Here is a 72,089-nt window from a genome sequence, read left to right as displayed (position 1 = left end):
ATTTTATAAATATATTAAAAATCAAGCAAATATAATGTATATTTGTTATGGCTTAAAATTTTTTTTAAACCCTATTTTTGGCCTATATGTGTATAATAACACCTGATCCCCTAGTGTTTAGACCTTTCTGAATTTTCCATTAAATGAAGGCCCAAATAGGTTTAGACAAAAAAACGTAGAACTTTATGTAGGGGAATTTAGTTGTCAATTTACGTGCTAATATAGTCCTCACATATGCGTTCCTCCATGGTCAGGGGAGGGGATTGGGGTATAGTTATATTAGACAGATTGGAGAAACATTTTATCAGAGTATACAAGAATATCTTACAATGTCCACGAATTCAAAACCCATTATAACATGATAGCTAGCAGCTAAATCACTTGCAGGCTGGACTTTTCAATCATCCTGTACAACTTAGTACATGGTTAATGCTTATGAATGCAGTCACAGATTTTCTAAGATAATTCAAGCTCGACAAAAACAATTGATTTTCTTAAATCAGAGCCTAGCTCTGGCCTAAAACCACCTTAAAATTGATTAAATTAAATCTAAAAATGACGAGTCTTACTTCTTTATAAAATAGAACTAGCGGTTTCGCCCCTAGAGGCCTATAGGGTTTTTTTTAGAAAGGGAGAAATGAATCCAAAAACTCGTTTTTTAGATTAAGATTTTTTTTTTAAATTTGATAGTGGGGGGAGGGATGGGGGAGGGGTGCCCACTCCCCCATAACTCATTATTTTATTTAAATTAGAAAAAAAAATTAATTTTTGGGGGGGAGGTGTAATTTTTTTTCTAGGGACGATTTCTCTTGGGAGGGTCGTGGTACCCTCCCCCAAAATAGTTCCAGGGACCTATGAGAAGCTACCCTGTTAAGAAACACCCGATCAGTTCAGCGGTTAGCGAGATCCTTCGCTACAAACAAACAAACAAACAGACAGACAGACAATCATCGTTCTACTTTGTATTATCTGTTTTAATAAAACTAAAGAATGGTGTATGAACTATTATTTGTTTGTTATTAATCTGAGGATGTATATAAATAATAAGGCAATATCCCATTTCTATCCAGTAGAGCAAGTAAACTCCAACCCCCCTCCCCCCCTCTCCAGCCCAAATTATTATTTATATTTTTGTTATTAATCTGAGGATGTATATAAATAATAAGGCAATATCCCATTTCTCTCCAGTAGAGCAAGTAATCTCCACCTCCCCCCCTCTGGCCCAAATTGTCATTTATATATCTATTTTTGTTTGCACCGAAGGATGACGCTAGCTGCTGGGCCGATATTGTTCTCATTTACATTGTAGTTTCTCATAGGTTATGGGAAGGTTTAAAGCAATTTGGGGGGAGGGAATTACCACCATCCCAAGAGAAATAATAAGGCAATATCACATATTTCACCAGTAGAGTAATAATGTCCCCGTCCCCCCCCCCCCCACCACCCATCCTAGAAAAGGCATAGGCATGGTAAAGGTACTGTGGGGTAAAAAGAGGTAATCAAAAGTGAGGGTGGATTTCTCTGGTTCACTGATTAATTAAAGCGATTATACCAATAATAATAATAATATATAAACAAGAATATCTATTCTCTTACAATACCTTAATTATGGGCAAGGAAATATGTACAGATTATAAAAAAAAACTTTACATTGTGATTCCTGTAGCAATTAGGTTACCACCCAATGACCAATAAGAAGCTTTCTGTAAAGTAAACTTTTAGTGGTCATAATAAGATCGTATTATAGCAAATCTATTATATATTTTAATGTTAATTTAAAATAAATTGATTTGTCTATTCTAATTTTACTTTATTCCTGTTTTTAGCGGATACGCCTTTTGAGGCCTCTATGCGCACTGGGATGGAGGGGGGGGTTACCCATACCCATTTTCAATTTTAGTTTCAAAAAGAAAAAGGAAAAGTGGTGCCCTCCCCTAAAATAGTTATAAACAAACCCTTGAGCAATGAGAAGCTAAATCGTAAAGGAGAAACATATTGTTCAGCGGTGTCGGCGAGATCCTACGGTATAAACAGACAGACTTACACAAACAGACATCCCTATACTTTAATGTAGGGATTATAATATAACAAATAAATGCTTTTTTTGCAAAAAGTTTTTTCCGTGTGTTTAATATTGAACCTATACCTATGACCTTGATATTACTACAAGTCTTTTATATATCTTTATGATAATGCTATGTAGAATAAACAAAAATAATTATCATAATAAAAGAATAACTAATAGGTATAAGATAAAACAATTTTTTTCGTTACCAAGGTTTTTTTCCAGGGGGCAATTTCTCTTCTCAAAAACATAACCTTCTATGGACCTATAAGAAGCTTCACTTTAAAGGAGACTCATTTCAGTTTAGTGGTTAGCCAGATCCTTAGTTAACAGAGTCAAACACAGACACTAAGAAACAACAGACATCACCTTACTTTTCTGTAATGATAATACAAAATTTTAGAAAGACAGAGTACAGGGATTCCAGAGATGCTACAACCAAACAAAATACACGAACGTGTGATTTTTTTTTCTTGGGATGTATATCATGTTATCATCCATTGTCTTATCCCTTAAGATCCCTGGACTAATGTCATTTATTTGTTTACTATTATTTCTTATTGAACTGTGTTACATACTACTGTTCTTTCTTCCTATAAATTTTGTTAAAAATTAAGTTAATACTTTAAAATAAATAAAGTTATCTAATGAAACCAAACGTTTTTTGCTATCTCATTATAAATTCTCAAAGGATACGTTATAATAACAGGGAAAAAGGAAATGAAAAGCAAAAAATCTTTTAGATTATAGCAGTTGCACCCTTAGCTTCTAGGGGAGGGAGGGCAGTAGTGTAAATATTAGGCTATAAAAGTTTTCCGGAATTTTAATAAATATAATAGATTTGAAATCTGCATAAAATTTTAAGGATTTTTTATAAAATTCGTTTTTTATATAATTCATTATTTAAAAGCGCAAATCCAATTTTAGTTAATAAATTTTGACCAATAGGATAGGTGGATTGGAAACTACCTGCGCTCTAATTGGTTGAATGATGTACGTCACTTAAGCTTCTCCAATCAGAGCGCAGATAGTTTTCAATCCACCAATCACAGATGTCAAAATTATTTAACTTTATTTGTATTTGCGCTTATAGATAAAGAATTATACAAAAAACGAATTTTATAAAAATTCCTTAAAATTTTATGCAGATTTCAAATCTATTATATTTATTAAAATTCTGGAAAACTTTTATAGCCTAGTAAATATATCAATATATAATATGTACACTGTTAAAAATAATTTTTTTTTTAGCATCAGGTAATACTATATATTCTTCAATTAATGTATAGTATCAATCCGTACGTACTAGGAAAAAAACCTCATTACAATACGAGGAAGTTTTCAATGCTGTATTGAGTATTAGGTAATGTTCTGTGAAGTAACATGTAGTACTAAATAATGTATTTGTCTGTAGAGTATTATCCAATACGCTCTTGGGAATAAAATTCAGTACGGTAGAAGTAATTTTTCATTACGCTCCTTCGCAATTGTTGTTACCCTCTATCATAATTTCTGATACTCTGTAGAGTATGAAACTGTTTTACTTTGGATGAAAGATCAGTTTATAATATATGATTATTATATGTACATATACATTTTGTTATATCAACAAACATACCAAGCAGAGCAATAAAACATTAATTTAAATGTAAATTTAGTAAAAAAAATGACTTTAAAGATGTTTAGGACTAAACATGATCCTTAAAAATAAAAACTATGGTCAGTCATAATTACAAAAAATCAAAACTATAAATCTGAGCATAAATAGTAACATTTCATCTTTGTCTAAAACGAACAAGCAGAAACACTTCCATGAGAGGTGTGCACCAATGGTGTCTGTTTCAATTATTCTTTACAGTACAGATTCGTACCCTAGAAGGTATGAATAGTTACTGTTCTAATAAACCATTCTCTTGCGTATTGTCTGATACTCTACAGCGTATGAAATAGTACTAAATTAAAAAACATTTCTACAGCGTATTTTCCAGTACACTAGAATGTATTAAATAGTACTATTTTAATAAACATTTCTGTAGCATATTTTCCAGTATTCTAGAGCGTATCAATCGATACTAAAAAATGTATTGGTTCTGTATAGTAATAATTATTGTGTTATATAGTATTACATAGTGTTATATATTAATTATATAGTTGTAGCGTACTTACGGTTCCAATACTCTCCAGAGTATCAATTGATACTAAATAAAAAAATTATTTTTAACAGTGTAGAATAAAAAAAATTAACAAGACAATATTTACTTTGCGAAGGTGCTTGTTGGGGTTTCTGATTCAACCACAACGCAACTTTCGAGAGAAAAAAATATGTAGGAGAGGTGTAATCTTTTTAACCAAGTTCTAAAAACTTTGGGTACCAGCATAAGTTAAAGTCCAATGGCTACGGCTACAGATTGTCTAAAAAATGGACGGCAATCGGCTACAGTAAGGGCTGTCGATTTCTAAATACAGCCCCCAAGTATTTAAACTTTGGGTACTAGTTTAATTTACAGTCCAATGTTTCCTTCATCCTTGCAATGAATAAGATCTAGATGGCTTCGACAAAAACAGTCTATAAAATGGCGGCAACCGGCTACAACGGCAGCCGTGGACTCTAAATACAGCTGCCAAAGTCTACTTTTTATATTTCCCTAAATTCTTGATATATGAAAGAAATAAAGCTGAGAAAAACAAATGCGGACCCAGGTCCAAAATCCCTTCTGGGTGTTTTCATTAGAGCTGGGTTCTCTAAACATTAAGTTACAATGATGTCACACCACGTTAAGAGAATAAATAAGACTGTAATATTAAAGTTATTTTTTTGTTCTAAACATTCAAAGAAAATCGGTTTGGTTGGACCAAAGTTTACACTAAAATTTTAGATTTTCTTATTTGTTTTCAAAATATTACAGCACAAAAAAAGTCTTCATTGGAATTTTGATAAATTAATTAGCAACTAGCTATTGTAAAGTTGTCTGCGCAAAGTAATTAATGCATTACAGACATAAAAACAGACTGACTAACCAAAAGCTTTGCTGATATATTCATATATATTATTATCGTGCAATCAAAGAGTTGTTTGTCTGATGGGTGTTGTTTAACCTAATACCCTGGGTCGTTTGTGTGTCAACTAAATCTAAAAGTAAGCTATCAAGTAATGTCAAAGGATATCTAGAATCAATAGAAATTCGCAAATAAAATATGAAAAAAAAACTTTTGAAATAACAATTTTCTCGGAAGCAAATTGCAAATTTCATTTTTATTTGCAAAAAAAAGTTTTATGAGAAAGTTTAGAATTCAATTTTTAGGACAGAGCAATTGATTGTTTAGGAAGGCTTTCTGCGGTTGCAGGTTATTGAATAAATCATTCCGTCCGTTAGTCCCTTTTACATGTGCAAAAATTTAATTTTTTAAAGCGAAGCTTTTCTATAATTATGGTCGGTCCGTCCGTACGTCCGTACGTAACGGATAGCTTCTTTCGTTAATTTAGACATGTTAGAATTGTCCTATCAATTTCAAATTTTGCATGGTGATTCCTTTAATAGTTAGGTACGATTTAGAAAGCGTAGCAACTCTATAATCATTACCAAAATGTCCGTACGTCCATTTTAAACATGTTGATTTTTTTACTTTTTCAACAACAAATTTTTATGTGATCTAATCATCCGATTGATCTAATTTTTTGGTATATTGATTCCTGGGACAACAAAGTATAATGTAATAAGCGAAGCAACTCTATAATCATGTCCTAAAAATGTAAGTATGTCCATAAACATTACCCTGTATCAAGCAGTTTTTCAACAAATTTACTTACAATTTTGCTTTGACTCTTATACATTTATATTCTGATTATTCAGTTCTGACACTATAAAGGTGTTAATGTCCGTTTGTCCAACTGTTTCAGTGCTTCGCTTTTATGGATGTTGTCATCCTTGTTTAGTTATAAATACAAGTCTGTTATTTTGTGTGTATATCTGCTTATAACAGAATTCCTCTCTATTTGTTGACATCCTTGTTTTAAAGGCTTAATTTACAAATTTTCATGTAGATTTAACCGCAATATTTGACACTTTATCATATTAAAATTTTCACAAAATATAACACTGTATGTTTTATATGGTTTAAGAAACAGGATTATATACTTTAAAGACCTCTGAGACACAACTAAGTATTCTTGACGAAAACTTAAAGCAAAAAAAAGGACTGAAAAGTGTTTGAAACTTTTATTTAACATTTGTTAATTAATTGGTACCATTAATTTGTCTCTGAAATAAAAAAATATACTTTTAGAATAATTTTTCTTTTGCTTCAAATCAAATTTCAAAATTGAGTCACTAAAACTGCTGAACTATTTATTGTTCTAAAAAATTAATTTTTTAGAGGTATCCTCATATTAATTGCCCGGCATTGCTATGAAATATACAGCTAAATTCGTTGTATTGATAAAAATTGACTAAAAATGGAGGTTTAGTGATAAATATGTGGTATCCGCCGAGGATAAAGGGCAGACACCGGAGTTCAATTAGATTACGGCAGTGTGACAGACGTGGACACCTGACTATAGAGAAGCTACGCTTCTCTAGCATTCACCAAATAATAATCAACATCTATTTCAGTTGTCACTTTATTGCAGGTCTAAAGGGTACTAAAGCTATATACAACAAACAATAACTACACAGATAGGAATAAATAATCATAACATAAAAGCATTATAATACATACACAATAGTCAGTTTGGGCAATCATGATCCCCCATCCCTGGAAAGGGTGGGGGGAATTAACAATACAGTTAACCATAATAAACTTGGCAGATTCAATCATTAATTTTAAGCATAGGGAGGGGGTCGTCAGACCCCTTCCCCAGGTCTTGGGGGAGGGCCATTGACCCTCCACCGAACCCCGGTCAGGGGTGCCATAGGCATGGCTCACGGTTGCCGAATACCACAACTCTCCCCTCGGAAGGCTGGGAGAGGGTTTCCCTACCAGACTTCCGACAGTGGTTGAGGCCTTCGGTCCGCTCCTTAGGGCTAAGATATATACAAACGATAATGATTCAATGGAATCCTAGTGGTGAGTGTTTCTCAGGGTTGATGGGCTCCCAACGTGGGATAGAAGGCAGAGGCTGGCTTTGGTTGGACACGTTGTTCAGCGCCGGCAGGTGTCAGGTTGGCGGGTGGCACAGTTGTTGCTGGGACAGTCAGCAGTGGGGCATGCTGGTTGTTGTTGGCAGCGGCTGGGGCACTGGCTGCCAAGTTGACCGTCTGGGCGGCAGCCTGACCTCCCGAGGGGCCGCGGGGTCTTCCAGAGGGCGGTCCTGGCCTGCCTGGGCGGTCATGCCCGCTATCGGCTGATTGCATGGACACCATTTCCTCGGCTGCTTCCCGGCCGATGGGAATGGCATCCCAGTCTACTGAAAAGTCCCGGGACTTGGCATGGGTGAGCCGGGCTCTGGCCAAGGCCTTCCTGTACAAGGTTGGATGGTACAGGAACACTTGTGACATCGCATTCAGGGCTGCCCGGACACCTCCTTGTGCTGCTGCCAGAGAAATGATGGTCAGATCCCCCAACAGTTTGAGGATTAACAACAGCAGACACAGTATGGCTGCGCCATCTCCCCACTCGTGAATAGCTTGTCTGAACCCAGCCCAGACATCCAGGGCGGCCTCTCCTTCCTCCGCCAGTCGGTCGATGTTGTAGGACACTATCCCATGGTCACCTGTGGCCGAACAGCTGCCTTGCTGAACGCATGAGCCATAGGACAGGCCGGTCAGCATGGCGCTTTTATATGCTGGGAACGCCAGCAGTTGCTGCCAGTCATTCAACTCAGCCTGCGAATACAAGCCCCCTGAACTGAAGTCATCCAGGGGTTCTGTCAACAGCTGCTTAGGCGTATCCAGCGGGGGTGGCCTCTTCTTAGGAGCGGGGGTTAACTCTATCCAGCCTTCCTCCGCGTGCACAGTCAGGGGGTATGTGGAGGAGCAGGGAATCTTGGTGGCGTGGCCGCTATACACTCGTGTCACGGCGTCTACAAACCCTGTGGGCTCTACTGGCACTTTGTCCCAACACTCCTTGTGTTCACGGACAACATATTTGTTGCGTTGGCAGGTAAGCTGGAGCAGGACATCTCCCCTCAGCACCGAGAACGTGCTCCCCTGGACACGCACCAGGTGGGCCGGGTCTAGTTGCTGGAGCTTCCAGCAGTTGGCCGCTACTTCTTCTGCTGCTGTGCTTTTCATGCGGGTCTCCAGAGTAAATCCAATATAACCTGCATGTATCTGGGCCTGCAGGGGGACATCAACATCCCTGGCCGATACTCTGGGTAGCGCTGCCGCGGCTGGGTCAGCTGCCACGAACAATGCTGGGTGGTTGGTGGCATGGGCCTCAAAGTCGCAGTTCACTATTGAGGTGGGGTTGGTCATGTTGATGAAAAACTGGGCCTGATGGTCAACCAGGAACGCATCCATCACTAGGCTGGGCTGGAGGCTGCGGATCAGCCTCAAGGGGCAATCTCTCCCCAGGTGATCCCACACGTAGGTTGCTTCCCCAGTGATGCAAGACAGCTCTGAATGGGGACACTCCAAGGTCAGGTGGTCAGATTGGGACTCCACCCGTCCATCCTCTACTACGTAGGTCTCTTCCTTAACCAGCAGCCGTCGCTCCTGGAGCACTAATTCATTGCGGTACAGCTGGCCCTCGAAGTGGACGTCCTCCCCTTCACAACCCACCCCCTCGGGGCTGTTGACGAGGGCGCCCACCATGTCGAGGGTGAAGAACAGGGGATGGTTCAGCTGGAACGTCAGTGGCTGGGTCTTGCCTGGCAGCGTGTAGACTCGATTCCTGGCCAGGTCTCGGCACGTTTCTGGATCTATCTTGGTTGGCCTCATGAGGGTGGGGACCGAGTCACCTTGAGTGACCCCATACCCCACACCTGAATGTCCACTGGGACACAGTGAGCTGGCAACTGTATCCTGTTGTTTCCCTCACCTTGACTTGCTGCAGGACGTGTACTTCATGGCCCAGGGGCACCTCCTGGTGTAGAGGTTCCGTGTTGCACATCTTTTCTTTATTGTAGGCTGTGACGTGGGTGGGGTTGGCGCAGTCCCATCCCACCAGGACGTAGCTGGTTGTAGGCCACACGGCTGCCAGCAGGAGGCCCCACAGGACCATCCACCAGTGAGAGAAGCTTCCAGGCAGCCATCTACCTCGCACACGCGGCTGGGGATCTTCGGCTCGGGTCACGGCTGCTTCTTGGGGCTGGACACGGCTGGGCTGCTCCTGGCTAGATACAAGTTTCCATTGAGCGCTATCTTTGTGTGGCCGGGGCACCCCGATACCCTCCCCAATGACAGACTGGCAAGCGACTGGCACTTGCCTGGGTGTCGGCTCCTCTAGCCCCAAGTGGTCCCTTCCCTTGTCCAAGGCATGCCCAGTGGCATGGGGCTGAAGTGCGTGCGGCACAGGCTCGCCCTTACTCACGTCCCTCCCCTGCCCTAGGAACTCAGGTGCATGTGGCACAGGCAAGTCCTTATTTTCCCAAATTTCAATCTCCCCAGCCTCTGGTGCAGGGGGCACAGGCAAGGCTGGGGTTTTACAATGGCTTGGATACAACACATTTATCAAATTTAACTTATCCTGGCTCGACTGGGGTTGCTGGGCAGCTGGGTTCCTTCGGCTGGCAGGGGGCTCTGGATGGCATGTAGTTGGGCTCTCCCTGCAGGCTGGTGGCGCTGGCTGGCTGGGGGTGACGGGTGTCACCCCTTCCTCTGGGACTGCTGGCTCGTTCCAGGATCCAGGTCTCTCGGTGGCGGCGACGGTTGTCGCCCCAGGCACCAGGTTGGAGGCTGGCTCGTTCCAGGATCCAGGTATCTCGGTGGCGGCGATGGTTGTCGCCCCAGGCACCAGGTGGGAGGCGCTGGATAGCACCCCCCAGTCATCACCGGTGGCGGCGCCGGGTGGCGCCCCATACATCGATGTTGATGCGCTGGCTAGCGCCTCCTGCCTCTCTCGTTCAGCGGCCGCCAGGGCCTCCCCGTACATCGTCTCAGTGACGCTGGGTAGCGCCCCTCCACTCTTGCTGGGTAGGCTCGGCCGAGCAGGCTCCATCATGTTGAGGCTAAAAGGCTGGGGCCTCAGGACTTCTGGCTCGGCGATGTTGTAGGGTTGCACCAACTCCGGCCCCAGATGGTTGAGACTGAAGCCCAGGCCAACCCGGTTGGGTTCAGCCGCGCCGCCCAGTACGTTGATCCTAGCTGGAACGGTCCCAAACTGCGGCATCCCGTCGGCTCGGTCCGCGGCTTTGGGGGCGGCTGCTTGCTGCAGTGGTGCTGGGGGCGCGCTCCCTTCCATGTGGGCCACTCTGCTGGGCTTCCCTGGAGGGGCACCCTTATCGGCGGTGCGCCTGCGGCTGGCTACCTGGGCCCAGTCAGCTCTGCACTCGGCCGCCGTGTGACCGTCATAGTGGCAACGCTCGCACTTGGCAGAACGGTCACGGCGTGGCTGGGTGCATCTCTCCTCTAGGCTAACTTCCATAGGCGTCGGGCAGTCTCGAGCTCGGTGGCCTCTCCCCTGGCAGCGGAAGCAGCGACCTGGAACCTTGTCATCTGGAGCGACCCTCCCCATCTGGTGGAGACCCGGAGCCAAGGCGCCAATCTCCATTGGCTCCGACTCGTCATATTGGGGCAACTGGATGCAGGCAGATCCAGTCAGCCCGTCGGTAGAGTCCACTAGGCACACACCCTCCTTCAGCTGCTTGGTAATCATGGTGACGGTGAACATGGCTCTACGAGTGTACTCAGGTACACTCGTGATCTCATGTCCCATCATGACGCGTTTCACATTAGCGTTACGAATGCCACGATTTAATTCGTCCACCAACAACTCGAGATCCTCATGGCTGTAGGCGTCCCTATACAAGGCACACTTAGTTGATATGTATGCTTGTATAGGTTCTGTCGAGTGTTGCTTGTAATCCCTAAACGCTTGTTTAAGCGTTTGGGATTCAAAAGCAGGACGAAATAGCATTTCACACTCGGCCTTGACCTGTTCGTAGGTCAAGGCTTGGCCTGCCTCGCCAAACAGATGGGACGCCATTTCCGCCGCTTGCCCTACCAGTGACAGTAAAAGGGCGTTGCGGCGGTTGAGGGAGTCATGGGGTGGCACGCGGTAAGCCGCCCATGACATCTCGAGTCTGCGGATATGTGAACTCCAGGATTGCTTGGGCGGTCCTCTAAACTCCGGCAGGTTACTCAGCATCAGCTTGCGGTACTCGGCTGGAGCCGGCTGAGGGTCATCCTGGAGCCATCCGGGGGCTTGGTCGCCTCCTGGCGCTTGCGGCTGTTCCATCGGGTCAACGGTTCAACGGCGGGACGCAAAGTTATAAAGTAATAGAATAAATGGTTTGTCACAGCCAACACTGTTTTTATCACTAGGTTGGTAGTTTAGTTACAAAGATATAACTTAGCTGTGCTTATCACTAGTTGGATTCTGAGGTTGTAGAGTAGGCTGGTAGGGGTAGATAGATGTTGAGGGTCTGAACTGCTGTCAGGAACTGATTTGGTTTTCCTTTATCACACTATAGATAGGAGGAGGGAGCTTGTAATTCCTTATTTTCTAAAAATACCTCTGTTAGATGCTATGGAGTAGCTCCGCTCCGGTGTGTGTGTGTGTGTGCGTGAAATCTCCTGCCCTTGCAACGCGCTTACGCACCGTCAAATCCGCGCACACAGGTAAAACGCGCACTTATCCCTCAACTCGCTCTCTCATTGGTCCGCTTTGTCCATTGAATTTTATGATATTTCCGCACTCCGTTGCGTTACCCGTGAATGGCGCTCTGTGTTCCCGGTCACTAGCTCCACACCGTGGACGGACTTAGTCTGGTGTGGGTAGGAGGGGAGAAGCGCGTGAGGGGACGGGGGTAAATCCGTCCGTTCCCCCTGTGAGGAAGGGGGGAGTGCTGTGGGTTTGAGGTAACTGTGTGATGAGGTAATGATGCCTTTTCTCCTTAATCCTAGGCTTATCTATTATATCACCTTGATTGTATTTCCTTCAGTGGAGAGTGGGCTCCTCCCATTCCTCTGGAATAAGGGGTGTATTGTTGTTGTGCTGTAGGCTTGAGGGGATTAGATTGTGTATCAGGGTCCTTGTTATATTACATCTAGCTTCTATTTTTGTCCTTATCACAATTACATAACAGATTTGTTTACCAACCCTGTTCTATTTTTAGTTGTTATCACAATACACAATAAATCCAAGCCTGTTCTATTTTTAGTTTTATCACAACACAACAAATTGTTTGCCAATCTTTGCTCATAAATCTATTGTTTAGCCATCACACCAGGGTGGTAATCCCTGCAATGTGATATAATATCTGTTTTTCTAGATGGGTGGCTGCGTTGTAGCCTCTCAGGATACTTGGAGTTGACGTAGTTTTCTCTGTTTTGGTGCACTACACTCGTACGTTGGCTCGCAGCTCGCAGCTATGTGGCGTGTTTCAGCCTATCGGCGGCAGGGAATGTCCCGTCCTGCTAGCGCCGCTGATCCAAATCCGGCTGATGGCGGCAGGGAATGTCCCGTCCTGCTAGCGCCACTGGTTCGGATCCTGCTATCTCTTGCAGTAAAATTGGCCTATTTTCAGCCGTTTACACTTATTTGGCTTGTTTCAGCCGGTCCGCAGGCCTGTTTCAGCCCTTTGAGCGCTCAATTCTCCATTAGATGTCGGCACTTCTCGCGGTTCTTCGTCAAGTTTCGCTGTGTCACTTCCACAACTGCCGGATGCAGAGTTAGACCTTGCTGTCCAGGGTGGGTAATTCAGGTTGCTTGTGTCAGTTTTGCCAGTTTCACTGCTGGGAGTACCTTAGCCTCAGCTGCGCGTCTGCTCTACACTTGTGGTTCGCCGTAATCTCACACAGCTGTCACCAAAAGTTGTGGTATCCGCCGAGGATAAAGGGCAGACACCGGAGTTCAATTAGATTACGGCAGTGTGACAGACGTGGACACCTGACTATAGAGAAGCTACGCTTCTCTAGCATTCACCAAATAATAATCAACATCTATTTCAGTTGTCACTTTATTGCAGGTCTAAAGGGTACTAAAGCTATATACAACAAACAATAACTACACAGATAGGAATAAATAATCATAACATAAAAGCATTATAATACATACACAATAGTCAGTTTGGGCAATCATGATCCCCCATCCCTGGAAAGGGTGGGGGTAATTAACAATACAGTTAACCATAATAAACTTGGCAGATTCAATCATTAATTTTAAGCATATGGAGGGGGTCGTCAGACCCCTTCCCCAGGACTCGGGGGAGGGCCATTGACCCTCCACCGAACCCCGGTCAGGGGTGCCATAGGCATGGCTCACGGTTGCCGAATACCACAAATACACTTTTATTGTAGCTCCCAAAATACCATTTTCTTTCCAATACTTTTTGACTGTAAAGAACTGTATATTGATCTAACATGCACTGTTATCGTTCTTGTTTCTAATTTCAATTTTGATAATTAGAAAAAGAATTCTTTAATGCCCTAAGATGTATGTTATATCCTCCATCTAAAAAATGATGCTGAAATCCCCCCACAAAAAAAATAGAAATAAATAAAAAAGCTTGAACGTCCTCTCTCCCTGGAAAGCATGGCATCCTTCCTGTGGTAAATAAACATTCTTCTATTGAAAACATATTTTTCAACTTGTTTACTATACCTAGTTTAATATATTCTTTAGATAATATTTTGGAAAAAAAAGGGTAAAATAATCATATTTTTCATTCATACTATTTTTTTAAACTTCATTTAATTCAAATAATTATATTTGTATTAAAAAAACATTGTATAACCCATTAATAAAACAATTAAAAATGCAGTCATTTATAGCAGATCACGGCGACAGCCGTCTCTAATCCTTAGTAAAATCAACCTTGTATAATTTTAAAAATCAGCTGAAAGTCTAAACCTGACCCATATTTGGCGATTCTATTTTTCAAGCAAATTTTAAAGCATCCAAACGGGGTAAATTTACAGCTTTGTCGCACCTGCCCAGCCCTGATTAATAGACCTCCTACATGAACAGACGGACTTACACTGATAGATAGTTGTGCAACGAAAGAAAAAAATTCTACAAGGTGCAATATTTATTTTACAAAATGAAAATGAAAGAATTATAATATTTAAACAAAATAAATCAAATTTAATATGCTTAATGAATAAATGTTTTATGAAATAATAATTTATGATAAGTTAATAACAGTGCTTTAATTCATTATATTCTTATACTTTGGTTTTTCAGATTAAATTGAATTAATACAGGATTTTTTTGTGAATTTTTGGTTTTCTTTTATTATCATTTTCAATCTTTAAATTGCTTTTTTAATGAGTATCATTAGCAAAAAATAATTAAATATCTATTCAATTTTATGAAAGCAAAAAGTAAAATTTGGTATACTATTGGTAGATCATATATATCTATAGATAAAGGCCAGCTTAAAAGTATTATCAAAAATGTAATGGATTATCACTTTAAAAGATATTTTATCGTTATTCCTTGCATAATAAGCTAGCTGGCCCTATATCTATAGTTCTCTATGGATAAAGCCTTGGTATTTTAAAGCTGACTATAAAGTATATTTGTACATAAATATTATGTTATGCACTAACATAATTTACATAATACTGATTGTTACATAATCCATATAAACAAAATTGGATTAGAATCATTTATGAATTGATAGAAGAAAAATATAAAAAGAAATTTCATGATTAATACACATTTCAGTAGTAGACAATTTTCCATGAATAATGAAATAAAAATCATAAAATCTATTGCAGTTTTTGTTTGCCCAGGCCTCGGGTCCTTCGGCTCTACCAAATTTGGTTTTAATTTTATATTTTTTTATTTTATATCCGCGGAAAGCTGTCTATAATACGATGCAAATAAATAAAGAATTCAAACTAATCCATAATTCTCTCTGATCTCAATGTCTGTGAGTATGGCAGACGCTGTTAAGGGCGAGGCTATGACCCTGACACCATTAGGGGGACTGGAGCCGCTAGACTTTCTGCTGATATCCTTAGAACCGCTAGATTTCCGACTGATATCTCTAGGGCTGCTAGACTTTCTTTTAACATCTTTGATTGATCTCTTCCCTGTAAAACAAGATAAATTTTATTTGGAAGCTAAAAGCTGATTAAAAGCAAGCATTGTGCCATAGATGTTATATACTTAAATATGCTTGCTCACTGGTGTGTGTATACAAGTAAAAGGTCTATCTTTAATAATAGAGTAGCTTCGCTACTAAAAGGCTTTGTAGAAGTCTATCTCTATTGCTAAAGACCCAGCTGTACCTGTATTGAATGGACTATCATTATTAGTACTGTAATCAGGAAGAGCAGAGTAACCCTCCTCTTCCTCAGCTGTTTCAATAATAACAGCTGGCTCCAGTGGCTTACACCTGGCTCTTGCAGCACCATACATCCCATACAGATTGCTGTCTAAATCAAGAGCAGTTACTTCTAAAATTAAATCTATGCAAGCACTAGAATGCTAGTATACATTCACATAAAAAAGGAATAAAAATATTTCATAACGTAAAAATCAGCAAAAGTTGAGAGATTCGGAAAGTGTCATGAATGACGATATAAAGATACGTCTAAATCCTTCTTTTTTTTAGGGGTTTCCTTTCCCACTTTTCCACTCATCCTCCCTTTTAGACGTATTTTTATGACTTTACACATGACACTTTCCGTATCTCCCAAAAGTTGTTGCTTATATAGGTATACAAAAACACGCTATTGGAGCTAGATTTTTTTATGAGTTTAGAGAGGTAGTGTTAATGTTTTTTTTTATCTGATATAGCAGGAGGGAAGAAAGGGTTGTAAATTGAATTAAAACCCTCTTTTTTTATCTGGATTTCTGAACTACTACTTATTGTTTGTTCAAATATTAGTGATAAAACTTCAAATAAATATTTGTCATAAAAAAAGCATCCCATCAAGGGCGAGCTGTAAGCTCTACTTTTACAATTAATGTGTGTTAAACGGGATAAGACAAGTCTTTCCTCTTGATATTACCTGAATAATCATGTTTCAGTGACACCTCTTGTTCAGAATAACGTTTAATAGAATCAGGACTTGTGTCTGTGTGATCTAATTCTGTTAGCACGGTGGATATACTAGAGTCTGGATAATCTGCTACCTGTAAGAAATATAAAAATAGAATCTGGACTTGTGTCTGTGTGATCTAATTCTGTTAGCACGGTGGATATACTTGAGTCTGGATAATCTGCTACCTGTAAGAAATATAAAAATAGAATCTGGACTTGTGTCTGTGTGGTCTAATTCTGTTAGCACGGTGGATATACTAGAGTCTGGATAATCTGCTACCTGTAAGAAATATAAAAATAGAATCTGGACTTGTGTCTGTGTGGTCTAATTCTGTTAGCACGGTGGATATACTAGAGTCTGGATAATCTGCTACCTGTAACAAATATAAAAATAGAATCTGGACTGGTGTCTGTGTGATCTAATTCTGTTAGCACTGTGGATATACTAGAGTCTGGATAATCTGCTACCTATAAGAAATATAAAAATAGAATCTGGACTTGTGTCTGTGTGATCTAATTCTGTTAGCACGGTGGATATACTTGAGTCTGGATAATCTGCTACCTGTAAGAAATATAAAAATAGAATCTGGACTTGTGTCTGTGTGATCTAATTCTGTTGGCACGGTTGATATACTAGAGTCTGGATAATCTGCTACCTGTAAGAAATATAAAAATAGAATCTGGACTTGTGTCTGTGTGATCTAATTCTGTTAGCACGGTGGATATACTAGAGTCTGGATAATCTGCTACCTGTAAGAAATATAAAAATAGAATCTGGACTTGTGTCTGTGTGATCTAATTCTGTTAGCACGGTGGATATACTAGAGTCTGGATAATCTGCTACCTGTAACAAATATAAAAATAGAATCTGGACTTGTGTCTGTGTGGTCTAATTCTGTTAGCACGGTGGATATACTTGAGTCTGGATAATCTGCTACCTGTAAGTAATATAAAAATAGAATCTGGACTTGTGTCTGTGTGGTCTAGTTCTGTTAGCACGGTGGATATACTAGAGTCTGGATAATCTGCTACCTGTAAGAAATATAAAAAGTTAAAGATCTTCGATCCATCATTTGGACCAATAAGTACATAGTATAGAAACAATCTGGCCACATTATTGGTTAGAAATTGTACACATTTTGGTTGGTTTATTATGTAAGCGTCCAGACATTTCATCCACTAAACGTAATCTACAGAAAGGGTATTTTGTGTTTCATAATAAATAGTGTACACCAATTTATCAGCAATTGTCTTATCCCTTTAGATCGTTGTAAAAATATACAGTCTGTTTGAAATAAAAAGTAAAAAAATACGGATATTTGCATTTTTTTCCACATCAAAAGTATTCAAAAAACTAATTCAATAAGACATGTATCTATAGATATAGACGCATTCCAAAATTCAGCAGCAAAAAATATTTCACAATATCAAAGAATTTTATTCAAAGATACTAAAATATAGGAAGAAATATTTGATGTACAGTATGGTTATGATTTTAATTCTAAGCTACACTTAAACACATTTTTCCGTGAAAAAAAATTAATCATAGAATTAATCCCTGTTTTATTAGCCCAAGGATTCAGTTCCGCAGTAAAAACAAAACTTGACTGAATCCTATTTTTTTTTCATTTTCTTGTCGGCGGAAATTTGTCTGTTGGTTATGCTAGTTATATTATTCGTCGAAAATTGGCTACAACTCAATTCGAAAAATGATTTTTCAGTGTGGTAATAACCGGTTCTAATCCAGCAGTATTACCTTGCTGAGTTCAATGTTGGCAACTGTATTTGTTATTTCTTCTTCTTGAGAATTTTTTCTTTGTGGCAATATTGAGGGGATGGAGGGCAGGGAGGGGAGGGAGAAGGATGGCCTCTTCAAGAACTTGGATGATATCTAAATAAATAAACTAGGATAGTATAAAATCACGAAACCTTTCTAACTAAAATATGTAATGGTCTTTTATAGCATAAATGACGGACAGAGTAAATTTCATACTGGATTTTCAAAGTATAGGAAATCTTTTTAAAAATGCAGCCATCTATGTTGAATCAAAGCCGATGAAATCACGGGCAGATATATAGAGTAGCTTTACTTGCTAATAAGATTAATAAAAACACATTTATAAGGGAAGGAAGGGAGGGGAATATTGGATAATGGTACCTATGTTGGCTTTAAAATTGTATTGTAATATATACAAAAACTAGTAGTGTCAAAACTTTTACACCATGAAATTTTATCTACAAAAGGGGATTTTGTTTTTCACAATTGTTAATGTTCTTCATTTTTTCCTCCTTGTTTCATTCCATTCATAAGATCCCCAGGTATTTATATCATAATATGAATACAAATTTAAATTTTTGTATAATTCTCCGAGATAAAAAAATATATTTTCATATCAAAGGTTTTGCATTTCAAGTCTGGTTTCAATATTTCAAAACAGTGGCGTGCACAGGGTTTTGACACCCAACTGAAACAAAAAACAAAACAGTTGTAAAAGGGGTTTAATTTTATAGTTGGGTGGGTGGACGCAAGTGTGAACCTCTACTTAATCCAAAAACTCGACAATAAAGCGTCCTTAGCTATTTAATGGGGTGTGTCAGTCGGTTGTATACCCTTGTCTATGGGGGTGAAGAGGGGTGTTAGGTGTTAGGGTTTATTCACCCCCGGCAATTAATCCCCCCCTTCTGCACGCCTCTGATTCAAAATCCAATGTTTTGTAAAATTTTATTTTCAAATATTTTGCTTCTACTTTTACGTAAACGCTTCTTTAACAAGGATGACAACATAAAATAAGTTGCGAAGGACAAAAAAATCATGAAAATCATTAAGAAAATCACGAAAACTTTATACTAATTTATAAAATTTATATTATTTTTTGTTATCAGACTGACCGAGGACAAATTGAGTTTATTCTGAATTCTCGTTTAAAGAGGGAATCTTCACTAAAAATAAGTCAGCAGTCTATCTTAAGAAAAAGCCCAGAAAATTACAAATTGCCCATATTGCTGTGGACTTACTGACAGACGGACAGCATAAGTTATAGAGTGATTTCTCAATTTACTAAACATATTTTGTTTCTTAAATTAAAGCAAGCCCTATACCCTAAGGCATACGAAAAAAAATTACCATTAACCCCCCCCCCCCCCCCTAGACACGAGTCTAGCAAATCTGCTCTGCAGTTGTTACCTGTGAGATCTTGGATGCCTGTTTGTTGTAGGATGGTTTGCGGTTAGCATGGCTTGTACGACGGGAACAATTATTATATAGTACCTGTGAGATCTTGGATGCCTGTCTGTTGTAGGATGGTTTGCGGTTAGCATGGCTGGTACGACGGGGACAATTATTATATAGTACCTGTGAGATCTTGGATGCCTGCCTGTTGTAGGATGGTTTGCGGTTAGCATGACTGGTACGACGAAACGAATATTTTATATAATATAGTACCTGTGACAGCTTGGATGCCTTCCTGTTATAGGATGGTTTGTGGTTAGCATTACTGGTACGTCTGGAGCGAATATATATAAAGTACCTGTGATATCTTGGATGCCTGCCTGTTGTAGGATGGTTTGCGGTTAGCATGGCTGGTACGACGGGAACGAATACTCTCATAGATTGTCTCATCTGATTGTACTCGTCTTCTGAAAATGCCAAAAAAGTCATAAATCATGCCGGCGATTTCCCTGCAAGTTCAACTTAAACACCCTTCCCAACTTGAAATTTTAATGAATTGAAAATTAATGTTTATTAAAACTAGTATTTTTCAACCTATTTTAAGTTAGGTCACGCTTCATATAGGCTAAAAAAGTCCCGACGGATTTTAACCAGTAAGAATAGGGCCCTTACGAGTTTTTTTAAATTGTAAAAAGGGCTTGATAAATATGTTTGAGTGAGAGCATCAATAAATGTATTAGCTTAGTAAACTATTTTGGTATAAGCTTAAAAAACGTCGTTTTACGGTATTTATATTTTGTAGAAGCTAATCTACTCTAAAATGCATTTACCTGAGACCAGTATGTCCGTAAGGAACGGCGGCGTACTTCTCATCACTGTAGATTTTTTCTCCACTAATAAAATTAAATACATGATTGCATAAAGTTGGTATACACCTTATATTCATAAGAAAAATATATAAAAACAAAATTTTAATTTTCTGTGCTGATACGACACGATTTTGTGATCAATCAGTATAGATTTAGGATTTGGTCTTCTACATTTCATTTATTTAGAAAATGGATATATAATACGGGGATATATTGACAGGGGAAAATATGTAGTCAATTTAGCTTGCTAATATGGACCTCATTTATATGTCAGTTCACTTATCCAGTAGGAGGGGAGGGGATGGGACTACATAAAAATCTAGTGCAACATCCATGTAATAATATATCGAATGATTTAGTATTTAGTCTTAACATTTTTTTTGGGGTGTTTTTGCATTTGGACGAAAAAGTTACGTTTTTAGGATAATTTTTGGGACATTATTTAAATTTTTATACAATTTGATACTTCTTAAAGTAATAGGATGTCTGTTTGTGCATAAGAAGGTTAAGAACTCGATAACTTTTTCTAGATCTAGGAAAGGTTAATAACTATTTTGGGGGAGGGTACATCGTCCCTGGAAAACAATACCTCCAACCGATAATTTTTCTTTTTAAAACTATATAAACCTAAATTGGAGGTTGACTTATTCCCTCCCTCCTGTTTTTCATTAAACGCCCCCTGAAACCATTAGGAGCGTATCTGCAAATGCTAGGTATATGTATATATTAATATTAAAAGCTAGATTGATAAAATGATTGTTGACTATAATTAAATGACTTATATTCTTTCTTATTTAATTATGGAGAGATTCATACAATCTATTAATTATTAGTGGTATATGTAATAAATTTCCATTATCAAGATTGACTTATACATCAAATAATATCAGAAATTTTCTTCACCAATCCATTGTTTTATGAGCACTGAAAGTCTACTCTAAAATTTACTTTGCTGTTTGTCCATCCAAGAATTTTTCTCCGCTGTTTATGCATGTTTCTATTCAATGATTATCTAAAGGATGAGCACCTATGTACCCCCGACACTAAAAAAAAATCCTTCTTGTTGTCTATAATGAGTACCCCTTACACCACCCTTGAATGTATATCAAGGGAGGTGCCACTATTCCATATCAATATATAATGCAATATTATATAACCTATCCAGTGTCTCTGTATAACATCGTAGTTGACACCTGTCCATTCTTATTTTTCCTATAGTAAATCAATTTCAGATCTATGGCAGGGAGGGAGGGGACATTGAACTGTGAATTATACCTTTGCGAATGTTTTTTTCATTTGTTGGCTTAAAAACTTTGTGTACTTTTACTATTAGACTAACATATAAATCCAAATACTTTGGTTACTCTTATCTAAACTCTTATCTCTCAAATACATTTAGAAATCTTATGGATAAGATATTAGTCGACAAATTTATGTATCAAAATAAATTATCCCTTCTGTCGATTTAAATTATTTATAGCAAATATTGACCCAACCCTCATAAGTTTAACGTACCCAAAGTTTTAAGACAAATGAAAAGTAAAAAGGTTTTATAAAAACTTTGGACACTATAATTATACAGGGTGCGTCACATAAATCGGGACATTTTTTAAACGGCCATAGCGCGAAAACTACTTGACCAATCAGGACGTTTGACCCCAATATAGAAAGCTTAGGTAATGAACTTTTAGCACAAAAAAATCTTTGGACGAAGATGGACGTGTACACCGAGCTGGACGCGTATATGTTCAACAAGGCAGATTCCAAATGCGCCGGTGGTTAAGTGCGCAAAATCACAAAACGTAGGGTCCGACAGGGAAGGAGTTGGAATCTTGACCCCAAATTTTGTGGGTGTCTTAGGCTCATTGAGACACACATTTTGCCGTGTTTAAATCCATTTTAGCTCAATCCTAGCCGAAATGAGGTCGATTTTTCAAGATTTTGAGCCTTAAGAAATCACAAACAGTAGGGCCCGACAGGGAAGGAGTTGGAAATTTGACCCAAATTTTTTTGTGTGTCTTAAGCTCATCGAGACACGCATTTTGAGTACTTAAAGTCCACTGTAGCTAAATCCTAGCCCAAATGAAAGCAAAAACATGGATTTTGTCAATTTGGCGGTTACTCATGATCCTAAGGCAATGTGGCCTCCCAGTAGCCCGATCTTAATTCAATGGACTTTTAGGCCAAGGGCTACTTTGAAGCATGCACCAATAGACGTGCCCATACCACAAGGACCTCCCTCATTGCCACTATCAAGGAGAACTACGCCAGCTTGGACAGGTACATTTTAACCTAGACCTGCCGGCGGTTGAGGAGGCGGGTAGAGACGGTGATTGAGGCTGGCGGCGATTTTATTAAATAATCTACTAGTCAAATACCTATTTTGCTTCCCAGTTTTTAAAATTCAATAAAATCTTTAAAATTGACGATTTTATGTTCATTTCTTTAAAAATTACAAAATGTCCCGATTTATGTGACGCACCCTGTATATAATTGCACAAACGTAATTCAATGAACACGCAGAAAAGCGAGCAAAATGGTTGTATTGTTAAAGCACTATACGTATCAATCCATAAAATACAGGGAGGGAAGGAACATTGGATTATAAAGATTATAAAGTTTGGCTGACAACCTTTATCAAATATTGATTGTTTGGTTCTAATTAGCATTTTCATATCACTGAAGATTCTTGATAAAAAAAAGAAATGTCCTACATTGCATTGTAAAGATTCAATAAGAAATACTAAACACTTTATTTTATAACACTTTTCATTTTAAGAAATAAAGACCAATACATTTTTGTCCACAGATACATAAATAAGAATAAAAATTTTCAGAGTCAATAATATAAAAGAGAATGATTTTTACTTTATATATAGAAATTTAATATTATACTAGCGGCTGCAGCATTAGCATATAAGCATTTTGCATTCAAATGGTGAACAGAGGGCAGAAATGTAGTCTAATACCATCCTGTGAAGTTTCCATAAAAAGGAAAACTGAATTAGTTCTGTTGTTATTGAAATCTTAAGATCAAGACAAAAAAAACTAAATACTTTATGTAACAGGATAAACAATAAGAACCTGATTATTATACAACGTTCAGAACCAATTTGATTCCAGAAAAATTAAATCTTTTGTGTTAAATTCCTCACCTTAGAGTAACTTCAGCAGACCCTTGGAATTCGGCTTTTTTGTCTCCAATAGACAATACTGTGTACATCATTTCTTGAGGGATTATTTCATCCCAGTATTTGTCCTTCATCATTTCTAAATAAGATAAAATTGGTGGATTTTTTCCGATGTTATTTTCCCTATGTCTCCTTTACAGCTCTAGGCTTCATATCTAGGTAAAACTTTCCCATATCAATGGATAAAAATGTGTACATCATTTCCTGCGGGATTATTTCATCCCAGTATTTGTCCTTCATCATTTCTAAATAAGATAAAATTGGTGGATTTTTTCCTATGTCTCCTTTAAAAGCTCTAGGCTTCATATCTAGGTAAAACTTTCCCATATTAATAGATAAAAATGTGTACATCATTTCTTGAGGGATTATTTCATCCCAGTATTTGTCCTTCATCATTTCTTGACAAAGAATTAAGAATGACAATCATGGAATGAACAAACGGACAAAGTGAATTATAGAGCAGGTGTTCAGTTGAAAGAAAAGAAAGAAAATTAATATGCAAAAACAAAAAGAAATTTATAAATCCTTTAAAAATTAAGGTTCATGCCTTTTAAAGCATGACAAACGGACAGATGGGCAAAACAATGTATAGTCTTGATTCGTAAATATCAAAGGAATCTTTAGTGTCAGAAGAAAAAATAAGATTCCCTACGGACTGACGGAGAGACAAACTAAAGTATAGAGTAGCATCGCTACTTCAAACCTACTTATTATTAGACTTAAAACCAAAAACTCTTAGGTACAATTGGTAAATAAAGGGATTTTTAGAGAAAAATAGCAAAAGATAATACCTGGTTTTTCAACAATAGGATCACAAATTAAGAATCCAACCTAAAAATAAGTTAATACTTATTACTTCTCATATAAAAGGATGACTGTCTGTGTTTGGGTGTGTGTCTGTCTGTCTGTACAGAAGGATCTCGCTAACCACTGCACCGATATGGTTTTCCTCAACAGTAATGCTTCAAGTCTAGGGTGGTTTTATGGAAGGGAGGCTATCAACCCTTCCAAGAATCACCTTGGAAATTAATAACACACCCCAACCCACAAATTTTCCTCCTCTTTCTTTTTAAAATTGTAATGCAAATTGGAGGTTCGACTCCAGATAAAAGACATTGCTATAAAATCTGGAAAAAAATATCAAAGAAAATCATGAAAAATCAAAGTTGATTTTATTAGGTATTTTTTATTGCATTTTCAAATTCAGACATAATTTAAGCTTCTTGATGGAATTAACCCAATTGTTTAAATCTTTTAAAGTTAGTATCCCTATAAGGTTTACCTGCATATGCCTGTCAATTAATCTGTTTAACTCAAAGTCATCATCATCCTCACCAAATGGATTAATCAGAGTCTCGGCAACCTTGAATATGAAAATAATTCATTCATATATATTTTTGCAACCTTGCTTTTCAAAACATACTCTTCAATTTTTAAACCACAAACATAATTTTAAGTGAAAAAATTTTGTTGTTTTAAATTTTATAGAACAATAATAGATTGCTTTTTTTGTTAGATATAAAAAATACCCTACCCCACAAAAAAAAGGCAACTTAAAACCTTTGAAATACACTTAATTATAGAGTAGCTTTGTTGCAGCTTACACAAATAACGAAATCAATTCGAAAAGAGGATAACGCCGTTGCCACTAAGAAATGATTACCTTTAACCATCCAATGTAGAATGCAAACTGTAGAGTGAGAAAGAACGGATATAGCAAGTCAAGACGAGCTTTGAACTTGTAGATAGCTGCGTGTGCCTAAAAAAATAAATAATAGGTATTTTGTTTTCCCATATAATTTTAATTTCATTTGCCTTTTTCAAATCCAGAAAACTATTGAATTTATTGTCCTTGTTATATTGCATTCAGGTACAAAAGAGGACATAGAGCTATTAATTACACTGGTACCCAAAGTTTTATTATCACGTTATCTTATTTGTTGGCTTAAAAACTTTGGGTACTATTAGCGAATTTTGATCGGTTATTTCCAAATTAGAAGTGTCAAATGTTTTCAACTAATACATAGTTTTAATTTTTAGAAAAGGTAATCTTATTTATTATCATTGGGGGAGTATTTCAATTCATATTCCATTGTCTTATCCCTTAAGATTTCTGATTGTAATGATGCATCACATATAAGAAGTGTAATTCCTTTTGAGTAGAGGCTAAATGCAGTGGATACCAGGGATATAAAGGGATAAGACAATAGACCATTACATTGATTTACATCCTAAATTACCTAAATTATAATTAGATATTGAAACGTTTGGACACTCAACTTAATGAACAACCATATAAGTTCAATAAAAAATCCCCCAGAAAGTTGTTCAGCCATGGAATAAGAAAATGTTATGATAAAACTTTGGGAACTATAGTAATAAACAACCCAATGTCCCCTCCCTGTGTGTATAGTAATCATCAAAGCATCAAGTATTTTTTTTTATATTAGACCAAGTACCAAGTTTTTATACATTGACACAAAATCTTTCATAATTGCAATATCAAAAAGCAATAAGAAAGTGAAAAATGAATTGATGAACAATTCCAAAAAGATATTTACTATTAAACTCATTGGTGTAAAAGTTTCAACACTTCAAGATTCCTCCAACCAATAATATATGTTAAAAGCATCTAAAGGATTTTTAGCCAACGAATTAGAGAATCTGTTTATATAAACTATGGGTATTAATAATAAATTTGTTGTTAATGCACAAAATATTGATATACATTATTGGTCACTATATACAAGTCAGGTAGGAAGGGGACATTGGACTGTAAATTACACTGGTACCCAAAGTTTTATAACTACGTTTTTCTTTTGTAATCTTAAAAAAAACTTTGGAGCTTGATATAAACACACTAGCAGTGTTTAAACTTTTTTACCAACAATGTTACATAAGGGGTAACTTAATTTATCATAATTGGAGATTTACACTGATTTATCCTCCATTGTCTTATCCCTTAAACACCCTGACTACAAATTGGTTGGTATAATAATTTTGATGAGGCTTTTCCTGACTGCAGGAAATGGACACATAAAGCTGTGCTCATTGTTCAAGCCTATAGGCCTATTTGATTTTCTTACAGCTAGGATGCTCTAAAATTTTCTTTTTTGCTATTTTACTTTAGGCTATTTTGGGATTACTCTTAGCCAAGTTCATGTTTTAATACAAAAATAGGCTATGCTCAATGTTTAAGCTTGCAAGATTATTTGGGTTTCGTGTAGCACAGGTAATCTAAAAGTCTCCTTTGTTGGTTGTTTTATAACCTCAAAGACAATGCCTCTTTTAGGATCATTTAGGTTTATAGTGTGTTATATTGTTAATCTCATTGTTAAACTTATAGGCCTATTTGAGTTTCTTGTAGCAAAATTGCTCTAAAAGTGCTAATTTGTTGTTTGGTTTCAACTTATTCAACTATTCCACTTAGGGCTATTACTCTTAGCTAGAGTCATTGTATTTTATGCATAAAAATAGTATAAAGCAATGCTCATTGTTCAAGCTTATAGGCCTATTTGATTTTCTTACAGCAAAAATGCTCTAAAAGTCTGTAATATAAAAGCCTCGTTTGTTGTGTTTTTAGCCTCAACTATTTCATACCTTGGAACATTTTGAGATTACTCTTTGCTAGGGTCATGTCATGTTTTACTAAATAAACCATATGGCTTATTTTTCAAGCTTGTATGCCTATTTGAGTTTCTTGCAACAAAGATGCTCTTAAAATCTCTTCTGTTGGTTGTCTTATAGCCTCAAATACTATGTTAACAATTCTACATTAGGCAAAATTGAGACTACTCTTAGCTAGGTTCATGGTGTTTTATAATTTAATCATAAAGCTCATAGGTGTATTTGAGTTTCTTACAGCTAAGATGCTCTAAAATTTTCTTTTTACTATTCTACTTTAGGCTATTTTGGGACTCCTCTCAGCTAGAATAATTGTGTTTTATTTATAAAGAATAATGCCATGCTCATTGTTCAAGCTTGCAGGCCTATTTGAGTTTTTTCTAACATAGATGCTCTTAAAGTCTCATCTGTTAGTTGTGTTATAGCCTCAAATACTATGCTAACGATTCTACATTAGGCTTTATTGAGACTACTCTTAGCTAGGTTCATGGTGTTTTATAATTTAATCATGAAGCTAGCTCATTGTTCAAGCCTATAGGCCTATTTGATTTTCTTGCAGCTAAGATGCTCTAAAATTTTCTTTTTACTATTTTACTTTAGGCTATTTTGTGATAAGTCTTAGCTAAGTTCATGTTTTTATACAAAAAAAAGCTATGCTCAATGTTTACGCTTGCAAGATTATTTGGGTTTCGTGTAGCAAAGGTAATCTAAAAGTCTCCTTTGTTGGTTGTTTTATAACCTCAAAGACTGTGCTCTTTTTAGGATCATTTAGGTTTATAGTGTGTTATGTTGTTAATCTCATTGTTAAACTTATAGGCCTTTTGAGTTTCTTTTAGCAAAATTGCTCTAAAAGTGTTATTTTGTTCTTTGGTTTATTGCCTTACTAACTATTTCACTTAGAGCTATTACTCTTAGCTAGAGTCATTGTATTTTATGCATAAAAATAGTATAAAGCTATGCTCATTGTTCAAGCTTTGCAGGCCTATTTGAGTTTCTTATATCAAAGATGCTCTACAAGTCTCATTTGTTGGTTGTTTTATAGCCTCAAAAACTATGTTAACTATTCTATTTTAGGCCATTTTTTATATTACTCATGTTTTATTCTAAATACATAAATCTGTGTTCATTGTTTAAGATTAGCGGAATATCTGAGTGTTTTAAAATGAAGCTGTTCTTGAAGTCTTGTATTTTGTTTTATAGCCTACAAATTTTATCTTTTGGAACAAACTTACTAATGGATAAGAAAAAGGAGTTTTAAAATTCTAGGCAGTTAAACAATAAATTAGAAAAAAAACGAAATAGACTTCAAGTTCAGACTATTTTTATTCATCATGTTTGTCCCATTTTTGTTTGTGTCCACAAAAGTTGAAAAATGAAACTGAGTTAGATAGAGTATGTACAAAGTTTCTTCTTTCATTAAGTTTAAATGTGTATTCAATAGTTTCTATTTTCTGACATTTTAAAATTAATTCGTTTATTTTTAACGTTATTTTCTTGTCTAAAACATGTGACAAATTTTTGGGAATAGTCCATTTCGTGGCGAAGCCCCTTAAGGGGCGATTCGTCGTATTTTTAAAATGGCTTTTTATAGGTTAGGTTATATCGGGTTAGGTGATTGCCCCACAGGGTTAGGCAATTGGCCCCGCAAGGGTAGAGCCCTTCGCAGGGGCTAGAAATAGGAGAAAACCTCTGTGAAAAATACGAGGAATCGCTCCTTAAGGTGCGTTGCCACGAAAGGAACTATACCAAAAAATTTTTAGAAAGAAACCAGCTGTCATAAAATATAGTATATGAGAATTAAATTGATTTCACTTGCCCAACTCCACTAATGTGTTTTCTTGAAAGATTGGTTCCAGGATTTCTAAATGTTTTTATTAAGGATTTATACGAGTGTCAGGGAGGATAAGAATAATTTTTAGAGATTTTTCAACGACTGTTTCATCCCCCGTATATATGCCATCTTCAAAAGGCAGAATTGAATTGGCGAATTGATAGGATTTTTCTCCAAAGTTTTATCCCTGTACATTTTTGAACAAATATTCATCTTAACCAAAGTTTTACATTTAAAGTTCTTTTGTGATTCTTACAAAGTAAAGTTTATTTATAAACTTTCTTCCCTCAGACCGTTTGTCTAAATAAAACGGTTTTATTTATGAAAAAAAAGATTATTAAAAAAAGGGCTTTGAACCTTTTAAAACCTTCTGAAATTTCTTTATGACGTCCCTGATAATTTTGTCTTGGTATTCTTGGTTTACTTCAGTTTTGTGTGTTATGACATGTATATTGTAATACTAAAATAAATTTCTTTTATAAATATTTTATGATGTTAGTTTTATATTTGTATTACAATTTAAATAACTTTGTTATTTACAAAAAAAAAATTTAATATAGTATCAATGTAATCATGAATGATCAAACGGACAAAGTCAATTATAGAACAGATGCTCAGTGGCAATAAAAGAAAAAGAAAGAGAGAGGACACATAAGTAGAAAAATTATGTCTTTTGTAGCATGACCAACACATCGACGGACCAATTAAGTCGAATTACATTTTTCACATGACGTTATAGTCAAACAGACTGACAAAATGTATTATAGATTAGCTTCATTTTTCTTCAGATAAACCCTCCCTGAAATGTGTTTGTTTTATTACTGGGAATGGCGCAAAATAATACCATAACTTTAGATTACAAACATTTATCTTTCCACAACAGCTCAAGGATGTAGGGGATAATGACAGCAATATTAATCTACAACTCTTTCTTTTCCCCATAATTAGTATATAAAATAAGAGGCCTCTAGAAGCATTTGAGATAAAGGAGGGGAGCAAGTCGATCATACACTTTTTATTTAACTTTTTTTTAATTTAGGGGAATTTTTTAGGGGAAAAGTTTATTTCCTCCCCCAAAATAATTATAAACCGCCCTTGCCTGGACCTATACAAAGCTTCACTGTAAGGGAGAACCATATCGGTTCAGCGGTTAGCCAGATCTTAAGCTACAGACGCAGATACACACATCTCACTACTTTTATATAGGGACAAGAATTTGAAGAAATATTTATATTTTATTGTCCTATCCCTGTATATCCCTGCTGTTCCTATAAGAAGCTAAACTTTAAGGAGAACCATATCGGTTCAGCGATTAGCTAGATATTAAGCTACAGACACACAGAGAGGCTAAAATTTTTTAAAAGGGATATTTATATTTCGTTGTCCTATCCCTGTATATCCGTGCTAACTATTCAAATTCAGAGTTAAATTCTACTTCTCTGCATTTTCTGCATAGTCCTGGGAAAAATGATTTTTTTTATCAAGAACGATTGCATCCATATAAAGCTTAGATTAAAATAATAACTTTTCCTTTGGCCCCTTGGGTACCAAAAATTTATTTTGTTTTTATAAAGTTAATGAGATTGGACCATTAAAAAACTGCTATGAAAATCATGGAATTATTAGTCCTGTAGTTTATGACATCTTAGAGGATATTACAAACAATTACTACTAAAACATTTATTCCATAATATTTCTCTATTTGACCAGTAGAATTATTTACTAAGTATATTTGCGATAACTTTTATTTAATAGATTCTTCCAATTTTTAACATTTACAAAACAGCCTGCTTCATTGCTTCAAGATCCATGTCAGATCTATGTAGGAAATAAATGTCTATAAATGAGCTCAAGTTTTCCAAGGAATAAATGTTCAAAACTCATAGTGCTCCAATAATCCTCATTAAACTCTCATTGACCAAAGTGATAAAACCTTTATTCTATTTATTTATGGAATGAATAAAGTTTTTCAATCCATGTTGATATTTGAATTACATTGAAGTATTTTTTCTTGATTTAAAAAACAAAAAATATACGTTCATAATATAGAAAATCAAAGAAAACTCTGTTTTAAAAGAATTCGATTTTGGCGACACTTCCGTAGTGTTCAAATATTAAAACTAAAATTTTAATCATATCAACCTTTTGGTGATGGTAATGTAAATAAAAGATATAATTGAAGAAATCTTTTTAAAATCATTTAAAATATTAAATATTTACTTCTTTCTTTTAGATAGTAATTGCGAGGGAGGAAAATTGAAATAGATAAATAGATATGTACTTATAGAAAACTAGCCAATAGTGAGATAGTTATATCGAGCCAACTCTAGTAATTATAATATCATAGCTGATTGTGTTCTTCTGTATATAGAGGCTTCCTACTAAGTCTACAGCTTTTTATAAATATAAAACTACAAAAAATCCACAAAATTATAAAATTTTTGCTCAGCTTCTAAGCAGCTATTGGTGGTTCCGCTGAAATAACAGAAAGTATTTTAAAAGTTATTTCTTAAAGAATTTTATCCCAAAAAAACTAGATGGTTTGTGAATAATGATTCACTTTATTTACATTCTTCTTCTTTTGTGAAGGCAAAAACGTTTATATAACTTTTTTTACCACATTTAAATCATAGATTTCTTCTTTTTATATAAATAAAGAAGCATCTATTTCTTTGTTAAATAAACTATTTAGTGATGATTTTATTTCTTGAATGATAACATTTAATTTATTTATAAAATCCTATTCTATTATTACAGAAACTATTTTAGAACAGTTTTACATTACAGCAGCCATAATTCATTTGTTAAACAACAGCCATTGAAAGAATTTTTATAAAAATCTGTATCAACATTATTTTCAACAACCTGCAGCCCTATCTGGGTGTTTGCCATCTCAATATTTTCTAGAGTTTACTCATAGTTGTTCAAACAGAAAAAATCAGTTATAGAGAGCAGATGTTAAGTGGTCATAAAAAAAGAAAGAGAGACTATAATTTATATCTATACAGGGAAAACAAACAACTCTAAAGGAAAATTTACCAACATCCCCCTTCCCCTTTTCTTCCCCTTCTTTCCGACCCCTCTTCACTTACATGCCAAAAACAAAATATACCACCAGATACTTAATAAGGTTTCGTGATTTTTTGTAGAATTGTTGGTTAGAAAAGCTACGCCTGATATCTACATGATTTAATGTAGCACTAACCTCTTCCGAAGCAGGAAGAACCCACTGGCTGCCAAAGAGCGCTGCAATAAAGTAGAAATAAACTGCCAACGTAACAACCTAAAAGCAAAATAAATTCTTTTCATAATTGTTCAGCTTAAAATGTGCTTTCCCTAAAAGTGTCTAGCGAGCAAAGAAACCTACACCCAACCCCCAATAATATCTTGCAAATAAATTGAAAGTAAGTTAGGGGGTTAGTTTTTTCGTTATGCCTAACCCTTGCAGGAGACCCTATACCTGGGATGCCCTAACCCTGTCCCCACTAAAGTCTTACAAAGACAAGAAAGCTACACCCCTTACTTATATTCAATTTAAAATTCACCGGGAGGAAGCGGGGGGTCAGTGCTTGACCAGGCACTTTGAGAGAAACCGCCAACTTATGTTAATAATAATCGGATTTCTCTAAAATAATTGAAAAAAGAAAGGTCTATCTATTAATGATATGATTATGTATTAAATGATATGATTAATGATTAGTGATAGTAGGCCATAGATTTCTACCAATGATGATAAACCAAATAATTTAACATCATTTAATGACGAATTTTTTTTAAAACCCCGAAGAAAAAGAAGAAAGAAAAAGCGCATTTTGCAACATGCTAATGATGTATGAGTGATGTGGGATGAATTTTTTACCTAATTGTCTAAGTAATTGATTATGTTTTACACTTAAGTTCCCATGTCATTTAACCTAATAGCTCTAATCTATATGATAGTAAGGTTTACTTATCTATGGTTTAATCTATCTTGTTTATGTCTATCTGTTAGTAATCAAATTAAGAGATCATTAATAAGAGAAAAGTTAGATCATAGGGGTTCAGGAGCAGAGCTGGATCTTTAAATCATTTTAGTGGTGAGCCAGTTCGGGGTGAGCCAACTTTCCACCAATGAGAGCACAGCATTTTATGAAATGCCGCGCTGTGATTGGCTGAAATTTGGCTTACCCCGATCTGGCTCACCACTAAAATGATTAAAAGATCCAGTTCAGGTGAAGAGAAGGAGAGAGTAAGGAAAAGGAAGGACTCTGTTCTGAAGTGATTATAAAAATCAGCATTTGTTTTGTAATAAAACATGGATAATAATAAATTTAAGTAAATTATTGACTGTCTTACATCTGTTATGAATATACCTTATCACTGAAAACATCAATTCAACAAACACTTTGGATGTTTTATATGCAATTTAGTGCAACAATGTCAAACAAATTTAGTTAGATCATTGTCATTGGTCATTAACCCAACCAATCAGTGTAGACCTTAATATAGTTCCATGGTGTTATTGGTCAAAAAGTATCCAATAGTATTCCTTCTTTGGCACTATTGGTCAAGATAAGCGAGTGATTGGGGAAACAATGTGCTACGTGTCAAGTTGAGTTTTGAAGTCTTGTTGATTTCTTGTGAGAATCTTTTTCAGTGTTTTGAGTTCCTGGAGGCTACTTGCCACACCATTGAGATACAATCATACAATGAAGTTTTTCTAAATTCTAGAAAACTCCTCATATGAGGTGATTGCTAAGCTGGTCAACCAATTGTAGACTGAAGAAAGTCCTAAAATGAAGAGGAAAGAAGCTACTTTTAACAACAATTCAGGTTACATTCTCTTTAGGAAGAAGGGAGATATCATCAATTAATTAATATTATAAATTCCAATAATCACCATCACCTCTAAGCCAACCTTTATCCAGTACTGTTGCTGGCAGCCATGATTTATACCAACCAATCCTTGTCTGACCTGTGTATACACTATGGGCACTGACACCCAATCAAAGGTGAGCAGCAGCTGAAGATTCTTCCGTATTTTATGCACTTCGGTTGTTATGATGGTCACATGCATGGGCTAAAATTATATAAAATATAAAATGGCACCGAAATTTCCCCTCATTGGTTACCTGTGTGTACACAAGGGGTACAGATATCCAATCATAGGTGAGCAGGAGCTGCAGATTATTGCGGATTTTTATTACTTCATCCATCAATGAGGAGACACAGGGTGGCTAAAATATGGTGTATAGTTTTGTCAAACTCTTTAGGAGAGTTTAATTTATTAGGAAGGGTTGATAGGGGATAAGACAATGGACGATAAATTGATGTAGTATACCAAAATTTTGGTAAACAGAATTAACCCTACTGTAAATTGGTGGAAAAGCCAACAAACGACATTACTTTGGGGACCAGTATAATTTACGGTCCATTGGCTTCTCTCTTCCAAAAATGTCAAAGGGAACTGAGATTCAGCATTTTAATTTAACTTAGAATTAAAGAAAGTTTTAACTTAATGCAAACTTGGATTTTGGTAGTTTAAAAGGGGTCGTGGGTAAAAGTATATAAAGGGATTGATTAACTGAAGATCGTTTAATCTAAAAAGCTGAAACATTGTCTCATACTCTCATTAAAGATAAAATATTTTTTTCAATTGTTATATATGTTAATTTGTAAAATACTTTTTTAAAAATAATATCATACTTTTGATAAACAACATTAGAAAAGCACAGAGAAGAGATTATCATTAAATATTATTTTGAATTTAATTTGAAAAAAACAAACCACATCTATGTACTTAATGTGTCCACCTGTATATTTCCATCCTCTACTTCTTGTGACAACATCTTAGAAGTCCAGACCAGGGGTAGGAACCATTTGTTGGCTACAACCTGCTCATCCAACTTTTGAAACTCTCTAAAAAAAGAATAAGAATTTTTGGAAGTCCATTCCCGGGGGTAGGAACCATACAACTTTTCTAACTCTCTAAAAAATAATAAAAGTTGGTGCTTTCATATAAAGTGCATGTTGAACTCTGATATAATCCCCCTCCCCACTTATTTTGGAAGTCCAGTCCAGGGGTAGGAACCATTTGTTGGCTACAACCTGCTCATCCAACTTTTGAAACTCTCTAAAAAAAGAATAAGAATTTTTGGAAGCCCAGACTAGGGGTAGGAACCATTTATTTGCTACTACCTGTTCATCCAACTTTTGAAATTCTCTAAAATAAAAAGTTTTAGTTTGTTTTTAGATGCTTTTTGTTAAGCTTACTGTAGGCTTTGACCCTTTCAAACAGAATAGAGGTCATGTAAATAAAGAGGGAGGGATGGACTGAAAATAGACTATTTCCTTCCTAGGAACAAAATTTGAAAATGAAACAGCCTAAAGTCACACTGTGACCTTTGTGAAGCTTCTCTAAAATGGAAAAACTATATTGGTTAAGTTTCCTACTACTCTTAATTTAGGGATTGCTCCTATTATTTTGCTAAAAAATGCTTTTTTTCATGATTAATAGTTTGTAATCTAATAGAAAATTTGTTAAATGATTATAGTTTCTGACAACAAATGTCGTCCTACATATAGTTATAATTTTAATTTTGATGTAAATTCGATACAGACACTGGACATTAAACTGTAATTTATAAGCATGCTGTCTCATAAGTTGGCTCAAAAACTTTTATTAAATATTGGTTAAATTTTTACTTTTAGTTAATTTTGATTGGTTAGTTAAAATTGTTCTTAACCAAACCTTTCAACCAAATAATTTAGATCTACAAAAGGGGAAAAAATAGTTTAGCATCAATTCAGATAAACTCCAAATGGATTTCCTATTCTAGCCCTAGTTTCCTAAAGTGTACAGCAGATAACCCAATTATTGCAGACCCTTTTTTCAGCTACTCCGGAAATTTGAGAAAACAAAGCGATTTATACATTATACATTCAAAATTTTAATGTTTAAAATTTTAATTTTTTTTTGGAAGTTTGAAGCTTTTTTAGCTAATAGCAAATTTCGAGCGAGATAGGACGCGGACGCTAGGTACACTTTCGGAAACTAAATTGGAGTTCATCTCAATTCATCATCCATTGTCATATCCCTTAATATCCCTGAAGTGTACCTGAATTCATCTGGGCGCATAATTCCAGCATGTACCAAATGCTCCAGTGTTGGAAATCTTTTCTTCAACCGAAAGCTGACTGTTCTGAAATAGTGCGTTGGTTCATTAAGTTGAGTATCCTAACATTACAACCACTTATAGTAATCTACGGAAGGGGTAATATTCTGTATTATTATTGGAGATGTACATCTATTCATCGGCCATTGTCTTATCCCTTAGGATCTCTAATGCTCATAAACAAATTTTATTAAACGGGAATTTGTCTTACAGAATTGAATTTATTTCCACTTTATTTTCAAACTAATTGTAAAGATTGTAAAGAGACATACCAAAAAAGTAAGTGGGGTATAGCCCCTTTCGTGGCAACGCCTCTTAAGGGGCGTTTCGTCGTGATTTCACAGTAGCTTTTAAAAGGTTAGGTTAGGCATTTGGCCTCGCAGGGTTAGAGACCCTTACAGGGCCGGGGCTAGAAATAGGGGAAAAGCTTCTGTGAAAATAAAATTAAACGCCCCTCAAGAGGCGTTGCCACGAAAGAGACTATACCCAAAACGTGCTTTTACCTTAGAGCAATACAGTAAGACAGAGTAATGTATCTAATCATATTTCTTCTAATCATTCTGCTCTTATCATCCTTTCCAGATTTTTGAAGACTCACTAGCAGTAGGCCAAAAGAATCTAAAAAAATATATTTTTGAAAAATTAACTTTACTAAATATTTAAAGTAGAAACTTAACTGCTGAACCAATATGGTTTTGCCAAACATTAAAGCTTCTTCTAGGTCTTAGGAATGGATCTTTCTTATTTAGGGGAGGGTGCCTAAACCAAAAAGATTGCCGAAAGAAATAATATACCTATTCAAAATATTTTTTTAAACTTAGAATTAACTTGAAATTATCCCTAGAGGCCTCTCTGAATTGGTTATACTTTTCATTGAAGCTTTATGTCTTGAGGTGGTTTAAGGATATTTTATGACTTTTCCCGGCCACCCCTAAATGCTTTGGGTTTAGCTACTAGTAAATCTTATATATTGACAGATTTAAAGATTGTGTTAGATGTTTATAATAATCAAACCTGGCCATGGTAAAAGCTGGAACTGTGTCCACCAACGGTTCACTATTAAACTAAAATAAATCAATATTTAAATTAAGGTTTTTGTGTTTGTTGCAATAGTTGGTCAGGTTTAGACTTTCAAATTATAAAAAGTTCATTTCCCTTACAAGCTGATACGTGGATGCCAAGTCCTTTATAAAACCTATAAGTAAATGAAGATTTGATGGATTAAACTATTTAAATCAAATAAAGTGAGTAAAAGTACTGTTCTATATGTTTTAAGAAGAAAAATAAGGCTTTTGAATTCTACTTTATCAGTTTATTCATTCAACTTAAATACTAAAGAAATTGGTTACCTAATATTTTCAAGAAAAGTTAAACAACATTTATAATTAGCAAGGATAAAAAATATTCATATCCAGTGAAAAAAAAAGAATTTAAAAGTAAGATTTTGAGAAATTTTCATGTGAATGATAGCTGACAATATACACAATATATATATTTTGATCAAAACAATAATTAATTGCTGCACTAAAATACCAATTATAAACCAAGTCTTTTTGGATAAATATTAACAATAATCATTTTTCAAATTCGGAACATCATACATGAAATAGTTATAGAGTAGCTTCGCTACAAAAGATTACCTAACATAGAAACCAAGAACAAAAGTTAGTGGAATTGATTTCAAATTTTGGTTCGTGTAGGAACGGAAAGACTCAAAAAGCTCTCTGAAATAGATAGATAGATAGATAGATAGATAGATAGATAGATAGATAGATAGATAGATAGATAGATAGACAGATATATAGATAGATAGATAGATAGAGAGATTTTAATTATTTATTTATTTTATTTATTTATTTATTTATTTATTTAGATAGATAGATAGATAGATAGATAGATAGATAGATAGATAGATAGATAGATAGATAGATAGATAGATAGATAGATAGATAGATAGATAGATAGATAGATAGATAGATAGATAGATAAATAGATAAATAGATAGATAGATAGATAGATAGATAGATAGATAGATAGATAGATAGATAGATAGATAGATAGATAGATAGATAGATAGATAGATAGATAGATAGATAGATAGATAGATAGATAGATAGATAGATAGATAGATAAATAGATAAATAGATAGATAGATAGATAGATAGATAGATAGATAGATAGATAGATAGATAGATAGATAGATAGATAGATAGATAGATAGATAGATAGATAGATAGATAGATAGATAGATAGATAGATAGATAGATAGATAGATAGATAGATAGATAGATAGATAGATAGATACCTATGGCGTTTCCATCTGTTACAACTTGGAAGCGTTACGTCGCATTCACTTTTTGGTACCAAAATCAGTCTAAAAATGAAAAAAAAAGTTTTTATAGATACTTCACTTATTACTAGCGGCTACGGTGCCACTATAGGCCTATTTTCATTTTTCTTGGGGGGGGGGAGATTTCTTTTGGGAGAGTGATACTACCCTTCACCAAAATAGTTATTAACCTTCCTGGATAGAAAAGAAGCTTTACTGTAAAGAAGAAACATATTGGTTCAGTGGTTAGATCTGCAAAACATTTAGAACTATTAATATTAGCATCCTTGCCTCTCTATCTGACGTCTATGAAGGGAGGGGAGGTTTGGTGTAAAGGGGCTAATACCCACCACAAATTTTAGATATTTTATACTGATTTCAAAAACGCCATAAATGTCAAAAAGGTCAAAAATGTTATGCGCACGTCCCCTGTTTGATAATAAATTTCCGACCTCTACTAAGTCAACCTTTATTTTAGGTCCTTTTTTTACTTAAAAATTTCAAACGGATGTAATTTTCTTATTTTTAACGCTAGAAGAAAATTTTTTTGCAGAAAATGTTTATCTTTATGTAAATTTTATATTAGAAATATCAAAATATAAATTTCAGCGGACGCAGCTGTTCTTGGCAGCTGACAGCCGCCGCAGCCAGCAGCCGGTGGGAAAACGGCGGCGTATCTTTATGAAATTTTGATGCGTTATGTAGACATGTAAGAAAAGCATAAGTTTAAAATTTGAAGTCACTAAGTCAAAAATTGCGGCCACATGAGCCTTTTTAAGATTTCTGGAGACCTGGAGGATCAGGACCTGCAGGATCATACCTGGAACCTGAAATTGACTTGAACACCTGTATTTAATATAAGGATGTACTACTAGAGGATATTTTAGTATTTTGGTAAGATAAAATGCTTTGTTTAAGTCAAAAAAAAAAATTTGCTCTTTACCCTGCCAGGTTTGCTGGCATCCTGTGCCGCCATTATGGAGATAAATTCCAACTCTCAGTTACGTGTCATACCCATACTTAAAAAGTCACGCAGTTAGGGCTCTTTATCTTTTACACATATAAAATGAGCGTTAAGGGTTAAAGGTTATCACCTCCCATTCTTTATTTTATTTTTTTACTTTGACGTTACAAGTATACCAAGCTATACAAATAGATTTATAACCTGTATGTACAATTGATAATGAGATACATGCAGATGTAGGCTAGCAACTCCTTGAAGCCCCCCCCCCCCCCCACCCCCGAAACTATAATAATTTTATAACCTGTATGTACAATTTATGATAAGATACATGCAGATGTAGGCTAGCAACTCCTTGACCCCCCTCCCTCCCCGAAACTACAATAATTTTATAACCGGTATGTACAATTTATGATGAGATACATGCAGATGTAGGCCAGCAACTCCTTGAAGCCCCCCCCCCCCCCACTCCCCCGAAACTATAATAATTGTATAACCTGTATGTAAAATTGGTAATGAGATACATGCAGATGTAGGCTAGCAACTCCTTGACCCCCCCCCCCCCCCGAAACTATGTATAATAATTTTATAACCTGTATGTACATTTAATAATGAGATACATGCAGATGAAGGCTAGCAACTCCTTGAAGCCCCCCCCCCCCTCCCTTGAAACTATAATAATTTTATAACCTGTATGTACAATTGATGATGAGATACATGCAGATGTAGGCTAGCAACTCCTTGAAGCCCCCCCCCCCCCCCGAAACTATAATGATTTTATAACCTGTATGTACAATTTATGATGAGATACATGCAGATGTAGGCCAGCAACTCCTTGAAGATTAGTTTGTATACAGACCCACGCCACCGAAGCAAAATCTAAAATCATTAAAAGATTTATCATTTAGATTGAACAATTTTATGCTATGAACTTTTATACACAATTATATATGTATATACACAAAAATTATTGTTTGAAAAGTTTGGACACTTTGCAGTTTGAAACCAGCCAATCAAAATTCAACAAAAATTATTTGAGCCAATGTGATTTTAAAACTTTGGGTATTAATGGACTTCCTTCCATTAGCACCTTCATGATACCAAAATAGAAGTCATCATTTTAAATTATATTAAAATAGCGACATCGCCCCTAGCCTGTATGGGCTTTCCCCAGGAGGAAATTTAGGTTAGGTTAGGTTTTAGGCTAGGGAGCCGAGCGCTGCGGCTAGGCAGGCAAGGGAGCCGAGCGCTGCGGCCAGAGTTCATAGTTCGCTGTCGGAGGGGGGGGGGGGGGGGGGTACTCAAATTTTCAAAATTGAAAAAAAATTCTAAGAGGATAATACCGAAATTTAAAAAAAAAATGTACCTCTGGTGCACCAGCACCAGCTGCAATCACCACATTTTTAAAAAAAATTGAGGGGGATTTTTTGGGGTTGGGGGTGTCCCACCCTCCAAGAAAATAGATTAAACCACCACAGGACCAGTACATATATTCCTTGAAGCGTAGATTCCAATCGGTTTAGTGGTTACCGAGATCTTAAGAGACAGACAGACGGACGGACATACATCAAGCTACTTTATATTATAGTTAAAAATATGATTATGGGAATAATAAATTTCTGACAACATTTCTTGATTTGTTATATTTTTGAAGTACAGAAACCCTCATGAACAGTTTGAAATCAATCGGACTATTTCATTTTTAAAAGCTTACCTTTGAGAAGCATCCAAACGGGCTGGCATTAGCCACATCACCAGTGTACGATACTGTCATTATTAGATCTTTAGTCCAGTATTATTTCATCTAATGTATATTATTTTATGTAATGATTACTAATATAATATTTGGCTTTGTGCTTCTTTGGGATGCTCTCATTTTGTCATCTGAAACATAAAAAAAGTAATTATTTTATTTTGTTTTCAATATTTTAAAAATTCAAATTAGGAAATAGACATTTGTAGCTATTATTCAATTAAACTATAAAAATTCTTCCTATATAAAAGCAACAGGATGTTTGTCTGTCTATCTTTGTGTACCGAAAGGTTAATTCTAGAGATGCTTCGCTTTCAACATTGTATCTTGTTGTAATTTAAATCAGTATTCAAAAAATCAGATAAATAGGATAACTAACAACATAACAATTGTTGTCGAAAAGGATAAATTCAATATCAAACGGAAGTACGGACTTTCTGGTAACGCCTATAGAGTTGCTACGCTTTCTAAATTGCACCTAAACTATTATAGGAATCAACATGCAAAGTTTGAAATAGATAGGACAATTATAACATTTCTAAATTAACAAGAAAAAAGCTAACCGTTACCTTTCCCTAACGGACGGACGGACCTAGCCTAATTATAGAAAAGCTTCACTTTTAAAAATTATTGCATTTTACAACAATCATTAAACTTAGATAACTTGAACGTGTAAAGTTTAAAATTTAAAATTTGGAGTAAACTTGCAAATTGTTTGTTTTACAACATGCTAATCAAATGTTGTTCATTCCATCTAATCAAAAAAGACAAGAACTCTCAAAATTTTGTTAAACTTGTAATTCAAAAATTACACCCAAGAAAATATTTTAAAGATTAGGTATGACATATAGGCATATTTTCTGAAAATAGTGTAATATATTTAGGGATAAACGAGATCTTGAGCAACAGACAGACGTCGTCTTTAATTTTTTTTATATTGTTTTGTAGATATTCACTTATTACAACACAAATTATCATTAAATAAAATTGCTATCAAATAATATTTGCTGTTTTGAATGAAGCTATATGATTTTATGAGACCAATGAATTTACACTATGCGTTATAAAATTGCCATTGGTATTCATTACTGACAAAAGTTATTCTATGCTACTAAATAAATTAATTTTAGATACAAAATATAATATTTTAATTTTTTTTTAAGTGACATAATTGCTTTAAAATAAAATATCCTATTGTTTGAACCTTTTTAAAAATTAAGGGTTTTCTCATTATTCTTCATGTATATACTGAACTCAATTAAACATCTTGATGTACACCTTATTATTGTCGAAGAGCGTCACTTAAAAAATTTAACTAATTAAATTGTTTTTTTTTTGTCGCGAAAAATTGCTATAATAAAGCATAATTTTGACGTAACTCAACTTTGTAGCTGTTTTTGTCATTTACTACAATTGTATTGCATGTTTAAAACATCCAAACACAAAAGAACAAGGGGTATAGCATCCAAAAGATCAAAAATTTAAATCTGTTTAAATATATTTGTAAATGGCTTTTATAGCATGACCAACGGATGCTTTATTGTTCAGAGGTATCTTTAAACACACAAAAACTGCAGTCTATTTTAAATAACTGCCGAGAAAATCATATTTCCTCCATACCGTTACGGATTACAAAATAACGGACGAAAAAAAGTGAGTAACTTTGCTGCTAAAAATTAAACACAAACATACAAATACACCATAAACTAATTTTGCATATGATATTTGCCAGGAAAGGAAGGGGACATTGGGCTGTTTTTTTACACAAGTCTCCAAAGTTTTTTATTTTCATTTTCTCATTCGTTGACTTAACATCATTGGGGACTTTTATTGAATTTTGATTGGTTAGTTAATTAAGTTGAGTGTTCAAACGTTTCAACCATGTATTGTAGGTAATTTACTAAAGGGGAAATTTTTTGTACAATTATTTGGGATGTACATTGTACATCGGATTTATCGGCCATTGTTTTATCCCTCTATATCTCTTGATATTTGCTCATTTGAAACCACCATGCTTGTCCAGTTATAAAGCTTTTGAATAATATTTGGAATTTTGAAAGAGCTAAAGAATCTTTAAAATGTTCAGGTAAGATTGGGAATCGTATCTTATATATGTATTTTTCTATTAATATAGGTTTTTTGGATCTACTGCAGTTCACGGTAGTTCGCAGTGCAGAGAAATGCGTGAAAAAAGACCTATTTTACGCTTTTTTTTCTTCAGTAAAGCTTTCCCTGTGCATCATTGGATCTTGGCTATTCAGATTATAGATTATTTGTAGGCCTTCTTATGCCGCTTAAAATGGTGTGCGGGTATGATCTGTACGTTCAGCCATTTGGCAGCTAGCAGCCTTTAAAATTCATAGATTTTTGGAAATATTGCTTACCAGCAATATTTTACCGTGAACTGCAGTAGATCCGGTTTTTTGTCTCTCTAAAGATCTCAACAAATACCTAAAGGAAAGTTTTGAAACAAAATAAATGGAAAAATAGAGGTTGTAGTTTTTTATATGACTTTCCCCTGCAGAGTGCCTGGCCCTGCGTGGCCAAATACCTGCGGGACTACTAAGTATCCGATATAACCTGACCTAGGGTTATTAACAAACAAACGAAAAAATTTAAGTCATTTGATGTTTTTAGGCTAATTTCTTCTCCCTTTTCACCCTTTGAAAAGATAGACCTAGATTACCCTTCTATTAATGCTATTTCATTTTATAAAACACAATTTACAAATACTGAGAAAAAAACCCGCCAAACACACAATTCTAAAAACTCTAAACAATAGAAATAGGAGAGAAGAACTATAGTGTGAACCCCTTTTTCGTAAATCTGACAAAGGAACTCCTCCAGCTGACAAAAAAACTTTAAAATTTTTCGAGTATATAATTTCTAGAAAGCTAACTTTATATTAAGGAATTCAACAATTCATAGCTAACTTATTAAAGGATTTGTAATATGCTTTACACTATACTAGAAAATAAATTTTAATACGATATAATTTACGTGAGAAAAGCTTTATCTTAAGAAATGCGACTATATACAGCTGACTCTTTACATGAACAAAATGAAAAAAATATGCCCTTTCCCTTTCCCATATGTGTACAGTGTATACACAGTACAACGCTAGGTCCTGTTGAAAACGTAAAGAACGTACTGTTGTATTGCTATTTGTTGTTATTTTATTTTTATATAATTTATTTCGAGGTAAACATGAAACAAACTATGAATTTATGTATTTTAAATGTTTATAATAGATACGAATTACGAATTAAAGATTATAAATCATGTACATTTAAAGTCCGAGATATTATTTTTTTGTTTTAATAGAAACTCAAGAAAAAAATATGATTTTATTAACTTAAATTCATAAAGGGATTTTTATTATTTTACAATGATTGCAATAGATGAAGCATATTTATTATTAATGCACAGATAAAACATAGATGTGAAACAACAATATGAAGGCAGTACTTCATGTGATGGACTTGATTCGAGTAAAAGTTGAAAGAACAGCTCTAATTAACTCTAATAAAAAATCTAGAAAACTTCAGTTTAATTCAACCAATGAGATTTCATGTATGCTCCGAAGCGATTCATTTATTGGCTCAATCAGACATTCCCTCTCTTTCTTAGTACCTTTATTTCTAAACACAAACACCCACCACCCTTAGTCATAATATACACACAAAAGTTTGATAATAGAAATAGTAGTTTTAGACTTTTTAAAGTTACGTAGCTACTCCATAAGTAGGGAGTGTACATCCCAAGTTACTTTTATTACAATTTATTTTATAATATTTGAAATTATAAGGCATTAGACAATAATTTAATCTGCACACCAAATTACAATATAGAATACTAGCGGCTACGCCCCTAGAAGACTCTAGGGGCACTTAAGATAGGAGAGGGAAAAGTTGACCTCATCCCATTTTAAATTTAAGTTTAAAAAGAGTAAAAAAATATTTTTTGGGGGGGGAGGGGGGTGAAGACATCCTCCCAAAATATAGTTTAAAACCTTCCCCGGACCTATAAAAAGCTTCACTGTAAAGGAGAACAATATCGGTTTAGCAGTTAGCGAGATCCTTCGCGACAGACAAAAAACGCTTACTACTTTATATAATAGGATTACCTATTCTGTAGAATTTGGATACTGAAGGTTTGAACAACCCAATCAAAATATTATAAAAGACCCCAGAGGGTTTATAAGAAACAGTATAATTTTCAGTCAAATTCCACCTCTGATAAAAATATAGAAATATTACTCTAAAATATCACAAAGTTACGTCTAATGTTGGGATTTTTGACATAATAAACAATGGTTAATGTCCAGCTACAGGCGGGTTTCACAACAACTTTTCTCACATAATATTACTTTAGAATGTCAAACTTACCTAGTCATAAATGTAGTGTGAGTTCTAGAGACTTAATAAACAGGCTTACATGATGTTTTTGTAATTTTGCATCTTTGCATGCATACGCTACCTCTTAATAAAACCAAAACTGACATGTTACATATCTTATTTCCTAAAATGTAAAGTAGTAAGGATGTCTGTCTGAACAGATGGATCTTGCTAACCACTGAACCAATTTAGGTCTCCTTTAAAATGTATCTTCTCATAGGTTCTGCATGGAATGGTTTATAACTATTTACAAAATATATCTTAATAAAACTTAAGAGTATTGTGCTCAACTCATAATATTCTCTCTTTCTTTTCGTGTTTATAAAAAAAACATCCCCTTTCCAAATCATAAAATGCACAGAGCCACTCAAAAAAATATATTCATAATTATTCTCTTGACCTTTTGAAATTATGAAAAAAAAATCCTTTAAACATTTTTACAACAAGTATGATAAATGGATGATAAATTCCTCAATGATTATAAACAAAAGTACTCCTTCTGCAAAATAAACGTATTGGTTCAAAAGTTCGAACACTACAGCCAATAAAATTTCATATAAGTACCCAAAGTTTTTTAAACAACGAATAAGAAGTTAGGGTAACAGTGTAATTGAAAGTTCAATTCCCCACCTCCCCGTGTCAAAGTCAGATAGACATTCTCATTAAGCTATAAAAATTGGAAAGAATTTTAATGAATATAATAGATTTGAAATCTGCATAAAATTTTAAGGATTTTTTATAAAATTCGTTTTTTATATAATTCATTATTTAAAAGCGCAAATCCAATTTAAGTTAATAAATTTTGACCAATAGGATAGGTGGATTGGAAACTACCTGCGCTCTAATTGGTTGAATTATGTACGTCACTTAAGCTTCTCCAATCAGGGCGCAGATAGTTTTCAATCCACCAATCACAGATGTCAAAATTATTTAACTTAATTTGTATTTGCGCTTATAGATAAAGAATTATACAAAAAAAGAATTTTATAAAAATTCCTTAAAATTTTAAGCAGATTTCAAATCTATTATATTCATTAAAATTCTTTCCATTTTTTATAGCTTAATACTGACGGATGGAGCTATTTTGGAGCATGCTATACTATTTTGAATTTATGTAAGAAGTCCTTATCTAAAATCAAAGTACAATATTCTTAAAAAGTTCTTCTTAAAATGTAAATGGATAAACCTTTTTTTACGAGCACACACATTTTTGGGGCCAATAAAAGATTTTTACAATAAATTGAAGGACTTTTCCAATGTCCCATAAATTAGTAAGACATATTAAAACAAGGATGACAACATCCATAAAAGCGAAGCACTGAAACGGTAGGACAAACGGACATAAACACTTGTATAGTGTCTAAACTGAATTATCAGCTTTACCCCTACCCTGGGGGTGCCGTAGGCACCCCCAACCATTTAGGAGGGGGTATTTACCCCCCCCAAACAAGTTTAGGGGGGTAAATACCCCCACCAAAATAAAAAATCTCTAACAAAAAAAAATTTTGCGCGCTTCGCGCGCATTTTTAATACTAAATTTTTAATAAAATTTAAATTACCCCCCCCAAAAATTTTACCCTGGGGGTAAATTTTGAGGGGGTAAACAAATTTTACCCCTGCCAACAGATTTCAGGGGGGGTACCACCCCCAAAAACGAATTACCCCCCCCCCCCCAAAATAAAAAGCTTGGACGCCCCTGATAATGTTTATTGAGTTTATGGACATACTTACATTTTTAAGATTTGATTATAGAGTTGCTTCGCTTAAAATATTGTTCTTTGTTGTCCCAGGAATCAATATACCAAAAATCAGATCAAACGGATAATTATATCACATAAAAATTTGCTGTTAAAAAATTAGAAAAATCAACATGTTTAAAATGGACGTACGGACATTCTGGTAATGATTATAGAGATGCTACGCTTTCTAAATCGTACCTAACTACTACTGGAATCATCATGCAAAGTTTGAAATCGATTGGACAATTCTAACATGCCTAAATTAACGAATAAAAGCTATCTATCTCGGACGGACGGACGGACGGACGGACGGACCGACCCTAATTATAGAAAAGCTTCGCTTTTAAAAAGCTATGGTAGGACATATGAAAATAAAAACTATTAGAGTGTCAAAACTTAAAAGGCAAAAAAAAAATTTATAATTTTGAAGTAAATTGCATAAAAATTTGTTGCACAAAATTTCAGGGCTTGATTATAGAGATACTTCACTTATAACATTGTACTTTTTTTGTCATAGGATTGGTTTTCCAAAAATCAAATGAAATTATATCACACAATTTTTTAAGTTTTAAATGAAACACTTTCTGGTAACAATTATAGAAGTGCTATTACAGGAATCATCATCCATAGTTTGAAATCAATAGGACAATTCTAACATCCCCAAATTAAGAATAAGATCAGTTAAGAAGTACAGACAGAAGGACCAACCATAATTATAGAAAAGCTTTCGCTTTTTAAAAGTTTAATTATTAATCTATTCTGGATTGTCTATTTTCCAATAAATCAGTCACTAGGAAGTGTTACACTCGTTTTTAAATTATTTTTTGGGGTAAAAACGGTGTTATTACGCTTTATGGGGGGTAATAAAAAAGTAACTGATTTTTCCTCATTACCTAACATTAGTTGCTGCGTCCCTTCATTAAAGGACTCTATCAGGGGCTGCTATTCAGCCAATTAGGTAATTCCATTTAAAATTGCCCAAAATTAAATATTTTGTTGGAGTAAAGTTGGAGTAAAACTTGTTTTTTGGTGTAACTAAAAATGAAGTGGGTAAGAAGGGGAAGAAAAAACGGAAGGGGGTTGAGGGGAAATTTTCCCTGGACCTTTTATTCAATGGGACAATGAGGAGCATAATAATAGCCTAAACCCAACCCCCTACTTATGTGAAACTTCCCTGAAATGGAGAACTTGATCGGTTCAGTAGTTATCGTAATCTTATAGATATAATAAAATGAATATATCTATAATGAAACGTACACTCGAGTATAAATTGTTAATTATAGAGAAGTTGTGCTTTTTAAACAAGTGAAATCTGGAATTTATGTTTCTGCCACTTTTCTGTGGTGAAAAAAATTTGATGACTAATTCACAGCACTTATAATTTTAATACTTTTTAGTAGCACAGCAACGCTTCAACTAATTTATGCATGTACGTCCGTCCACTCAATAATTCGTTCATAGAAAAGAAACTTAACACCAGTTTTTGTATGTTTTTTGGAATAAGATTTTTTTTCTCAGTACATTATCATTACTTTCTTTAATAAGAATGTTTTCTTAATATTTATGTACAATTTGTAAATGGACATATTGGTAGATTTACACATAGTGCCTGTTGGGCATATACACCAACTTTGTTTTTGTTTTTTTTTTTAAATTGAAATAAGGGGGCTATCTTCTCCCTATGCCTTAGAAGAAAACCACCAATTTTTTTTTTTTAAAGCACGAATACACCAGAAGGTTCATTTAGTAAGTGCTTACTTTGAATGATGTAAAAAATGAAGAAGGAAAGTGTTTTGCTTCAATAAGTTGCATCTATTTGTACTCTTACTTCATTTTTTATCAAAATTAACAAAATTTTTGAATTAAATTAATTACAATTCTAAAACATTAAGTAATGACATTTAAAAACAAACATCATCTTTTTTTTAAATTTTGACACCCCTCTAAATAATCAACATAAAGGGTGTTTTAAGTCACTTGGGACATTTCAATACGTAGCTCCCTAACTATACGTAGCAGAGAAATCGTTCTTATATTTCTAAAAATTAGACTTCTTCGCTGTTCTAACGGTATGCGTAAAATTTTTCTAACACAAGCCGCGAAAATTAAATTTAAATAATGTCCGCATTTTTTTGCACACCCTTTATTTAAAAGTTCTTTGGTTTGTAAATTGATACGCGAAACGCGCAACTTTATTTCACAACCCCTCTCAAATTTTTACTAGAGGTTGTATCAACAGGGGGGTATACATCCACCTACATCCTCCTTTTGCACGCCTCTGTTCTAAAATTTTAAAACTGAGATGTCTATTTTACTTTAATTTGGATTTGTAATAATAAAATATTGCAAAACAACATATTACATTGTGGTAATCACCACCCAAGTTTATGTATCCCTATCCCTGTTCACATTCCTATACTTCTCTGGCTGAGTCAGACCTCCACTTGTAACCGCCACTATACTCCATCCTGCTGTGTTGAGGGCTAGTTGATTGTTGCAGGCCAAAGAGTGAATACGCTTCCTCCCGTCTGCATTCGGTTAGATACAAGCCTATATGTCTAGGCTGGCGGTATCTATATTTCCCACGTGTTCAAGTACGTCGTTTCTTACCTAACTAAGAAACAGGACGTCCAAGCCTTTAACTGATATCATAATAAGTATATCCTATAATAATAATCCCATTAATCTGCCTATTTCTAACCAGTTTTAATTGTTTAATAAATGTGTATTTTTTAGAAATACTTTGTTAGATTATTGATTATTAAATTGTATCGGAGCTACTCTATACTCGTATTCCAGTCTGTCTGTACATCCCCTCATACGTCATTTTGGCGCAGTCTTGTCTACCACTCATTTTTTGAGGGGGGAAGGTTTAGATAATTAGCGTACAGACAAAATTAAACTGTAAAGTAGCTTCGATTGCAAAGTGAAATTAATATTTTCCTGATAACTAAGTTTATTCACGGAAACGGTTTACAGTAACAATTTGTTACAGAATATTTATAATAATTATTTCGTGGCAAACTGCCAAATAAAGATAAAAAGGAACCCGCCTTTTATTTTCACACTAGTATTTAATTTCACACATTTCCATATTTTCTCCTTAAACAGGAAGAAAGGGATATTCCCAAGTTCTTAAAAAGTTTCGTGGTAGACAAATCAGTGTTAACGAACACTACACTCCAGCACCATGACCGATAAGAAAGGTGATACTGATAAAACCAAACCGCCGCCTCCGCCGGCTCCGGCCGTCTCTGGTACCTCGCAGCAGCAGCAGCAGCAGCAGGCTGACCCGCTTTCCCCTGAAAAAATCAAAGATCTCATATCGGAAGCGTTAAATGATAAGTTAAACGAATATTCGTCACATTATAGAGATTTAATAAAACAAGAATCCGAGATTATGCAGCTCGAAATAGAAACAAAATGGGCAGGGTTTAAGGACACAGAATCACATCGCAGATTATTAGCCGATACCGACATTTTAGATCTAAAACGCAGAGTATCAAAACTCCCAGCGGACGGAAATCTTGGCCCATTGTTTGCGGAAAAAACGTTAAACGAAAGTCTTAACATGACTCATTTTAACACCATAGGTGATGATTCAATTAATGCCACTTTTTATGACCGGATATCGGTCCAGCAAAAGATAAACGTGGTTGAATGGGTTGCCAAGGATAGGATGACAGCCCCAGGTTGTATGGCCTATTCAATTGTAGGCTTTATAGGTCCGGCGGATAATGACAATTGGATGAATGTAAGAGAAACTTCTCTAACGGAATATGAAAAAACCTTGCTAGAAAGGATTCCCTTTATCCCTGATAGGATTAAGTCGTTAGAACCCCTCCGTAGACCTACAAGGTCTGCACCCAATGTAGCAACAAGACCCTCTACAAGAAATACGCCAAACACAGGCACAGCCGCAACGGCAACAACTAGCGCCGCCGACGATGACTTTATTAAAGAATGCTTTATTAAGGGACAAAAATGGGATTCCGATTTTGCGAGGGATGCCCCTAGGTGGGACGGTAGGGCTGACTTTGATAATTTCTTTTCTAATATGTGGAGGGTTGCCAAGACATACAGAATCTGTGACCCAATTCTTTTTAAGGATATTTTATACCAGCGAATTTATGACTCTAGAGGGGAACGATTAGGAGACTTAATTACGCCTGAAAGAAATCAGGCCTTATCTGCTTTAAGTTATTACCTGATGATTAGGAGGCTGGTCACTCCCTTCTCGGATCCAGAAGTAGCCTCTCAGTACTTCTACAACCTAAAACAGGAGACTAATCAACCCCTTGACACCTATTTTGAAAACAAACTTAGGGTGTTCAAACTCATGAATCCTGGCCTCATACCTAAAAAGAAGTGGAAAGAATTCTATCTTAACGTTAGCAAAAATCTGCTGTATACCAACCTTGCCATGGACATGGCCAATTATGTTGAAAGTATGCAATTTTTGGACGATTACAACGCTTACTTAAATAAACTTATTAATCTCGGACAAAGATACGTTAACTGGGATGGGTCTGGCCATATTAGCAAGGAAAACCTTTCGGCTTGCTATTCTCAAGCCATGGAAATGTTCCTACCTAAAAATTCTGCGGAAACGAAAAAACAACCCATAATCAGCATTATCGAAGATAATATCCCCACTAACACGGCAATGTATAAGGAAAACTTAACCGAAGAACCTGACGAGGTTCCCTCTTGGGTAGATCATGAGGATGATCCTATTGCTTGGGATCAAATCGAGGGCGTTATAGGAGCCTTTAATGGGAGGAGTAAAAATATTAAATGCTGGCATTGTAATATCCCTGGCCATGTAGTGCAGAATTGTAACAAAAAGAAAGCTGGGGAGCCCCCAAATCCTGAGTCCCGCTTTGGTAAAACACGGAGTAAATTCACGCCTAGAAAAGCTCCAAGTAATAGTAATAAAATACCTGAGCAGTATGCGCGTAAAACTATCAACCAAATTGATCAGGAAGCCAGCGAAGAATCTGAAATAGATAAATATGTACAAGCGATTGTTAAAAATCACGTCCACTAAATGTAAAAGTGGATTTATGCGATATTAATTGTCCCTATCCCAGAAAATAAAAATTTGCTGAATGAGTTTCATATTTTGATATGAAAGATAAACAAAATATCCCATGCCAAGCTATGCTTGCAAATTCCTTAATATCAAATATCCCTTGCCAAGCAATGCTTTGGCGCGAAAAAATAAAACAAATTATTGTTGTTAAATCTGACTAAGCAACACAAAATAAACTCCTCCCCCTCCTTTCCCTATCCAAATGTAGCTGATACAGGAAATTGGGGGAAATAGGGAAGTAACCTGAGGAGCATTTCACATGCACTTAATATTTCCATTTTTTAAAAATCTGATAGTCTTTATCAAGAAGCTAATAAGTGAATACCTATTTTCTATTTAGTAGTATTTATTTTTAATATCGCATGACCTATCTAAAATGTAAATATCGTATATTTTGAATGTATATATAGTAAAATCTAAAACATTCTAGTTCAATTTTTAACCGCTAGGGGAACTTAAGCGAATTATCTGTATATAAACAATGATTTTTGAGTTGAACCCTCAGTATCAATTTTATCTGAGAGTTGCTCACTCTTAGCCTCTGATTTTTGTAGCTGAAATATCTCAGCAATTATGTATAATAACTTATCCATATGGATAAATATTATTGCATTTTGTACAGTGACAATAATAGAACTATATTTAATTTATTATGTATCCGAAAGATGTCGCCTAGAATGCTACCGCGGTCTGTATAAGTAAATGATAAGATTAAGAAGGGGGGGGGGTCTATGGAAAATCTGTATAAATACAAGCAAATTTCCAAATCTAATTCAGTTGTCCTTCAGTTCTTTGTTGTTATCATTTACTCATTTTTGAGCTGCAATCAAGCAGCATTTAAAAATTAAAATCTTTAATCACTTAAGATGTGATTAATAAAATCTTAAAACATTTTGATTAAATTATTTTCCGCTAGGATTACTAGCAGAATGAAATAAAGTTAGTTCTATTAGCTTCCGCTAGGATTACCAGTGGAATAAAAAGTCTATATAAAAGTGAATGCACATTATTAATCGAGGCAAGTTACTATCAAAGCAGTTACTACAAACCACATCCTATTTTTTTAAGCTGATTTCAGCATTAATTATACTCTAGTAAATATATAAACTTGTTCTACCCCATAGGTGGAAAAATTAAGTATAAATACTAACAATATCAGAATAATAAACCAGTCATCATTGACCCTCTTTATTATATTAGCCATATCTAATAATTTTAAAGCTATAATTTAGCGCTAACCTTAAAATTATTTGTATCGTGAATCAGATACTAACTAATGACACTATATTTTGTATAAATACAGACATAAGTCAAAAAATAAGTCAGTCTGTTTCTAATGTCTTGTTAGTTGCAAGCTGAACACTTATTTTTAAGCTACTTTGTAGCCCTTCAATCTTTTAAAACTTTTTAGTTCAGTCTTATTCCGATAGGTTTCTATCATATATCCAAGTATATAAATAAGGACCCGTATTAAAGTTAAGTAGTTTCTTTAGAACTATCAACATTCTCATGCTTATTGAGAAATTTCTGGAGCTGAAAAGCGCTTAATAAAAAAACTTAATGAAACCCAGAAAGTTATATAAAATTATTCTAACAATTAACCATATTGTTAAAACATTTCATTATTTGAAAAATTTCGACAGACAACTATACCTGGAACACAGGAAGTCTCTGTGTGAGGATTACCATCGTCTAACCGCTGAGGTGGGGATCTTGGAAAATATGCATCTTAGGCTTCGACTAAAAATATAATTTATTTTATAATGCCTATCTGTGCAAAACTAAAAGTTCTTAATCCCGTGGGGGGGGAATTCCTGCAACACGCTTTAGTGGATACAGGAAACAACTTTAGGTCCCTTATTTCTAAAGAAATCTTAGATGATAACAAAATCACATTCACCCCCGCCAATCTTAGCGCTCTGTCTGTAGATTTAAAACCAGTAAATATCATAGGACACGTGAGTTTAAAATTCAGCTTTGATGGGTCAGATAAAATATTCGAAGAAACGTTTTATATCCCTGAAACGACGTCTAAAATTATAAATCTAGGATATGAATTTCTCAAAGTTAATCGAATTAATTTGTTACTAGATAAGTTCTCCTTTGAGCTCCCCACTGGCGAGCAAATCCCCATAGAAAATTCAACAATTAATATAGTTGAAGAAAGTAAAAACATACCCTTAATTCCTACAAATAATGTTCATACGGAACAAAACTCCCTTATCCCGGGAATAAATTGGAGTAACCAGGGGGGGACTGGGACATTAAAACAAAATAAAACATGCGTAAAATTAGCAAGGAAAACAACATTCTTGCCGGGGGGGAATACAACAATGATAACAATTCCTATTCATCAGAAAAATAGGAAGCTGTATATATCCCCAAATAATTCTAAAATGACAAGCCATAACGGCTTAATGCTTATGGAGGGTATTTATAATGTAAATGAAAAGGGAGAATGTTGGGTAAATTTTGTCAATTTAGCAGGGAAAAATATTACCTTATTGGATAACGTTAAAGTTGGATATTGCTTTGAATTCGAATCAGATTCCCCAAATTCCTGCAATAAAAGTATTAATCAAATAAATGAATTGTCAGGAACTACACTTCTTAAAAGAATTAAATTCATTAAAGAAAAATTAGACTTAGAAAATAGTGATCTTATCAAAAATAACCCAGGGATGAAGGAAAAGGTAGTAAAACTATGCCTTGATCATTTTGATATATTTTCGGTTGACGATGCCGATATCGGTAACTGCGATCTCTTACAGTATAAAATAGACTTGATCCCCGGGGCTAAACCTATTAAGGCTAGAAACATTCAATTAAACCCATTATACGAAGCCAAATTAAAAGAACAAATTGAAAATTGGCTAAGGGGGGGCGTCATTGAGGAGGGCTACAGCGAGTGGTCCTCCCCAATCTTTGCGGTAAAGAAAAAACCAACGGCTGGGGGGGAAGGCAAGCTTAGGTTCGTTATCGATTTTCGTGCGCTTAATAGTGTAACACGAAAAATTAATTGGCCCCTTCCCCTGATTTCTAGTAATTTAGAAAAATTAGGCACTGGTAATGTATTTACCACCCTCGACTTGACTAGCGCATTCCATGCGCTAGCCATTTCGAAGGAAAGTAAACACTTGACAGCGTTCACAGCCCTTAACAGGCAGTATCTTTTCAAGAAACTGCCGTTCGGACTGTGTAACGCGCCAAGTGTTTTCTGCCACTTGATGGACAGAGTCCTAACCCTTATCCCTGGCTTATATGAATTTATAATATCTTACCTTGATGATCTTATTATATTCTCAAAGAATGTTGAGGAACATCTGAAACATCTCAGAAAACTCTTCGGAGTCCTAAAAATAGCAAAACTTAAGTTAAATCTAGCCAAATGTAAATTCTTCACATCCGAATGTACATATTTAGGTCATATAGTCAGTTCCCAAGGACTTAAAATGAACCCCGAATATTTAGAACAAATTAAAAATTGGAGCAGGCCCAGGACAGGCAAGGAACTCCAGCGTTTCCTGGGCTTCTCCAACTATTATAGGGCCTATTTCCCATCCTATGCAAAAAATTCTTGTACCCTAGACGAACACAGAAACGATAAAGTTATCGAATGGACCAATTCCCTATCAAAAGATTGGGAAAATTTCATAAATATGTTCTCAAATTCTATAAGTAAAGGCTATCCCCAGTGGGATAATCCTAACCCCTTTATAGTAGACGTAGATTTTTCTACGAGTTATTTCGCTGGAATTCTCAGCCAAAACCAGGGGGGGGAAGAAAGAATTATTGGAATATGTTCCAAAAAATGTAACGGGGCAGAGAAAAATTATCCAAGTTATAAAGGCGAATTAGCATGTCTAGTATTTGTTCTTAAAACCTTTCTTCATTATTTAAGATTCAGAAACTTTATTGTGCGTACAGATTCGATTTCCTTAGTTCATTACAAAAAATGGCAAAAAGGAACAATAAATGGTGTAACTTTGAGATGGATTTTCTTCATCCAAAGTTTTGACTTTACAGTAATTCATCGAAAGGGTAGGGACCATTGTAATGCCGACAATCTATCTAGAGGGCAATTTTTATGCAAAGAACATAAGGAAACCGATTGTGAAAAATGTACTAGCTCATTTACCTTGGATCCTTATGAACAGGATTGCCCATACCAAGACCAGATTTTTGAGTTACATTCGGCTTCGGAAGTCGGTGTGAACAATGTTTGGCAATCTGAAACACAAAAAGATCAAGTATTATCTGAAATTCGTAGGTGGATATTCGAAAAAAAGAAGTTGTCGAGCTTTGAAAAAGCTGAACTAACCGGCCGGAAAGAGGTCCTTTTTAAATTAATAGAACATTTATACGTTATGGAAGGACTTCTAATATTTAGACAACCTCTTAGCAATGGAACATTCATTGAAAGACCCGTCGTACCCATTGGATTATATAATAAAGTTTTTGAATTGGCACATAATAATAGTATAGGTCACAAGGGGGTTAACGAAACAACACGCAAGATAAATGAAAGATTCTTCCTTATAGGAATTAATAAGTTTGTCGAATCACGCATCAAAAATTGTATTACCTGCCTAAGAAAAATAGGGCAGGTACCTAAACACAAGCAACCTATCACCCATTCAGCCATTAGTCACGAGATTTTTGGCCAGGTGTCCGTAGACCTTATCGGTCCTTTAACCCCTAACTATTTTCAAGGACAACATGTCCGTTACATATTTATCCTGGTTGACCTATTCTCTAGGTACATTATCGCTCACCCCATCAAGGATGCCACCGTGGAAAGCACGGTGAAGGTCATCCTTGAACAGGTGGTACCCATCTACGGCTTATTTCGGTCATTGAGAAGTGACAGGGGTACAAATTTTACTGGGGAAGTTTTCAAAAAGGTTATGGAGGAACTAGGTATCGAAACTAAACTTATTCCCCCAAGAAACCCTAATAGTAACCCATGTGAAAGGCATAATCAAAGCATTTATGCAGGTCTAAGATCCGATGACCGATTCGAAAGTAAAGACTGGGCAAGAAAATTAGCTTTGACCACTTTTGTAATTAACTCTAGTACGTCTAGAAGAACGGGGTATACGCCATATTACCTTATGTTCGGCAGACAACCAACTCTCAATCTCGATTTCTTTTCTCCAATCTTGCAGAAAAGGCAGGACATTGACTGCAGGTCTTACTTGAACTACCTAAAAAATTTGGAAGAAATTATTGCACAGGTTTCCAAAAAATCTAAGATCTATTTAGAGTTTCAAAATAAATCTAGGAAGGCTTCATCTCCCCTTTTCGTTAACGACGTGGTCTTTGCATTTTTTAACCTAGTCAAGATAGGGGTCAGTAAAAAATTGCAATCTTTCTATGGGGGTCCTTTTATTGTAACAAAAAAATTCTCAGAGGCCCTTTTTGAGCTCAGTCCCTTTGGATCAAATCCAATAAAAACTAACCAAGTTGTTAGTAGAGATAAAATACGGAAAATAGATTCTAAAATAGAATTATTGGGGGAAACACTTTCCTTTAACGTCTTTCCTATTGAGGAAATCGTCCCGTCTGAGGAAATAACCTTAACAATAGATAATACCGGGCAAACCGAAATAAACGATAATAAAGGTATGGAAAATGACGATTTTACCTACCTAGATAACGATGGTGACGATTTTATAGAAGGAAACCCTGAAACTAGTCAGGATTTACCCCAGGGGGAGGTGGATTGTGATGGGGGAGGGGATATAATGGAAAAAAACTCACCATTTGAGTCACAGCCCAAAGACCAAGAACCCCCTGGCGCAGATCGGTCATCCGGTCCTCAAATTCACGTCGAAAATAGTTTCTTGGAAGAAACCGTCCCGTCCGAGGCTTCTTTCTTCGCACAAAGACCCAAACAATCCAGCCCTGAAAAGGTTATTAACGTTAACAAACAAAGCATAGTACCCAAGTATATATTAGAAGAAGAAAGAAAAACTAGGTCACAAGGGGGGGATAACCGCATACATGTCCAAATCGGACTGCATAACCCAATTAAAGGGAGTGTGAACGTAAAAATTTCTCATCTGATTATCAAATCTTAACATTTTCTAAGCACCTTTCACTACACTGATCAACCAAAAACGTCCTATTTACAAAAATATCCAGGAAAAATGCCTTGATTTTATGGTATTTTGGGAGGGAAAAAGGAAAAAACAGGGAAAATCTGAACGGTTTTGTTTCTTATAATGTTTGTAGGGATATTTAACTTGTCATACATAGTTGAAACAATTTACTTACTGTTAAGGATTTATTTTATGATATAAAATTGCCAATTAGTTTTTTTATAACGTAGTAATTAGGTAATAAAGACCTATTTTAAATTCGTATTATTGACAAAAAAATACCTCACTGTCTATAAAGGGTTGAATCTCATAGGTTATTTAAAATAATAATATCCTTTTTTATTGTGTTGGACAATAAATAACCCACTTTTAAGAATTAGTTTACACTTTTATCAGACTGTTTATAAAGAAATATTGCGTCTTTATTATTTACAAATTTGTAATTAAAGGTGGGCGAGAGATGGGCCATCTAAAGTTAATTGGATACTAATAAATAAACCTGTTTATGGCTTTGTTATTGTATTTGGTTTTCAATAAAAAATATTGCTTATTTTATCAATTTCTAAGTAACTAAACATTGGTTTAAAGCAAGGATTATGTTAAAAGTCAGCTTAACCGTTAGGAAAAGTCAAGAACTATGTGAAAAAGTTTAATTTTAGCTATAATGGGAGAAAAAAACAATTTAATGCACATTTTATATAATACGGAAAATTTCTTCCTTTCCCATTACCTTATAAAAATCATCGGAAAAAGCCGTTTTTTAAGCAAACAAAAGCGCGTTTTACTCTATCTGTGAGATATTATGAATGAGATAATGTTAAGGTTTGATATTAAGATGAGAAAAATTTACGTTCACAGTCCCTTTAAAAGGAAGAAATAAAATGTATATAAATGTATTATATAAAACCAAGGTGGCAAATGTATATAGCTTAATCTACGTATGTATAATAACGAAAATAAACAAAAAAAATATATGTTAAAACTAACTAATTAACATATTTCAGAGAAAAACGAGAAGCATAAAAATAAAATGCAGCATCATTTGGCAAAGGCACCAGGAGCTCGAGGTAAATTTATTTTGGGATCTTTGGGGCTTTTTATTATTTTGGCAAAATCAAATGCGTCCGAAATAATACAAATAGATGCGACTCAATGTGTAGCAAACGAAAATCCGCGTTTGAAAATCTCTGAATGCGCTGCGTTTCTTAATATTACTAATATTGAACAAAAACAATTTCACCTGCTGCAAAAGGTTGAAAGAAAAATTATACCTGGAATTCGTTGCCACCTCCGAACCAGTACTCATTACTGGTATTGTGGCAGATATAGCCACATACACCTCGCTGCTCCAGCACTCGTAGAGATACCGAACCTCGTAACTTATGAAGACTGTTACACCATGTCCAAAACTAAAATATTTAACTTTGAAGGGAAATCAGTCTCAGTGTATGAACACCAGATGTCATACACGCGTTTCCTGGTAAACGGGACACTTACTTACCCCAACGACCTCCTTAACGGCATCGACCCCGCCTGCGAGGGGAACGGCGTAAACATTAACGGCATTTTTATCCCTGGGACATTTGAGGAAAAACAAATAGGAGTCCAGGCTGAGCCTGTTGAATTATTACAAACAAAAGCGGGCTGTTACCTGGGCAGTCACTGGGTGGGAAACAATTGTTTAGATCACAATCTGAGAATAGGCTACGATAGAATTATCTCAGATGATAAAACTGATAGCGCACAAAAATTCACTTCTCCTTGGCGAACGGTAGACATCTTTAATATTTCATTGTTTACATTTGAAGGAGAACAGGGTGCCCAAAAATATCTGGTGATCGATCCCCAAATTACTCTAGCACTAGAACTTAAAGATAAAAAACATTTTGAAAGTCTAATTCCCGAATTATTTTATTACAAAACTAATATTGATAACTTAATGGTATGGTTCACAAATTCTATAAAACCATATTTCCCACTCTTAAACGCTAAAGAAAAAGATGACATGTTACCACTAGAGATTTTCTATTCCTACCAACAATATAACAAATTAATTGTCCCCGAAACTCGCTGTTTACAGAATCATTTTCTGTCTAAAAGCAGTATTCAGACTCATCGTAAAAAACTAGTTAGGGCGCTCGGTGAGCTGGATTTAGTAATACAGTGCGATAGTCTTAAAATCAATGTTTCTTTGGGAGAAAATTTACCCTGTTTTGTGGATCATTTTTCGGTTTCAATCAATAATAAGACTATGGGAATATCACCATTTTCATGCAGATTGGTTAACACCACCCATTTAACCCCGACTAAATGTGCCGAAAATCCAATTTTCTTACATTTGTACCAAGGAAAATTCCTTGGTAATCAAGGGCAGGGTATGCAAATACTAAATGTAAACCAATATCTTATGGATAAACCGATTAGCTTATTTCTATATCATTCTTGGCAAAGCCTAGAAAAAACTAATTTCTCAGAAAGTGCCGAGGAATTATACCTCAGCCAACTTGCCGCAGACTCCAATAATTTTGAAGTAAAAATAACTGACTCCTGGTTTATTCAAACGTATCATAAGGTGGTTGATTTTCTATCCAGTACTTGGTATCATATAGTGCTTGTAGTAGCAGCCATCCTTACAGGAATAGGGTCGTTATTATGCGTCGCTTTTATCATTTACATATTAGCCTGCACCAAAATTCACGCGTACAAAGAAGGAGGTACGAGTGAAACACACGAATTGCGGGATTTTACAAATAATGGGGAAAACTAATCCCCTCAAAAACGGACGACCTGTATCAAACATATATACCTATAAGATTGTCGTCCCTAAAGGTCGTCTTTGTAAAAATATTTCCTTATTCGGTATAAGGAATTAATGACCCTTAATTTTAAGTTTATTATTTTTGTTTTAGGATATCCCAGGCGGAATTTTTCAAGGGGTTTTCACCACTCCCATGGGGCCGGTCACTCTTCATACCGTCGAGAATATGAAGAGGCACCCTTTTACAATGAAGAGGACTATTATTATGACAGCAATCATGGCTATCCCCAGGGCGGCCCTGAGGAAGCCTACTATGAACCTGATGAAAACAGGTATCAGCCGCGTGTAAAACCGCCGCGCAACCCTGAAAACCTCAGTGAACTGCAATGTGTCTCAAGATCAATCCACGTTTACCGCACCGCGAGAAAAGATGTTCCAAAGGAACTCCTTGACTTGCAAGAAAAATTGCGGCAGGCTAAAAACTTAGAAGCCAACGAATATTCCGATAAAGCCAGGCCTAGAACCAGGCCTCTAATGGAACAAAATAGGGGAGGGGAACCGCAAAAAAATCGGGTGGAATCGCCACCAAAACGTAGTGCCTCACCTGAATTGGAGGTAGTCGCCGTAAAATCCGCCCCAAAAGCGGTAGAAAAACGTCCGCCAACACCAACAGGCAGCGGCGGCCCAGTAGCCAAAAAGGCTAAGGTGGAAATTCAACCGCCTCCATTACCCCCTAAAAAGAAAGAGACATTAGCAGAAAGCAAAAGTGAGCCTAAGGCTTTTTGGGTGACCGCTGAGGAATGGAAAAAAGTCCTATCCTCCACTGTAAAAGAAGCAATGGAGGAAGCTCTTCTCCCCTTCCAGAGAAGTCTGGAAACTAAAATTGCTAGCAATGCTTCATTTGTTGAGAAAGCATATATACAACATGGCAAGCGCCTTATTGAAATTTCCGCAGAATTACTGCGGAACCGCAAAACTTTGCGCGACAAAATTCGCACCGTCTCTGAGGACTCGACCGTTGAGTTAAAATCACGAATGACCACGGTTATTGAGGCCACTAGTCGACTGTTGGACCAAAACTCTGACAGGGTAATTAAATATATTAATACTCGTTGTAATGTAATGAATGTACCTGGGCAGAATGTGGCAACCATAGAGGCATCCCTTCCCGCTGGGGACGTACCCCGGCCAGATGATGATGGAGTTGAGCTGATCTCTCATTATGGCGGTTCTGAGTGCTCTGATGAGTACAGGCCCACCGATAGAGAAGGCAACCCAGAGGTCCTGGATCCTGCAGAGGAAAACAGTGACACAGAGCTCGATGCTCAAATCAGTGAGCTCTTTCCATCTGGAATTGATCTGCCTGTTAATCCGCAGGCTGGCGCTGCCTCTGAAGATCCAGTAGCCACGGCTCCCTGTGAGGGCATGTTAGCCCTCCAGAATGCTGTTGCTCCAGAGCCTCCAGCAGCTCCAGAAAATCCTACTCCCGCTGAACCCAATCCTGTTGATATCGTAGAGAGGGCTATGGCCGCAATCGAAGAACCTGCGAGTACCACATCAACCCGCAGAAGCCGGCGTGCAGGTCAACTGTGAGGGAATATTTCATATTCCCTCAGAGGGGGCAAGTGTGGTAATCACCACCCAAGTTTATGTATCCCTATCCCTGTTCACATTCCTATACTTCTCTGGCTGAGTCAGACCTCCACTTGTAACCGCCACTATACTCCATCCTGCTGTGTTGAGGGCTAGTTGATTGTTGCAGGCCAAAGAGTGAATACGCTTCCTCCCGTCTGCATTCGGTTAGATACAAGCCTATATGTCTAGGCTGGCGGTATCTATATTTCCCACGTGTTCAAGTACGTCGTTTCTTACCTAACTAAGAAACAGGACGTCCAAGCCTTTAACTGATATCATAATAAATATATCCTATAATAATAATCCCATTAATCTGCCTATTTCTAACCAGTTTTAATTGTTTAATAAATGTGTATTTTTTAGAAATACTTTGTTAGATTATTGATTATTAAATTGTATCGGAGCTACTCTATACTCGTATTCCAGTCTGTCTGTACATCCCCTCATACTTCTTCGCTGTTCTAACGGTATGCGTAAAATTTTTCTAACACAAGCCGCGAAATTTAAATTTAAATAATGTCCGCATTTTTTTGCACACCCTTTATTTAAAAGTTCTTTGGTTTGTAAATTGATACGCGAAACGCGCAACTTTATTTCACAACCCCTCTCAAATTTTTACTAGAGGTTGTATCAACAGGGGGGTATACATCCACCTACATCCTCCTTTTGCACGCCTCTGTTCTAAAATTTTAAAACTGAGATGTCTATTTTACTTTAATTTGGATTTGTAATAATAAAATATTGCAAAACAACATATTACATATTAAATATTTGAAAATTTGTACATCACAATAAAAACCTAATAATTGCATGAACTATTGTTAAAAGAATTATTTATATAACATGCTATGAATGTTATTGGGCGGACACTAAATAGAAAAACATAAATTTTTAAAATCATGACAAAATTGTCAATTTTGGTCATTTTCTTTTATTGGATAAATATAAAACTGATACCCTTAATTACAAAATTAATCTTTTTGTTTGTCGACTAGGTATATGACATTTATTTTTTTGAAGTTGTCATTGCTGACATGAAATCAACATTCTACTCAGGGGTTTTAGGGGATAAGACAATGGACGACAAACTGATATACATACCCATTAATGATAAACAAAATTACCCCTTCAGTAGATTAAAATTATTGGTTTAAAAAGTTTGGAAATAAACAATCAAAATCAATAACCCGTCCCAAAGTTTTGAGCCAACGAATAGGTTAACGCGATTATAAAACTTTGGATACTTGTTTATTTACACCAATAGATTGGGTGGCTACTTTATTATCTAAACTAAAAGGAAAATACTAAATTTTGTTCCTTTGTCCAAAACCAAAATTTTGCTCAATTCATTAATCCTTTATAACAATTGAAATCATCCGAATTTCCACATTTTATTTTAGTTAGGAACAGAGAAAGCTATTCTAATAATCAAAAGGACAAAAGAGAAGCTTTTCTATAATTCGAGTCTGCTTGCACGTATGTCCGAACGTCTCTACATAACGGATAGCTCTATTATATACAGTTACCAGAAAGTCCATTTCAAGATGTACTGAATTTTAGTTTCCAAAAGTGTACCTAGCATCCGCGTCTTATCTCAATATTTACTACTTGCTAAAAAAGCTTCAAACTTCCAAAAAAAAAATCAAAATTTTAAATGTATAATGTTTAAATCGCTTATACTTTATATCACTTTTCCCTTTGACCGGAATAGCTGAAAATAGCGTTTGCAATAATTGGGTTATCTGCTGGACACATTTGGAAAGTAGGCAATCCATTTTCAGCACATCCATTTAAAACATACTGATTTTAGGAACAATGATTCTCATGACAAGTTATTTAAGCAATTTAGCAAAAAATATAAACTAAAAATACTTTGAAATTAATATTCTACTTATATACTCTAAAAGTGTTAATGTTCGTATCTTCTACCGTATGATTTTAGAGCTTTGTTTTTATGGATGTTGTGACCCTTGTTACAATAAAAATAAGTCTTTACTTCCTATTTCCTCTCTTGCTTGCTATAATGGATATATTATAACTTGGATGTTACATCAGGTTTTCATGTTTTCTAATAGAGTGAAAAACGCTGCGGGCTAAAATAACGATACCCCAATCCACCTCGATTATCCCCTCCCCTCTTAGTGGATGAACGAACTGACCAATAGATGAATTCTATGCTATATAATTTCCCTGTCATAATATCTACGTATATTCTATATCCATTCTTGATATACAGTTAATTTATATACAGTTTATTGGACACTCTTTACTTTTAGGATTTAATTTAATATACTCGTATTTTAGTTCCTTGAGATCTCTTAAACGGCTTCACTAAATAATATCCTCATAGAAAGTTACATATTGCTATATGTACATTTTGTAGGAAGGCTCTTGACTTCCCCCAAACTATAAGTTTTCTGAAAAAGTATAAGTAATGCAAATAATCGTAATGCATAAAGTGCCTATTTATGAACATTACTCCTACATTCCAGAAAATACTTACATCAACTGGATTATAAATAACATCACCCTTTAGTCAGCCCTTTACATACAAAAAGGCATTAACAAGGATTACAACACCCATAAGTAGAAAGGCACACAAAAATCATAAGTGAACTAATGAACAAAGTGAGTTATAGAGCAGATGTTTAGTTGTCAAAAAAGAATTAAAATACAGAGAGAATATGAAAAAATATTTTTATAATCTAGTACCCTTTTTAAAATAACTAAATATTTGTGTCTTTTGAAGCTTGACCGATAGACCAACGGACTAAGTATATTATATTCTTGATTCGTGATTCTTGATGGTACAGGGAATCATCACCCAAAATTTCAGATGTCTATCATATAAAGCAGCTGGAAAAATCAAAATTTCCCCCATGAAGTTACATAGGGGTTGATGGACAGACAAGGTGATTATTGAGTAGCTTCGCTACTAAATAGTCATAAAAAAGATAATAATATGACTTTTATGGCCATACGTACAAAACTAAGGATAAAAATTATGCTAGAATTAAATATAATAAACATATTTGTCGCAAACAGGGAGGGAGGGAACATTGGACTGTGAATTTTACATATACCCAACGTTTTATAACTACGTCATGTTCTTCGTAGGCTAAACAACTTTAGGGTACTTTTTAAAATTTGATTGGATGGTTTAAGCCACCAGTTTTAATCTAAGGAAAGGGTAGTTTTGTTAATGTTTATAATCATTTAAGATTTACACAATTTATCGTTCATTGTCTTATCCCTTAAGATCCCTGAATTGCAAACAAAGTACAATACTAACATATCATTTCATGATTAATTTCATAAACTAAAAAAGGCATTGAAGTAAAAAATGTTTTGATTGCATAATAGTTATTTTTTTCTTTCATTATAGCGTATTTCAAATGAAAAACACCTAAAAAGGTGAGATTAAAAAAATTAACTACTGAAAATTTCAAATAATTAGATATTTTTGTTTTATTGTTGCATAACATAAAATCTATTAGAGGAAAAGTTACTGGCACCCAAAGTTTTATCTTCTCTTATTCATTGTCTTAAAAATGTTGGTTACTTGATAAATCTTGATTTGTTAATTCAAACTACCCGAGCCTAAACTTTTCAAAGAAAATTTTAATTATAATGGGTATTTTTGTTAATCATAATTTGGGGTCTACATAAAATAATCGCCCATTGTCTTATCCCTTAAAGTCCCTGAGGACATTCGAATTAAACGCTAAATATTTGCATTTGAAATGACAAATCCTATAATTGCAATTAATTAAGGGCAACGGTTTTCTATAGTTTGGTGCTATGCGTCATATTTATTTTGACTTGGGTTTTTACAAGTCAAAATAAGTGAACGTCTGCTAACTTAAAAATTTGACAACTATTGGTTGCGTCCCTAGCATTTAGGGAAGGAAGGAAAGTAGAATGGCTTAAAACCATACAAAGATATTAACGGACAAAAAAAACTTTTTTCTTTTTTTTGATAAGATTTGAATTATTCTATCATATTAAAAAAAAGGAATTACTACTAGAAACTTATAACTACTACAGCAATATGCTATGATAATGACTATGACTAATGCGTCAGGGATCTAAAGGGATAAGATAATGGCCGGTAAATTGATGTACATCCCCAATTATGATACACAAAATTACCCCTTCTGTAGATAATAATTAGTGGTTGAAACGTTTGGACACTCAACTTAATGTACCAACCAATCAAAATTCAATAAAAGTCCCCAGAGTTGTTGAGCAAACAAATAAGAAAACGTTATCACAAACTTTGAGGACTAGTGTAATAAACAGCCCAATGTCCCCTCTCTCTCTGTGAATGCGTTCTTGTAATATTGACTAAATTATTACAAAGCTTTGAGTAAAATGATATCTTTGTGTTTTTACATCAAAATATTTTTTTTCTTCAAAAGCTCAGTGTTAGATTTCATCATATAGAAATTTCTACATACAAAAGTATATTGTAATGATATCAGGGAAGTGAGGATAATGACTGTTAAATATCATTAAAAATTAACAAGATACCCAATGCCTATAATATTATAAATTCAAGAATAATCAAATTAACTCAATTGTCCTGACAATCGCATCCCTCTCATCCTTAATTCTTGTTTCGTGATTTTATGAATATTATTTTTTGGCTTCCTAATGAGTTTAATTTTAAGACAATTCTATTACAAGTATGAAAAAGTAAGTTTTTTTTGTTAATTAATATAACGCTATCCAATGCACTGATGTTTTTCATTTTATGGAAACTTCAAATAGTCCCAGAAAATAAGTATACGCTATTCTATTTTAAACTGAAAATAATAGGATAGTCTTTGGCTATCTCAGCCCCCCTTCCTCTTTAAATACTGTGTACCTAGATGCTAGGGTAAAAGCAACTAAATGTAAAAAATGAGTAAAAATTGCCTACTAAAATACACTCCCCAGATAAAATAAATTTAGATAACTGTAAAAAGTTTGTTATCAACGTATTATCCAGTTAAAAGTGGTTATACGGCCAATCCGTGTTTTTATCAAAGAAACAAAATTGACAATTAGAAAAATAATCTATTTATTTTATAAACAAAAAAAAAGCTTTATTTGTTCTTTTTGTACACTTTAAAATAGAATAAAAATAAAATTATCTATCATTTAAATTAATCCTTATAAAAAAATAACAGGATGTTTGTGAGCCGTCTGTGAAGGATATTGTTACCGCTGAACCGATATGGTTTTCCTTTACAATGTAGCTTCACATAGGTCTTGGGAAGTTATAACTTAGGGGAGTGTACCACCATTCTCTCACGAGAAATCCTCCTTGTAAAAACTAAAATTAAAAAAAGGTCGACTTAACTCCTTCCACCTCTAGGGGCAAATCCTTTAGTCTTGAATTAAACACTTTTTGAATCTAATAATTTTTTTTTTATTTTGTAGTCGATCATTAGTCAGACACATTGTATTTTTTTCGGAATCTTCTTTTTAAAATACACTTTTAATTAACCCTCTTTCATTATAAGTGTGATTGAAAGTATGTATCTTAATAATGGATATAAATGGCTCTAAGATAAATTTTAATCTCCATAATCATATCCCTCCTCCCTGACACTTTGAATTGAATTAAAAAGTCATTTCCTTTATTTAAAAAAGTCTAAAAGTCAATAACTCTTTTTCTCGTATTCATTCGAATCCGGTGGATAGGAACCGGTTCTCATCCATACGAAAAAACTATGTCTAGCATCGTATTATATCCAGCTTTCTACGAAAATAAAAATGTACAATCATAAATTTTAAACCAGTTTTTTTAGCCAGTGCCTTCGGCACCTCGGGGCTATAAAAACTGGCTTTAATCTTATAATTGTACATTCTATATCCGCGGAAAGCTGTTTATAATACGATGTGAGAAATAACTATTCTGCACTGCTTACTCATGTCAGACAAAGTCAGGGATCTTAAGGGATAAGACAATTCATGATAATATGAGGTACATCTCAAATGATAATAAACAAAATTACCCTTTCTGTAGGTTAAATTAGTGGTTGAGAAGTCTTTACAATGTTAGTTTGAACCAGCAAATCAAAATCCACAAAAGTACCAAACAGTTGAGTGAATGTTTTTTTTTTATAAAATTTTGGGTACCAATATAAATTTACCAGTCCATTGTCTCCTCCCTCCCTGAAAGCAAAGTCTATCCTTAATTTGTTGCACAGATTTGATGCAGTAATTAAATATATTTTTTTGGTCAGAGGAAAGTAAATCTTTTTTATCCTTTTCTTTTAAGAAGCATAGCTTTATTAAAGCAATAAATCATCATGTGAACAACTTGCAATGAAATAGCATTCTTAGTAATTTCACATTGAAAACTAATTAAAAAAGGTTAATTATTATGCATTTTGTTTTCATAGTCAAATAAGGTATCACAAAGTACATTCTAATTAACCTATATATGATTTTTTTCTGTCTTAATATAGAGTGGGGGGTATATTGGACTGTAAATAAGCACGTTATCTTTCAAATTTTCTAAAATAAATTGTTCTATAACAGGGAAATATTGTTTATCATAAGTAAAATTGTTTATCAATTGGATTTCATTGTCTTATCCCTTAAGATCACTGGGTTTAAATACTTAAATTTTGATCAAAATAAAAACATTCAAATTATTGATATATATTCGCTTTCCTTTTAAAACTCTTTAACTATTGCAATACTAATAACCACAGGGACCGTAAGGGATAAAGACAGTAGACAAATATTCATGTACAATTCAAAAATCCAAATTTCTACAATAACCGAGATTTAGTAAAAGTCCCCAAAATTGGTCCACGAATGAAAAAATGCTCATAAAACCTTTTTGACTAGTTCAAATTTCATTCTAGTGGCATCTTTCTCCTTGCAATGAACATATATGGTTTTATGCTTAAAATTTTGCCTGTACTGTTATTGCGCCTGTAAGAAATGTTTATTGCTGTCAAGCTCCGTTACGTTGGAATAATAATTGCTCTTGTTTTTGCCTACCCTCTGTTGCTAACATATTATCAAACCATTATTATATACAGGGAGGGAGGGGATATTGCACTATAAATCATAATGGTACACAAAGTTTCATTAATGCTTTGGGTATTTTTAATAAATCTTGTTTGGTTGGTACAAACTTTTCATCAATAATCTACAAACGGGTTAATTTTATTTAATAAAATTTAGGTCCATTGTCTTATCCCTTAAGATCCATGTCATGTGTTATTGGATCTTGTGCTTTGGTCTGTTTGTGTGTAGTATTTATAAAAGAAAACAATGTATAGTACAAAGAAAGTTTAAATAGGTATAGGAGGGGCTGATGTACCCGGCCACGTATGTTCTAACTAGGGTTGGGCCGGATACTTTATTGATACCAGATACCGGATACCCTGCTGATTTCTAATGCCGGATATCCGATATCTGACCAACGTCGGCGGATATTCGTCATTAGAGATCAGCCAGATATCTGGTATCCGGATAGATTCAATATCCAGTATCCTTCCGTGTTTTGAAAATAGCCGGATATCCGGCCCAACCCAGGTTCTAACTATACTCTGTAACTCAGGAATCTTTATAAAGGGATAAGACAATGGACGATAAATTGATACACATCTATAATAATGAAAAAATAAAATCTAACCTTTTGTAGATTAAAATTATTTGGAACCAACCAATCACTATTTAATAGTACCCTAAGGTGTTGAGGCCACAAATTGAAATATGAGGTTATAAAACTTTAGGTAAAAACGAGGGAATAAACAAGACATAAACCATCCTATGAGCTATCTGAACCTCCTAACAATGGAGAACATAATTTATTCAAAATTGTTAGTGAAGTCTAAAAGTACAGACAATTAAAAAGCCAATTTTCTTTATTTCATAGGATGGAGTACACCCAGAAAGTTTTAAACACTCTAGAATGTTAAATCTGATAAATCTAAAATAAAAAGATGGTTTGGATGGGTTACATGAAATTTAGAGTTAGATTTTGTACAATTTTGAAGCTTTTGTACAAGAGGGTTCCTTTAGTTTTACATATATCCTATCATACCAAGAAGTTAAGTTTTTTTTGTCTGAAGCTTAATATCTAAATAACTATTGAAACGATTTGGTTCTCTATTTTAGGTAAGCTTCACATAGATCCCGTGATGGTATAAGGCCATTTTATTTTGAGATTTTAGTCTTGGGATGAAGTAAGCTATTTTCTTGTCCCATTTAGAGCCCCTAGATGCTAAGGGCGCAAACTCTAGTTTTCAAATTGTAAAAGTTTACTTAATTAAATGTTCAAAAAGTGATTCTTTTAGAAGTTTTTTTACTTTGTATTTTAATAAGTATATGTACAATCTTGGTCTATAGGGTACCTATCAACGGTTTGTATGTGAGCAGAGCAGAGGAGAGGGACAGCAAACAATTATTATTGGGTACCCAAAATAGCTCAGAGCCATTCTGCGGTGGGGGTAATAATTACTCAGGGAGGTCGGGGATAGGACAATGATTGGTATTTTTGTCTACTCGTCAATTTTAACGTGGTAAATCCTGTATTCGATACTAGGTTGTAATCACCATATGAAGAAAGGGTTGAAGATTAATTTTATCGTTATTGTCCTCTCCCTCGTGGTTGGTTATATATAACACGACAGGGACCCAGGGGATATGGATGTAGTTAAGTAATTTTATTCAAAGCTAGATCTTTATATCATTTTAGTGGTGAGCCAGATCGGGGTGAGCCAACTTTTCACCAATGCGAGCACAGCATTTTATGAAATGCCGCGCTGTGATTGGCTGAAATTCGGCGCACCCCGATCTGGCTCACCACTAAAATGATTTAAAGATCCAGCTCAGAAAACTAAATATTGTTCAATATTAAATGCGTTGTTAATGTTCGTTTGTCTATCAAAATTGATGATACTTGCTTTTAAATGAACGTATTCTAAAAATTGTATTATTATTAAAGTCTTTTGTTGATAAATTAACAGCAAAACTTTTTATTGGTGATATGAAGTAGATGTATGATTATGCAAGAACTTTTGTCCTTTTTTTGTAAAGAAAACAATTAAATCATAATTGCCAATATTACTTTAAAACATAATATTTACTGGATTAGAACCGATTCTGTACCATACTGAAAAATCGTATCGTTCTATAGACAATCTTATATAGACAAAATAAAAATCATAAAATCATAATCAGTTTAGCTGGCAATTCGGGGTCAACTAAACTTTGATTAATATTATAATTTTTCATTTTACTAACCGCGGAAAGCGGTCTATAGTAAGATGCAATAAATAACTATAACTTAGTCATAAGAATCT

At 35.0% G+C, this 72,089-nt stretch overlaps 2 protein-coding genes across 9 annotated transcripts; both read right to left on the bottom strand.

Annotated features, from left to right (window-relative positions):
• Positions 1-14,180: 14,180 nt before the first annotated feature.
• On the bottom strand, positions 14,181-41,177 carry LOC145325841 (bestrophin-4-like). Of its 8 annotated transcripts, none has more exons than XM_080168823.1 (21): positions 41,006-41,177; positions 40,076-40,170; positions 38,307-38,375; positions 37,642-37,725; positions 37,016-37,065; positions 36,505-36,619; positions 35,945-36,028; positions 35,025-35,049; positions 34,640-34,720; positions 33,959-34,063; positions 32,053-32,130; positions 25,056-25,151; positions 24,675-24,755; positions 24,184-24,223; positions 23,357-23,471; positions 20,163-20,225; positions 19,691-19,799; positions 17,920-18,054; positions 16,132-16,255; positions 15,406-15,573; positions 14,181-15,207 (listed from the first exon to the last, which is right to left on the bottom strand). In XM_080168823.1, the coding sequence occupies exons 1-21, from the start codon at positions 41,063-41,065 to the stop codon at positions 15,008-15,010; spliced, it is 1,977 nt and encodes a 658-aa protein (XP_080024949.1). In that variant the 5' UTR covers positions 41,066-41,177; the 3' UTR covers positions 14,181-15,007. The 8 variants fall into 8 exon arrangements, with proteins under 8 accessions (XP_080024949.1, XP_080024953.1, XP_080024941.1 ...); XM_080168827.1 differs by lacking the exon at positions 33,959-34,063 and adding an exon at positions 33,802-33,906; XM_080168815.1 differs by lacking the exon at positions 35,025-35,049 and having other exon boundaries at positions 34,640-34,745.
• Positions 41,178-53,621: 12,444 nt separating this feature from the next.
• LOC145325833 (uncharacterized) lies at positions 53,622-58,249 on the bottom strand. Its single transcript, XM_080168803.1, has 6 exons — positions 58,039-58,249; positions 57,387-57,482; positions 56,414-56,505; positions 55,557-55,628; positions 54,776-54,835; positions 53,622-54,015 (listed from the first exon to the last, which is right to left on the bottom strand). The coding sequence occupies exons 1-5, from the start codon at positions 58,087-58,089 to the stop codon at positions 54,790-54,792; spliced, it is 357 nt and encodes a 118-aa protein (XP_080024929.1). The 5' UTR covers positions 58,090-58,249; the 3' UTR covers positions 53,622-54,015; positions 54,776-54,789.
• Between the last annotated feature and the right edge of the window lie 13,840 nt (positions 58,250-72,089).

The sequence above is a fragment of the Acartia tonsa genome, chromosome 1 (assembly GCF_053477335.1).
Source record: "Acartia tonsa isolate MP-2025a chromosome 1, ASM5347733v1, whole genome shotgun sequence".
Taxonomy (NCBI): Eukaryota; Metazoa; Arthropoda; class Copepoda; order Calanoida; family Acartiidae; genus Acartia; species Acartia tonsa.
The sequence above is the reverse complement of the archived record's forward strand: the minus strand, read 5'-3'. Positions and strand labels throughout refer to the sequence as shown.

Coding starts and splice junctions, on each gene's coding strand:
- LOC145325841 (XM_080168823.1), bottom strand. CDS start 41,065: ATGACAGTATCGTACACTGGTGATGTGGCTAATGCCAGCCCGTTTGGA. Junction 36,029..36,504: donor TCTTACTGTATTGCTCTAAG/GTAAAAGCACGT, acceptor GCACTATTTCAG/AACAGTCAGCTTTCGGTTGA. Junction 32,131..33,958: donor TACCCCTTGTGTACACACAG/GTAACCAATGAG, acceptor TTTTGCTTTTAG/GTTGTTACGTTGGCAGTTTA.
- LOC145325833 (XM_080168803.1), bottom strand. CDS start 58,089: ATGACCGATCTGCGCCAGGGGGTTCTTGGTCTTTGGGCTGTGACTCAA. Junction 56,506..57,386: donor GGTTGTCTGCCGAACATAAG/GTAATATGGCGT, acceptor TTTGTGTTTCAG/ATTGCCAAACATTGTTCACA. Junction 54,836..55,556: donor AATATAATAAGATCATCAAG/GTAAGATATTAT, acceptor CTTTTATTGCAG/GAATTTGGGGAATCTGATTC.